At 37.3% G+C, this 72,089-nt stretch overlaps 1 protein-coding gene and 1 long non-coding RNA gene across 4 annotated transcripts; one reads left to right on the top strand and one right to left on the bottom strand.

Annotated features, from left to right (window-relative positions):
• Positions 1 to 43,909: 43,909 nt before the first annotated feature.
• On the top strand, positions 43,910 to 49,054 carry LOC104239534 (uncharacterized). Its single transcript, XR_714157.2, has 4 exons — positions 43,910 to 44,254; positions 44,734 to 44,758; positions 44,924 to 45,043; positions 48,846 to 49,054. It is a non-coding gene; the product is annotated as an uncharacterized lncRNA (long non-coding RNA).
• A 9,065-nt stretch (positions 49,055 to 58,119) lies between these two features.
• On the bottom strand, positions 58,120 to 63,289 carry LOC104239531 (transcription factor UNE10). 3 transcript variants are annotated; one of them, XM_009794179.2, is made up of 6 exons: positions 62,898 to 63,288; positions 61,984 to 62,641; positions 61,678 to 61,779; positions 61,255 to 61,320; positions 58,744 to 59,133; positions 58,120 to 58,401 (listed from the first exon to the last, which is right to left on the bottom strand). In XM_009794179.2, the coding sequence occupies exons 1-6, from the start codon at positions 62,996 to 62,998 to the stop codon at positions 58,315 to 58,317; spliced, it is 1,404 nt and encodes a 467-aa protein (XP_009792481.1). In that variant the 5' UTR covers positions 62,999 to 63,288; the 3' UTR covers positions 58,120 to 58,314. The 3 variants fall into 3 exon arrangements, with proteins under 3 accessions (XP_009792481.1, XP_009792483.1, XP_009792482.1); XM_009794181.2 differs by having other exon boundaries at positions 63,044 to 63,288; XM_009794180.2 differs by lacking the exon at positions 61,255 to 61,320 and having other exon boundaries at positions 62,898 to 63,289.
• Positions 63,290 to 72,089: the final 8,800 nt, after the last annotated feature.

Raw genomic sequence — 72,089 nt, 5'->3', positions numbered from 1 at the left:
TCCTTGGATTGATGTTAATTACCTTACGACAAATTCGTACAATACTGTTGCACCTCTTTTTTACCCGTCCGGGGGTATATAAGGGAGTTTTTCCAATTAAAGTGACATTATTCGATATGGAATTATTTATTTATTTTTTCAGAGTCGCCACTTGGGATAGTTTATTTGATGTCCCAAGTCACCGGTTTATTTTTTTAAAATCTCAAATCGAGGAAATTTTGACTTTATTTTAAAAGCCTACGAACCAGAAATTCTAAGTAAGGAATTCTTTTAACCCAGGAGAAGGTGTTAAGCATTCCCGAGTTCCATGGTTCTAACACGGTCGCTTAAACTATTAACCATTGGCCTATTATTTGATTTACTACACATTTAAACCTAGTGTGCATTTTTAAAATCTATAACCACTTCTAATTATTTTAAACCGCTTTTAGCATTTAAGGAATTATTTCTTGAACAAGTTACGATTGTCGTACACTTGCCGTTTTGGAACACACCGCAAACCCCGCTACATGAAATGCATTCGCGATTCGCGATATGTTTATTTTATTATTATTCAAAGTTATGATCGGGTCACATGAAATGCGCACCCGAATTTGGGAATTAGGTATCACGACTATGCTACGAGAACCGTACTCATAGTCACGATGATTTAATTACGCGCCTAAAGCAAACTATGATGTTCAAATTATTTCCTAAAATTATTTTGAGATTATTGTGAAGAAATGAGTTATGGGAAACTAGATTGGGTCAACTTCTAATCTCAAATTCATATAATGCATTAGGCCAACTCACGATCAAATTAACGAATTCAACAATGGCTTAGCCCAAAAGATAAAGGCTGTTATGGAAGAGGAGGAAAAGTTTTCAAACATGGAGAAACTTGGAGAATTAGAAGAGTGCAATATTGACCAAATTCTGTTTGGCCTACTGTTCAAGTCATTGTCAAATTGTCTAAAGAAAATGGGTATTAATTTATACATCAAAATAGTAGGCTTTCGTGTCATATATATAGCTCATTGAAGATTTCACACCAATTTTTAATTAACTTTTATTTTAATTTTGGCCTAATCTACTAATCAAACTGGAAAGAATCGAAATGGCATAAAATTTTAAGGATATGAACGAAACCATCAAAAACAAGAAAGAGAAAAATGCGAAAGACAAAGCAAGAAATGGACCTTTATTGTTGAAACTTTACCAACATTTACAATGAAGAGGAGCTTCAAAATTGCAAACCCAAAATGATCTATGGACGAGAACTTCGCCGAACTCGGCAACCTCGAATAGTCAGAGGTTTGAAATTCCAAATCCAAACACCCACTTTAATTTGACTCCACGCTTCTCTTCCTTCCTCCCCAAATTTTTTTTTTTTTTTTTTTTTATGTTTTTCGTTCTTTCCCCTTTTTGTGTATTTGTATGTGTGTTGCTTTTTGAGAAACTAAAGAAGAGAAGTCAGAACGTGGGGAGTGGGGTCTGCCGTGAAAAAAAATGGCTAGGTGTGCGGCTGAACTTGTGTGTAGGAGCAGCAGCGTTTGGTTTTTGTTTTAGAGAGCCGAAGAAGATGGATTCTCTTGTTCTAGTGGCCCAGTAGAAAAAATTCAGAGGAAGGGTTCTTTTCATGAAAACGGGTATAGGTCTAGGCTAGGGATTTGATCGTTTTTTTTTTCTTCTCCCTTTACTAGGTTTCCTAATGTGTTTATTTATTAAGGAGTACGGGGTTAAGGATGAGGTAATGAGCTTGAAGGGATTTGGGTCTTAAAAATTAATTGGGTCATTTTAGTAATTTGCCCAATTTTAAAAGAGACAAAGACCAAAATATATATTTTTTCCTATTTTCCTTTTCTTTGTTTTTAAATTTTAATTAAATTAATTAAGGTCCTAAATCAATCTATGTTTGTAGAAATTAAAATTCTTTATTTATTTTTAACATTAAAACAACTAATTAACTTAAAACTAAAGAAAAATGCTAATGTTACAGGCTAAAATCTAAGTATGACCATTTTTGTGATTTTTTGATTTTTTGCTTAATAAAAATTAATTCCTACATGCAAATTGAACCTAAGATTGCATGAAATTAAAACGTGACAATTTATATAATTTTTTTATGATTTTAAAATATTAAAAATGCATGGAATGCAACTAAATAAAGAAAAACTCCTAAAAATCAATTAAAATTATTTTTGGTCTATTTTTACAAATTATTTTCATGTAGGAAAAATATTAGGTGCTCACAAATACTATACGGTGCAACATCATCGTAACTTAATACTACGAAGCGTAACATCATCGTAATGTAGTACTGAAAGGTGTAACATCATCGTAATATAATACTGCATGATGAAATATCGACGTAATATTGAGGGGCGTAACATATAAATTATTAAAATAATAAGAGCATCAGTTAACATTCGAGGGTGAATGTTCCAAAAGAGGGAATGATGTTACTCCCCGCAATATTATGTTTATATTACGTCCTCCGGTATTATATTACGATGATGTTACGCCTTGATATTACATTACGATGATTTTACGCTTCGCAGTATTAAATTACGACGATGTTGCACCCTGTAGTATTGTACGTTGAATTTGTCGTAAGATAATGGACATTAGTCCAAGGAAAAGATAATTTGGAGATTATAAGGATTATGTTATTTCTGACAAGTAATGAGTAAATTCATGAAGGTGGGAGAGTAAGCAAATCGAAGAAAATGAATTTCGTCGAAGTTTGACATTTTGGGATAAAATATATCCCGAGCTAAAATACCCGGTATTTATGGACTAGTACCATACAAGGTACCACATGACCATGATTGTAAGGTGTACAAGTATGTTAAAAGTGGATAGTATTTTAAGTAATTTGAGATAATTCTTGATTATGTGGGTAATTGATTAATTATTGAATAGTGGAATATTATCAAATTAATCATGAGATTAGTGGTTAATTAATGGTGACTTTGGATAAATATTGGATCCCAAAAACGTGGCAGCCACTTATCCAACATTGTAACTCTTGTATTATATTTGAAAGGTGGCAAAATTTAGTAAAGCATGTGACATTAGTCATCCTAAAGTGGGGCCCATGAAACCAACCAATTTAGAGAGATTCCTTATCTCATTTTTGGTGGAAAATATGCCATAAAGAAAGGTTCTCTAATTCACAAAGAAATAAATGAAGAGTTCCTGGATTTGCAGAGAAAGACTTCACCGTATATCACATTCACCTTATATTAAATTCACGAATAACGATTTTCAGCACAGGAATTCATACAAAGTTATACTAAACAATAACGACGGGATTTGCAATTCTAAAAGAGTACGGTACAATCTTTTCCAAGAATATTATTCGGATTTTTTCCTACTCTAGATATGTTAAGGTTATCCCTTCTTTCTTTTTGGCATGATCTATACGACACGAACAAAACGAGCAAATTCACAATTTTCATAAATGACTCTATTCGTAGAAATACTAGGGGTATCTATATTCTTGATTCCCCATGTGGATTATTATATTATCTTCTGTTCATGGGTCTCAAAAAAATATGTATTTGATAAAGTTTATCCGAAAGGCATATGGATTTTTATGGCATTTCAAGAAAATCATATTAACGTATTTCTTATGAATTCATGCATTTATACATGTACATTGACCCATGACCAGATGGCATTATATACATGTATATAATATTATATTTATATGGGATATGGGAAAAGATTACGACGTTATATACGCACCACCACCTGATCAGCTGGTATACTTTGATGATTTTTCCATGGTGGCCGAGATGATATGATGGGATGCTCTCAGAAGCTGATGATATTATGAAACATGTACCTGTCACACCTCCTTTTTACTACCTCGAAAGGGTACAAGGGAGTTTTTTCCAATTTAAGTGACGATCGAAACGAGATTATTTATTTAAAATTCAGAGTCGCCACTTGGGATAGTTTATGGTGTCCCAAGTCACCAATTTAGAATCCCGAATCGAGGAAGTTAGACTATGTTATATAGTCTGTGAATACAAAAATCCAGGTAAGTAATTATGTTAACCTGGGAGAATGTGTTAGGCATTCCCGGGTTCCGTGGTTCTAGCACGGCCGCTTTGATCATACTTGGCTTAAAATTGTTTGATTACTGGTTTTAGAACCTATGTGCATTTGTCGCTTTTAATTAGGAAATTATCTTGAAACGGGTCACGCGTACGTGCACCCATTTGTTTGGTGCGTCAAAAATCATGTCATGCGAACGTGTCCACAATTAGTAACGCTTTATTATTATTAAGAAAATTTGGATGAAGCTGCACGAACGCATACTCTGATTTTGTTTTAAGAAATCGTAGTCATGTCACCCGAACGTGTCCACAACCGCGATAGTATATTAAACGTGCCTAAAGCAAACAACAAACATTTGTCATTTTTATATCTAGGTATTGGAATTAATACGAGGGTCATGTATGATTAAATTGTGGATGGCGCACCTCGAACTATATGAACTAAATTTAATTAGCGGCCTATTAGCAACCATTTTATTATTAAGAAAATTTGACCGGATTTGCGCAAACGCATACTCCAAATTAGTTTTTAGAATCGCAATCATGTCACGCGAACGTGTGCACAATACAATTTTATTTTAAACGCACCTAAAGGCTTTTCTATGAATGTGACTATCTGGCTGGTCGTCTTAAGAATTAATGCCTCAATCCCCTATTAACTGCTTTCCTCAAGTTTATTTCTGCTATTTAGGTTTGCTAGAATGTTCTGTTTTGAGTTTCGGAGAGTTTTGGGACACTTAGTCTCTAAATGAGAGCTTAAGTGTTGGAAAGATGGTCGTAGTCGGAACAGTGTGAAGACGGACTCGGAATAGAAATTTTATGGTTCCGTTAGCTCCGCTAGATAATTTCAGGCTTAGGGGCGTGTTCGGATTGTGTTTTGGAAGTCCGTAGCTAATTTAGGCTTGAAATGCCGAAAGTTGAATTTTTGAAGTTTTCGGTCCGATAGTGAGATATTGATCCGAGGGTTGGAATGGAATTCTGGAAGTTGGAGTATCTCCATAGTGTTGAATGTGACGTATGTGCAAAATTTCAGGTCATTCGGACGAGGTTAGTAGACTTTTTGATCAAAAGCATATTTTGAGAATTTTGGAATTCTTAGGCTTAAATCCATGGTTAATTCGAGGTTTCGATGTTGTTTTAGGTGTTTTAAGGATTGGTACAAGTTTGGATAGCGGGTTGTGACTTGTTGGTGCCTTTGGTTGAGGTCCCGGAGGCCTCGGGATGAATTCGGATGGTTGATGGAAAGATTTTGGAGTTAGCTGGTTCTGTCATAATTGCACCTGCGGTTTGGGTTCCGCTAAAGCGGCTAAGTGACCGCAGAAGTGAAATTTGGCCATTTCTTCAAGAACCGCAGAACCGGTGGTAATACCGCAGAAGCGTTACCGTATCTATGGATTAGGAGTCGCAGATGCGAAAGCTGGCCCTTTAATGAAAAGTCGCAGATGCGACCTTGGCTTCGCAGAAGCGAAACTGCAGATGCGGACCCAGGGCCACAAATGCAGAAATCGCTGGGCAAAACATATAAATTCTTGCCTTCTCGAAATTTAGCCATTTTTCATCTTTTCAAAACGGGAAGAAGCTTGGGGAGCATTTTTCAAGAGAGATTTTTAGAGGAGTTCATTGGGGTATGGTCTTTGGTCCCTAAACTTGTTATTGGAGTAATTTTTATCAATTCAAGCATGAAAAATTAAGGAAAATCAGTGGTAATTGGGGTGTTAGGACTTGTCTAATTGGAGACCTTTGACTGATGATTTGAGGGACAAATTGAGGTCTGATTTTGGTACTTTTGATATGACTGAACTCGTGAGAGTGCGAGGGTTCTGGAAATATAAGTTTTATCAAATTCCGAGACGTGGGCCCGAGGGGCGTTTTGGTCATTTTACTTAATTTTGCTTATTAGCTTAGAATATCTTTGTAGAATCAGTTGCTTGAAGTGTTATTTACATTATGAAATAGAATTGAATATATTTGGGTCATTTGGCGACGAATACTCGTGGCAAGAGCGTGGTTTTGATTGGTTTTTGAGTCGGTTCGAGGTAAGTGGCTTGTCTAACCTTGTGGGGGGGGACCTTCCCCTTAGGATTGATATATTTGATAATTGAAATGCCTTGTACGTGAGGTGACGAGTGAATACTTGTGCTAATTGTTGGAAATTCGGTTTTCTTTAAGTAATTACTAGTATGTTTCCTTCTTGTTTCTATTACTTGCACTATTAAGCCTGTTGTTAGCTTAAGAAAGCATGTCTAAATGACTTAATTGCATTGTTTACTCAATCTGCCTTACCTGTATTCTATGCAACATACTAGGCTAGAATCACTTGTTGCCTTAATATGAAATTTTTCCATTTCTATATATTTTCCTGTTGCTGCTGTGTATTTATTTTGAGACTACGGATGTGGGATTCCGGTAGCTCCCCCTTGTTTGTTTATTTTGGGACTACGGATGTGGAATTCCAGTAGATTCCCCTGCACAGTTATATGGAACTAGGAGAATGCACCCGGTAGATTCTCCCAATACTGGATATTTACATTTAGGACTACGGAACGGGATTCCAGTAGATCCTCGCACACTATGAGTTGGACTACGAGACGGGATCCCGGGAGATCCATTGGATATGTACATATGGGACTATAGGACGGTATCCTGGGAGATCCCTGATTGTTATTGTTGGTGCTGAGCTATATTTCTTTTCCGTGTTTACCTTGCTTTTGTATAACTGTTGATGTCCTGTACATCCTGTGTTATTTTACAGCTGTACTTATTTATACTAATTTGTTCTATACCATTGATCTTTATATTTTATTTAACCTCAGTAGGGCCCTGACCTTCCTCGTGACTACCCAACCGAGGTTAGGCTTGATACTTACTGAGTACCACTGTGGTGTACCCATGCCCATTCTGTGCATGTTTTTCATGTGCAGATCCAGGTACCGCTACACAGGCCTACCATCCTTGAGGGAGGCGACTGCTCTAGAGACTTCGAGGTATATCTGCCACGTCCGCAGGCCGAGGAGTCCCTTTCTATTTCAGCTGTTAAACATTTCCCTTCTGTATTTTCTTTCTTGTTAGATATTCTGGAGTTAGACTGTTAGATATTCCAAAGGCTTGTGTTTCCGTGAGTTTCCGGGTTTTTGGATACTATAGTTGGTTCAGAGAAATGTTGTGTTGTGTATGCCAAGCGGCACTTTTTAACATTGTTTGTATCACTCTTCATTCTGTTTTAATTTGTTTATATTCCGCATTTTGGTTATCTTCCGCAATTTAGGCTTACCTAGTTGTAGAGAACTAGGTGATGTCACGATGGTTCACGGAGGGCGAACTGGCGTCGTGACAAGTTAGTATCAGAGCTCTAGGTTCATAGGAGTCATGGATCACAAGACGGTTTATTGGAGTCTCGCTGATCGGTACGGAGACATTTGTACTTATCTACGAGAGGCTATGTAACTGTTAGTAAAATTTCACTTCATTTGATTTCCTTGTAGTGTGATATTTTGACATCACAATTCTAAACTTTTTTCTTTTATTCTCTCATAGATGGTGAGGACACGTGCTACCCGAGATGATCAGGCACTCGCGCCCCCTACTACAGCCGTTAGAGGCTGGGGCCGAGGTAGAGGCTAAGGACGCGCACGTGGTGCAGCTAGAGCACCTGCGCAAGCTACCGCCGAGGTACCACCAGCAGTTCCAGCCGGCGTCCAGGCACCTGACATGCCTACTGCTACCACTACTCCAGCCCTTGAGGAGACATTGGCACAGTTCATGAGCATGTACACCACTCTGGCTCAGGCAGGGTTGATTCCCCTTACTGCAGCTACATCTCCGGCTGGGGGAGGAGCACAGACTCCCGCTGTCCGACTCCTGAGTAGCGAGTGCATGTTGAGAAGGTCCCTGAGATTATTCCTGTACCACCTGTAGTGCCAGCTCAGCCCGAGGATAGGGCAGCGGTTTTCGGGGAGGAGCAGCTGAGGCTTGAGAGGTTCAAGAGGTACAAGCCTCATGTATTTAGCGGTCTAGCATCGGAGGATGCTCTGGGATTTCTGGATGAGAGTAAACTCATTCTCCTTACCATGGGTATATCAGGATCGAGCGGGGTTTCCTTCACTACTTTCTAGCTTCGAGGATCCGCCTATGAGTGGTGGCGCACCTATGAGTTAGACAGTCCGGATGAGGCTACTTCACTGATTTAGACTTAGTTTTCAGATCTGTTCCTAAGAGAGTATGTTCGTTAGAGCCTCAGGGATGCATGGCACGTAGAGTTCGATCATTTGTGTCAGGGTGCTATGACTTTCTCAGAGTATGTTGTCTGTTACACTAGTTTGGCTAGGCATGCACCAACCTTGGTTTCTACTATTCGCGAGAGGGTTCGCCGGTTTATTGAGGGGCTTATTCCCAGCATTAGGTCTAGCATGGCTTGTGAGTTGGAGATGGATATTTCTTATCAGCAGGTGGCGAGCATTGCTAGGAGGATTGAGGGTATGCATGCTAAGGAGAGAGAGGAGAGGGAGGCCAAGAGGTCTCGAGAGTCAGGCTATTATTCTGGTACCCGTAACCCAACTGTAGGTTGTCATGGTAGGGGTTATATGGGTTGCCACGTTCATTCAGCTCTTCCAGCAGACAGTGGTATTCCAGCTCCTCCTAGGCCTCAAGAGCCGTATTATGCACCCCAGGTATCTAGCACGCCTCCTGTGTGGGGTGCTTTCAAAGGTCAGTCCAGCAGACCTAGCCCGAGCCAGTCACAGCCACCACGTCCTCCCAGAGCTTGTTTTGAGTGTGGTGACATACTCCATATGGTGAGGGATTGACCCAGACTTGGGAGGGGTGTACCTCCACAGACTTCTTGGCCACAGCATTCCCTGCAAAGTTCTTAGGCTATGGTTACAGCTCCAGTTACTACCCCACCTACTCAGCCAGCTAGAGGTGGAGGTCGGGGAGGTAGAGGTCACCCTAGAGGGGAGGCCAGGCCAGATACTATGCCCTTCCTACCTGTACCGAGGTTGTTGCCTCTGATTCTGTCATCACAGGTATTATACTGGCATTGGATTGGATTGTGTACTGATGCATCATGGTAAGGGTGTAGCTTATGCTTCTAGACAGCTAAGAAAGTACAAGAAGAATTATCCGACCCACAATTTAGAGTTAGTCGCGGTGATTCATGTGATAAAAATGTGGAGGCACTACTTGTATGACATTCATGTTGATATTTATACGGATCATAAGAACCTCCAGTATATCTTCAAACAAAAGGAATTGAATTTACGTCAAAGGAGATGGTTGGAGCTACTTAAGACTATGACGTTGATATTTTATACCATCCGGGGAAGGCAAACTTAGTAGTTGATGTCCTCAAACATAGATATATGGGTAGCCTGTCATATACACAGCTAGAGAAGAGGGGAATAGACTACGAGATTCAACAGCTAGCTAATCATGGAGTTTGATTATTGGATTCAAGTGATATTGGAATTACTATTCAGGACACAACAACATCCTCTTTAGTAACTAAAGTGAAGGAAAACCAGTATGAGGATCCTATTTTAGCTCATTATAGAGATACATCCCCTCTAAAGGAGAAGACAACATTTGAAATTAAATAAGATGGGGTCCTCAGATATCGAGGGCGATTATGTATCCCTAATGTTGCAAGGCTGCATCGACAAGTTATGGGAGAAACTCACTATTCTCGTTATTCTATCCATCCAGGAGAAACAAAAATGCATCATGATATTAGGAAAATATATTGGTGGGGCGGAATAAAAAAGGATGTAGCAGAGTTTGTTGTCTAGTGCCCTAACTGTCACCAGGTTAAGATTGAGCATAAAAAAACCTGGTGGATTATTATAGGCTATATAGATTTCGACTTGGAAGTGGGAAGTAATCAATATGGATTTCATCGTAGGTTTACCTCGTACCCAGCGTAAGTTCAATTCTATATGGGTGATTGTTGATAGACTTACAAAATAAGCCCATTTTCTGCCTGTTAGGACTACATATTCCACAGAGGATTATGCAAGGCTTTACATTAAGGAGATAGTACGACTTCACGGTGTCCCTATATTTATTATCTCGGATGGAGAAGCTTAGTTTACAGCTAATTTCTGGAGGTCCTTCCAAAAAAAGATTGGGGACTCAAGTAAGTCTTCGTACAACATTTTATCCTAGATAGATGGACAAGCTGAGCTTACTATTCAGACACTTGAGGATATGTTACAGGCTTGTGTAATAGACTTCAAGGGTAACTGGGATGATCATCTATTGCTTATTGAGTTTGCGTATAATAATAGCTATCATTCCAGTATTCAAATAGCTCCATATGAAGCTCTTTACGGATGGAAGTGTAGGTCGCCTATATGATGGTTCGATATTAGAGAAACTATGTTAGTAGGACAAGAATTGGTACAATAGGCAATCGAGAAGATTAAGCTTATACATGAAAGGCTATTAGCATCTCAAAACCGTCAGAAGTCTTATGCAGATAATCGACAATGACACTTGGAATTTCAGGTTGACTATTGGGTATTCCTAAAGGTATCACCGATGAAAGGCATTATGAGGTTCGGAAAGAAAGGAAAACTTAGCCCTCGGTACATTGGACCATATAAGATCATACGCAAGGTAGGCCAGGTAGCATATGAGTTGGACTTGACTTCTAACTTGGAATATGTACATCCAGTCTTTTATGTGTCTATGCTCCGTAAATGTATCAGATATCCTTCCAGAGTTGTGCCAGTGAATGATGTTTAGATCATATAACAGCTATCATATGAGGAATCTCCCATTGTTATACTGGATAGACAGATTCGGAGGTTGAGGACTAAAGACGTAGCTTTGGTGAAAGTTCTTTGGAGAAACATTAATGTTGAAAAAATGACTTGGGAAACCGAAGAAGACATGAATTCTAGATATCCTCACTTGTTACCTCTTCTAGAGAAGGATCCGACTGGGATATCACAGCTTTAAGGTATGAGGATGGACTCTTGTGTTAATTATTGTCATTGGTCGTGCAAGGTATTGAATTATTGAGTTTTCTACAGGAAGGGTTGATAGTAATACTACTACAAAGGCGACTCTACCAAAATTTATATAGATTACGGGGAGTTAAACATTCGAGGACGAATGTTTCTAGGGGGGGAAGGATGTTAAATCCCGCATTTCATGCATAAATGTTTCGTCGTAAGTTAATCGACGTAGACTCGGGGATGAGATTATTTTGAGGTTATAAGCATTTATGCTATTTATAACAAGTTATTTGTAAGTGCCGTGAAGGTTAAAAGGTAAACGAATCAAAGAAAAATGAGTTTTGTTGAAGGCTGTCGATTTAGGATAAAATACGGTCTGAGCTATAATACCTGATATTTATAGACTAGTGTCATACAAGGTAGAACATGACCATGATAGTAAGGTGTATAAGGTATGTTAATAGTGAGTAGTATTTTAAGTAAGTTGAGATAATTCTTAATTATGTGGGTAACTGCTTAGTTATTGGGTAATGAGAGATTACCTAGTTAATTAAGGAATTGTGGGTGATTAATTAAAGAATTTGGTTAAGACAACCCCCCCATGCGGCAACAAACAACTCCAAAATTCATGGCTCTTAAGTCATTAGAATTAGGTGGCAATTAAATGGGTTATGTGGTTAAGCCACCACATAAAGTGGGGCCCACACCCAATTCAACTTTCTTATAAAACCTCTATAACTTAAGTAACATAAGAATCTTCAATAATTCAACTTTCTTATGAAACCTATCTAACTTATATAACGTGAGAATCTTCAACAATTCACTTACTTACAAGACCTCTCTAACTTACTTACAAAAGTTAAGTGTCATTTCATTGAGTCAAAGGTGAGCCTTCCACACAACATTTGGGACCAACAATTACCCACACTACTCATGCATTATCAATAAGGCGATGTGTAAAACATTTATGCACATATAGTTCTAATGTGACATTTGAGCTTCAAGAGTTGACTTTACTCATCAAGAACTCTTGCTCTATCATGTAGGCCATGGTGGACTCCAAGCTCTTCCTCCTCTACTTTCTATTTGCCAAGCTCACTTAAGAAAGTAGCATTCAATTCAAAGATTTATGAAAGGCTCACTTATCTCTCTCAAGAGAATGTGACAAGTACGACTTCAAGTACCATAGGCTTGCCCCTCATGTAGATCGCCACTAATATAAGCTTACTCGGCTTGATATCAATTAGGAATTCTTTCGATATATAATAAAGATTTTGGATTAGGGTCGGATACAGTATGGGTGAGTGGTTACACCTTTCCTTAGGTACTCCATTTTTCATTTTTCAGCTTGTGCTTTGCCAATTCTTAGAGGCAGTTTCTTTCTATTGGGGGACTAGAGTGACTTAACATCACTATCTCTTGATCCTTTCATTCTTTTTTTCCTCGTTTTGATTTCTCCATGTTTGGGATCATTACCTCTCTTTGAATCCCTTCAACTCTTCCACTTATTTACTTTTTGAATTTTTCTTTTTGTTCTTTTCTTTTCCCGCCTTTCTTCTCATCATTTCCTTTCTCTTTTTATACCTTGATACATTTTTCAAAGTTCCTCGTCTCTCCCCTAAACTTACGTTTTGAGCCATTTGTTTTATAAGTGTCACGACCCAAACCGATGGGCCGCGACGGGCACCCGGAACCTTACTCAACCGAGTACCAACATAACGTATCTTTTTGTGTCATACTATCATAGATAACTAAGCCGGAAGGCTGCCATGAGATAAGTAGGGTACAACATGTAATACCAACTTATACATAAGACATAAGGGCCTATAAGACCAAAATAACCACTCGTATACCCAACATAGGCCGACAAGGCCATACAATCTTTTACGTACATGACATCTGTCTATAAGCCTCTAAGAATAAGAAATTTTCATAAAGGTTGGGACAAAGTCCCACCATACTAAACAATACACGTCTAAATTATACTAACCAAACAAGCAACTCCGAAGCAAATGGAGAGCACCAACATCTTCCGCTGAGCTGATAGCTTACTTGGAGGGCTCTCGACTTGTCTATCGGGACCTACAAGCATGAAACACAATGTCCCCAGGAAAAATAGACATCGGTACGAATAATGTATCGAGTATGTAAGGCACATAAATAAGTACATAACAGACATGGAAGAAATATAGAGTAAATGACTCAACCTGTAAGTTTGGAAAACTTTGTAAATCATGAAATACTTATAGTGTCATGCATATGCATATGAATGTCATGTCATTCATTTGTACTGTGAGCACGTAATTTTTGCCCTATAGGAATTACTCCCATAAAATTCAAGAAAACCAATTTTCCCATTTTTTAGGATTTTGTGAGAATTTGTGCTAATTATTTGCATTTCTGTGCATGTTTATTTTTTTAAAATCATGAAAAATGCCAAAAATACCATGCATTGCATTTAAATTTTATTTTTGCAATTTTAAGGTTAATTATTGAAATAGTTGCTTCATCAAAATTGAAAATCACAAAAATTGGTTCACTTTTGCATTTTTAGCCTTTTAGTTTTACGCTAGTAATTTCCTCTTATAGTTTAGGAGTAACTAATTTTCATAAGTATTTTAGTAGATGATCAGTTTTATTTTTTAAAATTAATTATTTTAGGAGTTTAATTTAGGTTTGAATTAATTAAAATAGGAAAAGAAATTAAAAAAAAAGAGAAAAAAAGAATTAGAGTTAAAACAGCTGGTGTTAGACCAAATACCCAAAGCCCAATCCCTTTTCTCATCAACCCGTTGCAACCCAGCCCAACATTGAGCCGATCCAGCCCTGCCTTCAAACCAAACGACCCTGTTTTTGGCTCCTCCCATTTCAACCGTTGGATCAATGAGATTCAATGGACCGAAACTCAAGTCACCCCAATATTTAACTGTCCTAAATCAGTTCCCCCAAGGCCGAACCCCCTCAATCCATATCTTCGTCTCTAACCTCAGAACCCTAGAGACCACTGCCCTGAAACCCTCCGTCGGCGGTGACGCCATAAACAACTCTGATTCCCCCCAAATTTACACACTAGATTCCCCGTCACCTCCTCTCTCACAATATCCAAACCATGTTACTCAAATCCCTCTCAAACTCCTCCAATTTTAGATCCAAACTCGCAATCCCAAAACCTTAATTCACCCCAATCATCCCCAAATTGATATAAGGCGACCCCTGTTCCTTTTTCCTTCCTAAATCCATCGTCAAAATCCCTAGAGCACTTTCTAGATCCCCGAATGTTTTGATCTGAAAATTGGAGGAAAGGCCTTGGTTCTTATCAAACTCATTCTTCGCCTTTCAAAGATTAAAACGGCTCAAGACTCGTGTTAACCAAGAGTTCTCATCCGGAGCCCTTGATTAACACAAGTTTTGGTTCGATTTTGAGAGCCATGGCTGCTTGGGTCAATCACTGCCTCTCCGCCTTTTAGTCGTCGTTTGGATTCAATCACCAGGCCAGTATCTCATCATTTCTTTTTTTTAGTCTCCTGATTTCTTTTCAACCATTTGCTTGCCTACTCATCTCTGTTATCTGTTTGTTCAAATCAGTGGGTTATCTTTGTTTCTTTGATTAAATTAGATCTCTGTTGGGCTAGTTTAAATGATCAATTTATCTAATTTTATTGTTCTAATGGATTCCATGTTCTTCTCTTTTTCCTTCTTTATTTAACCAATCATAGCTTAAATTAATCAGTGTTTCTAAGTTTATTACATTTGGGTTCTCGTTGGTTAAGTTCATGTTTACTATTAATTTGAGTTCCTTTTGGTTTTGGTTAATTTGTTCATTTCTTTACTGATTAGAGATCGTCTCTTGGGCTTATGGTAAGCCATACCTGGGCATTAGAAGCCTACTCGTTTGGGCCCAAGTTTGGGAATCAGATGACCTGCATTGATTTAGGCTAGGAGGGTAAATACAGGGGTTTCTGGGGTTAATTTGGGTATTTTAATGGTTAAGGAATATTTTTCTGTTAGTATAGAAGATTTTAGAGGATAAGGTTGGGCTGGTTTGTTAAGAGAAGGGAGGTTTCAGATATTTTGAAAGGGTAAAAAGACTATGAATTGAAGGGGTAAAAGGGGAATTAGTTAACTAAGCTAGGGCTGCCTTAGGAGTACCTTTATAAGAGCCCTCTTCTTTCATTCTTAGGCAGCGACACACACCCTAAAAAATACTGAAAGTTTTATGCATCATTTTTGCTTAAAAACTGCTTGGAATTACTCTTTGGTTTGCACTGTTAGAATAACTTTAAAACTTTAAAGGATTTTTGGTTCATTTGGGTTTAAAAATGGTCTAAGGAAGTCGAATTTGCTGTGTTAATTTGCTGATTTACACTTCTTTTCTTTTGTTGATTTCCTCATCTTTTTTGCTCTAATTTCTGCCCCAGGTACTTCTTGGACCTTATTAATATGTGAAGCGCAAGTTTGAAGCCATGTAATCGAATTAGAGATTTAAGGACGAATATTAGTTTCTTCTTACTGAATATTAGCTCATGTGTTATTGAATGTTTCTGTACTAAATTAGCTTTACTATGGTTTATTGTATTTATTCATGTCATTCATGTTAGATCTCATCTTAAGGCTGGATTTTGGATTCTAGTTTGTCATGTTTGATTTGTTTTGACCAAAAAAAAAAACTCTTCCTGTTGAGTATCTAGTTCCTGGGCTGTCATAGTATGGTTTTTTTTTGGTTACAAGAGGAACGTCTCCTATTGGGTATTTTTTAAAGTTGTTGGATATAATGGCTGTTTCATATTTAGGGTAGTATATAAATTGAGAAAGTGAACTTGGTTAGATCGACCTTTTGTTAGATTTTGAAAATGCTTCCTATAGTTATGGCTAAGTATTTACCAGGCTGGTTCATTCATGTTTTTTTAAACACGTAAAATTTAGCCGAAGCATTGTTTACTCCCCTCAATTAGCATGTCTCTGTGTTAGTTTACCATTTCGTGGCCTATAAAATAGCTCAATTATTTCAATATCGATACTTAGCTTTGCCTTGCTTGTGTTTAAGAAGCTTGAACTCATAAAGGCTTTCAATTTAATTTTGGGCCTAATTTCAGGCATAAGAGTTCTTAGATTCAGCCTGCTCTTTTTACATCTTGTTTTCTTTGAAATGATTTGAAACATGGGATTTTTGTTCAAATGTGTTAGCCCAAGTCAGACTTGGCATGGGCTATGACGGTTGTCTTCTACTTCTGGGCTTAATCTTGAGCCCAGATTTCTTCATCAGTCTTGTTATTACAGAGAAATTTACATGCTGCTGATTAATAGTTTAATTGGGCCTGGACGTGCGGTCCATTTGGAAACATGCATTCTTTTGGGTTCATTTCTGGGCTTGTGTTAAGCCCAGTTTTTTCCCTTGAATAATTTGTTGAGTTTAAGCATAAGCCGGAACTGGTTAATTAATTAAACGTTTAGCATCTCCAATCTTATTACTAATAGTCAAGTCATTTGCAAATAAGGATAACCTTTAGGCCTAATTAAGGAGATTGAGGTGTGCCATTTTAACTAGATCACCTATGACCGTCATAAATATTTTGGTTAGATATTGGAATAAATATTCGTAGAAAAGCCTTTAGGCGCATTTAAAATAGAATTGTAATTGTGTACACGTTCGCGTGACATGACTACGATTCTAAAAACCAATTCGGAGTATGCATTCGCGCAACTTCGGTCAAATTTTCTTAATAATAAAATGGTTGCTAATAGGCTGCTAATTAAATTTAGTTCATATAGTTCGAGGTGCACCATCCACAATTTAATCATACATGGCCCTCGTATTAATTCCAATACCTAGATATAAAAATGAAAAATATTCGTAGTTTTCTTTAGGCACATTTAATATACTATCGCGGTTGTGGACACGTTCGCGTGACATGACTACGATTTCTAAAAACAAAACTGGAGTATGCGTTCGCGCAACTTCGGCCAAATTTCTTAATAATAATAAAGCATTACTAATTGTGGACACGTTCGCGTGACATGATTTTTGATGCACCAAACAAATGGGTACACGTACGCGTGACCCATTTCAAGATAATTTCCTAATTAAAAGCAGCAAATGCACAGAGGTTCTAAAACCATTAGTCAAATAATTTTAAACCAAGTATGATCAAAGCGACTGTGCTAGAACCACAGGGACCGGAAATGCCTAACACCTTCTCCCGGGTTAACAGAATTCCTTACCCGAATTTCTGTGTTCGCAGACTGTATAACAGAGTCAAACTTCCTCGATTCGAGATTCTAAACCGGTGACTTGGGACACCATAAACTATCCCAAATGGCGACTCTGAATTTTAATTAAATAATTGTGTTTTGATCGTCACTTAAATTGGAAAAAACTCTCTTGTACCCTTTTGAGGTAGAAAAAGGAGGTGTGACAGCTTTGGCGTCTCTGCTAGGGACAAGAACCCAGAATCTCTGGTTTAGGGTTCAAGAATTCGAGCTTGTAAATATGATTTTTACTTGGCTTTATTTATTATTGATATTACTGTATTATGTGGACCTAATATGCTAATTATCGTCTATTTACCGCTTTGATATTATTTGAATTATATATAATTGTCTTCTCACGCCACCCCTCTGAGTCTTCTGAAAATGATGCACACGTTCGCATGGCCTGCTTTTTCTGTATAAGTTACACCAAATAAGAATAGGGCTGGGCCAGCAATAAGGCCGGGTAGACTTCAGTGCTCCCGATATGTTGCCCCCTCTTCGGCTCGAGTTGTCCGCTCAGGTAAGCCAGGTCTAGAACATAACCCCAGGATTTAAACCTAGAAAAACACAGCCTCATGCCGGACCCCTAGTAGGAACGTTTGCTTGCATCATGTGCATTTGACTTAGAGGACTCAACACAGGGGTTGGGTCCGTCTAGGACAGGTTGACCCAAAATAACAGACCATCCTGATGCATCCTATGTGCTACGTGAACATTTATTTGTTTCGACCTGCATGCTGACCGGCTAGGGAAAATAAAGAAAAAGAAAAACCAAGAGTGATGTAGGGAAGAAAATAAAGCCCGATTCTAAAAAATCCCCAGTACTTGGAAATATCCTAAAACTCTGCCAAAAATTTTCAAAAAAGAAAAGAAAAAAAGAGTCATTTCAAAATAAGTCAATACTGTGTTCTTTTCAAATGTGTCAAACTGACCGAACTACGCAGTTCTGATTCTCACCGGATGTGGGATACGTAAGCAACCTACATAAGGTTCAGCCTTATTTTTCAAAAAAAAAAAGAAAAGAAAAAGAGAGTAAAAGGTCAAATAAATGTAGTTTAGGGTTTTGGTCAAAATAAGTCGATCCAGCTTCGGTAATGTCTTAAGACCGTTTTTGCCGAGATAGCCTTAGAGTATGTTCAGTTGTCGAAGGGCTATTTTCGTAAAAGAATGGACAAGTCTGTCGGTAAAGCGTCATTTTTCCATAAAATATTTCTCCCTGACCTCAAAATTTATTTTGAATTGGGAAGGGGCTACGTTTGCAAAAACGACCATTTTTGCTAAAAATAGCATATAGGGGAAGGATCATGGTACATTGATTTTTCTTTTAGAAATTGAAAAACCTATTTTACAAAAAGGGTCCATCGGAGTCAAACCTAACCTTAACCTTCCACATGTACAAATGAATACTGTCTAGGACCCGTCATAAATGATAACCGCCCAGAACCCATCAGAGTTGGTCATAGAACAGGCTCAGCTGCAGTTGCATATATGGTGGAATGATCTAGACGAAGATGGTCAGAAGTGGGTGAAAAACAGTTGGGTTCCCTTATAAACATTTTGGAAATCAAACCACGGGAAGATCTAATCAAGGCTTTGGTGACTTTTTGGGACCCTGTCCACAATGTTTTTCGTTTCTCGGAGTTTGAGATCACCCCTACATTGGAGAAAATGGCCAGGTATATTGAATTTGGCCGGGATTTGAGGAAACATCAACTTATATTTCTAAGGGATCCTTCGGTGCACAAGTTCTTTGACCTCCTGAATATTAGTAAACAGATGAAGAAGGCCTATGTAAGAAAAGGGTGTTGTTCTTACCACTTTTTGTACTTTAGGTTCGGGCACTCGGCTGGGTTCGAAACACATGAAAAGGGTTTGAGCAACAAACAAGATAAGGGCTTTTGGCAAATTCATCGTTGGTTCGCTTTTATTGTGGCATTTTTGGGGATCATGGTCTTTCCAAATGCGGAGGGGACAGTGGATACTCGTATGGTCAGAATTGCACAAATCCTCACTACCAAGGAAGATCATACACTTGTCCCATTAGTGCTGCCAGACATTTATCGAGCATTGACATTATGCAAAGCTGGGGCTCAATTCTTTGAAGGTTGCAATATTTTTCTACAAATGTGGTTGATAGAGCATCTCCGCCATCACCCCAAATTCATGAGTTATGGCTTGAGCACGGATAACTTCATTGAGAGTTATGAGGAAAGGGTGAAAGACTACAACGTGCCAGAAGTGTTTGAAGCCTGGGTCTCCCACTTGAAGGCTCTCAAAGCAAGTCAGGTCGAGTGGACTATAGGGTGGATCCCGATGACAGAAGCCATATACATGAAGGCTACTAAGGGTTACCTAAGATTAATAGGTGTGAGGAGTATCCATCCATATGCACCGCAGAGGGTCTTAAGGCAGTTAGGAAGATATCAGATTGTGCCCGAAGATGAAGATCTAACCACCCAGGTCATTGAGTTATATCCAGAAGTTGCATTGCCCGAGGCTTTAGTTCAGCAGGATTGGAATAGCTGCCGATATCTAAAAAATGGCACCCAGGTACCAGATGTTGCAAAGGGGGAAGTGAATCCAAATTATGCTGCATGGTTTAAGAAAAGGTCTTGTGTAAAAACGAACCAGGGCCTGAGATCGAGCCCGAGCCCGAGAGGCCTGCCAAGAGACCCCATGTTCAAGCTTTTGATGATAAGATCCAAGAAAGGTTGGCCTGGGGAGAAAAGGAGAAAAAATATCAAGCCGCGATTCATACCTTGGAAGAGAAGCTAAGAAACATGGAATTCAATAATGATCTCCAAGCACAAGAGGTTGAAAGTGAAAGAAGAAGTTTGGCCAAAAAGAATGAAGCTCTCCGAGCGCAAGTTCAAAAAATGAAAATAGCAACTGAGAACCCGGGTAGAAGCAGAAAAGATGAAAAGCTCATCTACAGCCTTATACAAAAAGTACGTAACTATGAGGAGGATTTCAAAAGACTGAAGCAGAGCTAGCAAATGCCTGAGCCAAGTTAGCTAAGAATGCATAGGGACGGGCCAGTTTCATCCGGCAACTGAAGGAGAAGTATGACAAAGAAATGGTGAGTGTAAAGAAAAAGGTCAATTTCCTTGATAATGAAATGGCCAAGTAGGCAAGAGACTTCAAAGCAGAAAGGGAGCACTACTATGCCCTGATGTCACAGCTAGAGAAAGACCTACAGCAGCACAAGAGCAAAATCATATTGCCGAACAAATTTTGGATGCCAGATCTCAGCAGATCGGACGGTTGCTACATGAGAAGGGTATTATCAGGGAAAGGGTTAGGAGAATTTCGGACTACATTGTGATGAAGTGCAACGGGTGTGAATACATGACCAAATCCATGTTCTTTGCTTCAGTTATGATTTTTGTCTGACAGATCATGGATGACGTGTTTCGCCTCCAAGAAGATATGGCGTAAAGGCCCGCAGTAAGGCCAACTAGAGCAACAATTGAGGCACTTATGTATTCTTGAATTTGATGTTCGAGTATATATTTTGTTAGTTTATTTTCGAGTCTGTATTGTCAGGTTGTTAGTTTATTTTCGAGTTTGTATTTTTAGTTTTCTTTTGAAGTTGTTGGTCCACTAATTAAGTCTGTCGGCCTTTATGTTTAACTCTGTAGGAGAAGTTGTCGTAATCAAGATGTTTTATTTTATAAAAATTTGATAACCCCAAAAAATGTTTTGTTATTTTATTTATTTGTTTTGCACATATTCCCAGAACTACGCTTGGTCTGATTCATGCGGCGTCATGATACATAGGCAATCCCTATAAGATTCGATCATAACCATGAAATGAAAAAAAAAAGGAGAGAAAAAAAAAGAAAACCGTGGGAAGGAAATAATGGCAAAACAAGAGAGGAAAAATGAGAGAATAAAAAGCAAGAATCAAGCAAAGAAAGGCAGAAATGAGAAAAGAGAGAAGGACAATTGCAAATGGAATTTAATGAAAGCCGAGATGATGCAAACGGGCGCTCAAATGCATAATAGAAATGGTTAACTGCTTAGGTGCATTGCATCCCCAGCGTGTGGTTGCCTATCTGTTAAGCTCTAATCGCTAACGAGTTTGCTTGTTGTCATCCAGTCCAGGCAGGTGGTTAGTTTGTTTGGCATTCTGGCAACTCACCCATACAATACCAGGTCCAAAGACAAGTTGATCATGGCTGGATAAGAACTGGATGCAAGTGTTATTGACCCGTTAAGTGAGGGGGAAAAGTCTGATGTTAATCTGAAAAAGGAGTTACATAAGCTGAAAAACCAGATGGCAGAGATGTACCAGGCATGGATGAAAGGGCATCCGCCACCATCATACCCCACCAACCCTGCTTTCTTCCCGTCGCGGGCTTAATCCCAAGAACCTCCCACTGTTGATTCATCTCCAGGATTACCCATTTACCACCACTACCAAGGCACCACTTCCCAAACCCCACAAGCACCACCACCAAAACCAATCTCATACCCCCCTCCACCAGCCACCCCTATTTTTGTGGCACCCCTACCTGCTACACTACATAGATCATCCAGTGAGCCCTTATTCTAGACCCAAGATAACCAATACTATCCCCCGGAGCCTACTTTCAAGGCCCCAGAACATTACTCCTACACTTTTCGTTTCGACCTCCTAGTTGATACTGAGAAACCACCTAAAAACACAGAACATGAGGAGATGTTCAGGAAGGTTAGAAGCCTGGAACAGTCATTCAGAAACATGCAGGGATTGGGAGGCCAGGTGAGTATAGCCTACAAGGATTTGTGTCTATTTCCCGATGTTCAGTTGCTGGTGGGATTCAAGATGACTAAATTTGATCTATATGACGGGCACGAATACCCGGTGGACCATTTGAGGGATTTTGTAGCAAAATGAGAGGAGCTAGTGGGAAAGATGAGTTGTTGATGGCGTACTTTAGCCAGAGTTTGAGTGGTACGACATTGGAGTGGTACACTCGTCAGGATCACGATAGATGGTATACCTGGGATGATTTGTACCAAGCTCGCTCGTCATTTCTAATACAACATTGAGATTGTTCTAGATCATTTGTCTTTGACTAAGATCGAGAAGAAGCCTAGTGAAAGTTTCAGGGAATACTGTTTTCACTGGAGAGAACAAACAGTAAGAGTTAACCCCCCGATGGAGGAGAGCGAAATGGTGGAGTACTTTCTGCAGGATCTAGAGCCTACTTATTTTGGCTATCTAATATCGGCCATAGACAAGTCTTTCAACGAGGTAGTGAAGATAGGTGGCATGGTGGAAGAAGGGCTTAAATCAAGAAAAATCATGAGATACTCGGCTATCAAAGCAACTACCCAAGCCATTCAGAATGATACTGGAAGAGTGATTAGAAAGAAGAAGAAAGAAGATGTGGCAACAGTTGATTCAGGATCGTGGTTTGGACCCAGGGGCTCGTCACACCATTATACCCAGCCTCGACCCCATCACCGAATCTACGCCCAAACCCCATATAATCCACCCCAACACTACTTCCTATCACCAAGCCCTTAGATTTCTGTCCACCACGCCCAGACATATACTCAACCTCCTACCTACTCCAATGGCATGCCCCAACCCCACAAAGCACCTACCCAGCTCCACAAAATGTTTACCCACCCCTACGAGCCTACCGAAACCCTGCCGGCCCAGGTTTCCGACCCAATCTAGCATTCAAAAACGAGAGGTTGTAGTAGAAGAAAACTTTCACCTCGTTGGGGGAGTCTTATACTAGTTTATTCCATAGATTGAGGCAGTTGGATATAGTGAGGCCAATTGAGTCGAAATAGCCACACCCTCCTCCAAAGAATCTTGATTACTCCGTGAGCTATGAATATTGTTCTAATGCTCCGGGGCATGATACAGATAAGTGCTGGCACTTGAAAAATTCCATCCAAGAGCTTATCGACACAAACCGGATTGAAGTCCAAACCCTAGAGGCACCCAACATCAACCAGAACCTATTGCTAGCCTACGAGGGAACGATCATGATCGAGGTAGTACACAAGGGGGGAGCCCAAGAAGCCTTCACAGTCCGTCATGATGATTCGGTCCAGTGAGGTCAAGCCATTCAAGAAACCAATGGTTGAAGGATCAGTGAATAAGTCGAGCATGACAAACGGTGAACCATCTGTGGTAGTTAAGAAAAGCTGCCCAAGTGATGTTATAGCAAAGCAAGAAAAGTCAAAAGTAGTCGTTCTAGGGTTGGAAAACAAGCCTATCATAATTGTAGAGGGTGCCCGTACGGATCCTATATCATCAAGCCTGTAACCTAGTTGCCGATAATCAACACCAAGGCTATCCCATGGAACTATGAACGGGTGATAGTGACCTATAAACGAAAGGAAGTGAAAGAAGAAGTCAATTAGGCCCAGGGATTAACTCGTTCGGGGAGATACTTTGCCCTAGAAGAGTTAAGGAAAACTAAAACATCCAGAGATAATTCGTTCTAGTAAAGAAAGCAGTCACTGAAGAAGAGGCAGAGGAGTTCTTGAGGAAAATGAAGGTACAATATTACTCCATCGTAGAGTAGTTGAGAAAGACGCCTGCTCAGATTTCCTTGCTATCATTGTTGATCCATTCAGAAGAGCATCGTCGGGCCCTAATGAAAATTCTAAATGAGGCTCATGTCCCCGACAAAATCTCAGTAAACTATCTCCAAAAGATCGCCAACAAAATATTTGAGGTGAACAGGGTCCCCTTCTCTGATGACAATTGACTGTGGAAGGTACTAAACACAAAAAATCTCTCTATCTTATGGTAAAATGTGAAGATTTTATGGTCACCAGGGTGTTAGTTGACAATGGTTCCAGTGCAAACATCTGCGTTCTCTCTACTCTTAACAAGTTCAAAGTTGATGATGAGAGGATTCACAAGAACAACATCTGCGTCCGAGGTTTTGACGGTGGAGGGAAAGACTCGGTTGGTGATATAGTGCTTGAATTGATGATAGGACCAGTGGAATTCACCATGAAGTTCCAGGTACTAGACGTAGCCGTCTCTTACAATTTGCTGTTAGGTCGGCCTTGGATACATGTCACCAAAGCAATCCCGTCCACTTTGCACTAGATGGTTAAGTTCGAGTGGGATAGACAGGAGATAGTCGTGCATGGTGAAGAGAATTTGTATGCTCACAGTGATGCCTCAGTCCCGTTTATTGAGGTCAAAGATGACAAAGGGACCTGGGTCAATCAAGTTTTTGAAACAATGTCGGTTGAGAAGGTTCCAGAAGTGAAATGTGTTCCAACTCAAAAGATAGCCTCTGCATCCGTCATGGTGGCCTCTAAAATGCTGAAAAATGGCTTTGTGCCAGGTAAAGGTCTGGGTGCATCTTTGCAGGGTGTCATACAACCAGTGTCCCTCCCTGAAAATTTGGGTACATTTGGTCTTGGATTCAAACCCACAGCGGCAGATATAAAAAGGGCTAGAAAGTTGAAACAGAAGGCGTGGGCACTTTCGAAGCCTATCCCGCGTCTCTCTAGGTCTTTTGTCAAGCCCGGTGCCAGGAAGCGCCCTATGACGACAATTCCAAGTTCTGTGGTTGACATTGATAAAGAGTTAATTGAAAGGTTCTAGAGGTTGTTTGATGATGTGAACATGGTAGAAGTTAGATAAGGTTATAGCAAAGTAGACGTGCAGTTCGTCGGGCTGAATGTAAAGCTTAACAATTGGAAGGCTATTCCTCTCCCTACTCGGAACGAGTCTTGATAATTTGTTTTGTTTTCCTTTCTATCTAGGTCATTCCAAGGTTGTGATCCAGATTTTTTATTTTTTGCTTGTTGATGTACAAACCCTGTTATCCTTTATTTTCAATGAAATGCAATTTCCCTTTTCCATCATTCGTGATAGATTTTATTTTTGTTTTCTTTTCTTCTTTGTACAGTTCTTTTTATGCTGGTTTCAATGACATGACATGCATGAGGAATCTTCGGCCAAGTCTTAAAAGTCAATCTAATTCTGAAATAATAATCCAATAAATAGAGTATGATGATGAATTAGAATATGATGAGGATGAGGCATCTGAGGAGATTAGTAAGGAACTGAATCATTTTGAAGTAAAACCCAAGCCTAATCTGAATGATACGAAAGCTAATCAATCTAGGGGACCCAGATAATGTCAGAGAAACTGAGATAAGTGTCCATCTTGAACTGCAAATCAGGGAAGAAATAATTAAAGCATTGTTTGAGTATAAGGATATTTTTGCATGGTCATATGATGATATGTCAGGCTTGAGTACCGATTTGGTGGTCCATAAATTGCCAATTGACCCAACATTCCCTCCCGTCAAGCAAAAGTTGAGAAAGTTCAAAACTGATATGAGTGTGAAGATTAAAGAGGAAGTCATAAAGCAGCTTGATGCAAAGGTCATTCGAGTTACGCGGTATCCCAATTGGTTAGCCAATGTTGTGCCTATGCTAAAGAAAGATGGAAAGACCAGAGTGTGTGTTGATTGCCATGACCTCAACAAAGCAAGCCCAAAGGACAACTTTCCACTGGCAAACATCCACATTTTGATTGATAATTGTTCCAAGCATGAGATTGGGTCTTTTGTAGACTGCTATGCAGGGTATCATCAGATCTTAATAGATGAAGAAGATGCGGAAAAGACAACATTCATCACGCCATGGGAAACATGTTGCTACCGGGTCATGCCTTTTGGTAGGGCAACTAACATGAGGGCAATGACAACCATATTCCATGACATGATACACAGGGAGATTGAGGTTTACATGGACGATGTGATCATAAAGTCCAGGAAGCAGTCTGACCACGTCAGGGATTTGAGAAAGTTTTTTCAGAGGCTCCGCAGGTACAATCTTAAGCTCAACCCTGCAAAGTGTGCATTTGGTGTTCCATCAAGGAAACTATTGAGGTTCATAGTCAGTCGGCGAGGCATTGAGTTGGATCCGTCAAAGATCAAAGCTATCTAGGAATTGACACCACCAAAGACAAGGCCGAGGTGATGAGTCTGCTAGGGAGGCTAAACTATATCAGTAGGTTTATTGCTCTGCTCACGACAACTTGTGAGCCTATCTTTAAGCTGCTAAAGAAGGATATTGTGGTCAAATGGACTGATGAGTGTCAGGAGGCATTTGATAAGATAAAGGGGTACTTGTCAAACCCACCTGTGTTGGTCCCACCGGAGCCCGAGAGACATTTGATTTTTTATTTGACAATCCTGGATAAAACATTTGGTTGTGTGCTAGGTCAGCATGACATCACCAGCAGGAAAGAGTAAGACATCTATTATCTCAGCAAGAAGTCACATCTTATGAGGTTAAGTATACTCCCCTTGAGAGGACATGTTGCGCCCTGACTTGGGTAGCACAGAAGTTGAAGCATTATTTGTCGTCCTACACCAGTTACCTCATTTCTTGCCTGGATCCTTTGAAGTATATCTTTCAGAAGCCCATTCCCACAGGAAGGCTCGCAAAATGCAGATCTTGCTCACAAAGTTTGACATCGTATATATGACTCGGACGGCGATGAAAGCCCAAGATTTGACCGATCACTTGGCCGAGAACCCGGTGGATGAAGAATATAAACCTTTGCAAACCTACTTTCCTGATGAAGATGTAATGCATATTGACGAGGTCGAGAAGGATGAAAAGCCTGGTTGGAAACTCTTCTTTGATGGGGCTGCTAATATGAAAGGTATTGGAATAGGAGCTGTACTCATTTCTGAAACACGACATCACTACCCTGTCACTGCTCAGCTTCGTTTCTATTGTACTAACAACATGGCTGACTATGAAGCGTGCATTTTGGGGTTAAGGTTAGTCGGGGATATGGGAGTCCAGGAAGTGCTGGTGTTAGGAGATTTAGATCTATTAGTGCACCAAATTTAAAGAGAATGGGAGATTCGAGATTTGAAACTCATATCGTATCGACAATGTCTGCAGGATCTCTGTCAGCAGTTCAGATAAGTGGAGTTTAGGCATATCCCTAGGATCTACAATTAGGTTGTTGACGCTTTGGCCACTCTGGCATCGATGCTACATCATCTAGATAAGGCTTATGTTGACCCTTTGCATATTCAGGTCCGCAATCAACATGCTTACTGTAACATGGTGGAAGAATAACTTGAGGGTGAATCTTGGTTCCACGATATTAGGGAATACATCAGGATGAGGGTATATCCAGTACAAGCCATATGGGATCAAAAAAGAATGATTTGATGTTTGGCAAGTGGATTTTTCTTCAGTGGGGGAGTTTTGTACAAAAGAACTCTAGATCTTGGATTATTGAGATGCATAGATGCAAAACAGGCCATGACTATCATGACTGAAGTGCATTCCAGAGTCTGCGGGCCGCATATGAGTGAGTATGTTCTGACAAAGAATATTCTTCAAGCAAGTTATTATTGGCTCACTATGGAGAGAGATTGTATTGGTTTTGTGCGCAAATGTCATCAAAGCCAGGCACACAGAGACTTGATTCATTCTCCACCATCTGAATTGCACATAATGTCCGCACCATGGCCCTTTGTTGCTTGGGGCATGGATGTCATCGAACCAATTGAGCCTGCAGCATCCAATGGGAATAGGTTCATTCTGGTGGCCATTGACTATTTCACTAAGTGGGTCGAAGCTAAAACTTTCAAATCTGTGACCAAGAAGGCAGTGGTCGATCTTGTTCATTCGAATATCATTTGTCAATTCAGAATCCCAAAGGTGATCATTACAAATAATGGTGCTAATCTTAACAGTCATCTGATAAAAGAAGTGTGTCAACAGTTTAAGATTACACATTGAAATTCCACCCCATACTTCCCCAAGGCGAACAGATCAGTTGAGGAAGCCAACAAGAACATAAAGAAGATACTTCGGAAAATGGTACAAGGTTCCAGGCAATGGCATGAGAAGTTGCCCTTTGCGTTATTGGGTTATCGCACTACTGTTCGCACTTTAGTAGGTGCAACTCTTTATTTGTTGGTATATGGCACTAAAGCAGTGATACCCGCGAAATTTGAAATTTCATCCCTTCGGATTATTGCTGAAGCCGAAATTGATGACGACGAGTGGTTCAAAACCCGTCTGGAGCAATTGAGTTTGATTGATGAGAAAAGGTTGGCAGTAGTGTGTCATGGCCAATTGTATCAAAATATAATGGCAAGAGCATACGACAAAAAGGTGCGTCTGCAAAATTTGAAGTGGGTCAGCAAGTATTGAAACGCATCCTTCCCCATCAGGCTGAAGCGAAAGGCAAGTTCGCCCTAAATTGGTAGGGGCCGTTCATTATAACAAGAGTGTTGTCCAATGGTGCTGTTGTCCAATGTCTTTGTATTTAATAGACATATAAGGCAAATGTGTAGATATGACTATCAATTTTGATGCAGTCAAAAGATATTATGTATGATTTCTTTGGTTTGTCTAAATTGTTGTTTGTACTTGGCATATTTTGAAGATTGGAATGACAAAGGCATATTGTTCTGCTATCTAAACACTTTATCCTTTGTTACCCCTTTGAGCCTTATTTATTTCCCTTCACACCATTCTTTTGGAATCAATAGCGAAATTCAGAAATATAAACGCAAAAGGTAAGTAAAGAAGAAAAAGAGAAGAGAAAAGAGAAAGAAAAGAATGTAAAAAGTGGAAAAAAAAAAGAGAAAAAAGAGAAGAAAACGGAAAAAAAAGAGAAAAGAAAGAGAAAAAAGAGAGAAGAAAAAAAAATAGAGAGAAAAAAAAAAGAAAAGAGGAAAATAACAACAACAAAGCAATTCCTATATCATGAACTACATTCAACCTGATTCTTTTTAAGGATACGTAGGCAGTCGCACGGTTCGGTCCCATCAAAATAAAAATCCAAAAGTTCCCAAGCAATGAAACTGGGGCAGAAAGTTGTGGTTGTTGTAAGAAATCTAATTCCAAAGTTGTAATTTTGAACCCATTCAAGTTGTTTTGAGCCTATTGATATCCTTTCTTTCTAACCCTATCTAAAAGCCCACATTACGGTCCAAAGAAAGACCTTCCGATTAGTCTTCGAGAGATGACAAGTCGAGCAAGTAAAGATGTGATTCATATTAGGGGCAACACTCCGGTCTAAGCAGGAAAAATGAGAAGATGAGAGAGTCTTATTGGTAAAAATCCTCTCGGGGACCGTAAGGTGATGGAAAGCTGAGAGAAATTAAAAAATGAGAGAGTCTTACTGGTGAAAAACCTAATGGGCACCGTAAGGCGACAGTGAGTTGAGACATGAATAAATGAGAGAGGTTTGCTGGTGAAAATCCTTCAGGGCACCGCAAGCCGAATAAGGTTGTTGACTTTGCAAAGGAATCGGATATAGGAACCCTAGGCATAAAGTGTGAAGACTGAAAAGGATTGATTGAATGGACTAGGCTGTTTAATCCGAAGTGCATGTCATGATCATTGGTTCCAGTAGCTTCACTCAGATAAGTCCCTTTTCCTTTACTTCCTCAAACAACCCTTCTGTTTTTTATTTTCTTCTCTATTCATAACACTTGAAGTCATTGCATTTCATTTCCTTTGGGTCTATTCCTCTAAAGCTTTTCAATGTTAGACTTTCCAAGCAAAAGAAAGGATTACAAAGTTTATTACCAGCTTCCAGATTGCATAAATCAAAGTGCGACCACGGCATGCCAGAAATAGCATGATGCAAAATGGAGAATAAGGTGTTAGTCGGGGTTCAAGTAACCAAATGGTCTCGCGAATTGTGGGGAGAAACACAGAGATTCAGATGGGAAAGACAAGATATGTTAAAACAACAGGTTGGATGTAGAGCGTTCGGGTCATTCAGGGTCCTGTGGTTGAAATTCAGACAGAAAGGCAAACAATTCTTGGCCAGTTCAAGGCAGCCGATCAAAGCAAAGCACGACAGCGAAAGAGCCACCTTCAGCAAGAATGCCGCAAACTAACCACCACATTTTCAAACTGATAAGATTTTTCTTTGATTGAAACAGGGGCAGGAAATTTTATTTATTTCGGAGAAACCCTCCGTGAAGAAAGTAGGTGCTAGACAGGCTCAACAGTAAGTTCCAGTACCCTCTTGGATAACATGATTTAGTAAAGTTTTGAGACCCTCGTAAATGACAAGGTCTGACGAGGGGTCTACTTTTGGGAAGAATAATTTGGTGTTTGAGTTTTTCACTTTTAATATGAGGCTTGGTGTGAAATTCGCAGGATAAAGAAATTTAGTTTAGAATTTATTTTGATAACAAGAATCGGTTAACACTTACAGATGTTCCCAATAACAAATTGGGGCAGAAAAAATTCTTTTATTTTGTTTGTTTTGTTGAAATCAGGCACCTATATGGAGTACAGGGGAAAACAACACGAGTTTCAAGAATAGAAAGCAGTTCATGTTCAAGCAGTCAGGCACCCACCTGGAGAAACAAGGGAAGGCAGTTCAAAAGGAAAGCAGTTTCAGGAAAAGGACAATTCAGGTTCAGCAGTCAGGCACCCACCTGAAAAACCAGGGAAGACAGTTCAAGGAAAAGCAGTTTCAAGAGAAGTCAGTTCAAGTTTAGCAATCAGGCGCCTACCTAGAAAACAAGGGAAGACGGCACACGTTCAAAGGAAAATCTATCACAATTACGCCCATATTTCATTATTAGGGCAGCATTCCATCTCTTTTAAATGCTACTAGTCTTAGACTCCTTTGAGTTTATTCAAGCTATACTGAGCTTTCTATAACTTAGAGAAATCATCAGCTCTCTTATTTTCATGGGCTTAATCCTGAGGACTTATCCATTCTCGCTATCTTTTCACTCACCTTTTTTTATCCTTACTCTTATCTTCCTAAAACCTTGTCGCTCTACCATACTTTACCTTCTGACCTACACATATCTATTTATACTTATTTGCAACCTTCCTTCAACCGTATATTTCCTTATGTTATTCTAGAACATCAAGCGAGGCATCACATCATCCCACTACTTTTGTCAAAGGTGCTAAAAGAGAAGAAAATCCCTTTATAAGTTTCATGTAATAACCTGCCAAACCGAGAAAGCTACGAACCTTCGTTGGTGTTATGAGTCTGGGTCAAGTCTTTACTGCCTCAATCTTTTGTGTATTAGCCCGGATACCTTTACTTGAAATAATATGCCCAAGGAAAGCTACAGAATTCACATTTAGAGAATTTTGCATACAACTTTCCGTTTTGTAGAACTCTGAGCACAGTACGCAAATGATCTGCATGCTCAATCTCCGAACGAGAATACATCAATATATTATCAAATAATACAATCACGAATATATCTAGAAAGGTCTGAGCACTTGACTAATCAAGTCCATGATTACTACTAGGGAATTAGTCAAACTGAATGACATGACATGAAACTCAAAGTGCCCATATCTGGTCCTGAATACTGACTTCGGGATATCTTTCTCCTTAACCCTTACCTGATGGTACTTGAACCTCATGTCTATCTTTGAGAAATACGTTGCACCTTGCAATTGATCAAATAAATCACCAATCCTCGGGAGTGGGTACTTATTCTTGATCATCACCTTATTAAATTATCTATAATCAATACACACCCGCAAGGAACTATCTTTCTTCCTCACAAATAACACAGGTTCTCCCCACGGTGATGTACTAGGTATGATAAAGCCTTTTTTCAAGCAAGTCCCTTAGTTGTTTCTTCAACTCTCTCAGTTTTGTAGGTGCCATTCTATAGGGAGGAATAGATATTAGCTGAATATATGGTAATAGGTCAATAGCAAACTCAATCTCTTGCTCTGGCGGGAGAACCGAAAGCTTATCGGAAAAAAACATCGAGAAACTCATTAACCACAAGGATAGATTGAACGCTTGGTGACTCCACTTTCACAGTTTTTACCCGAACTAAGTGATAATTATAACCTTTTCTGATCATCTTCCTTTATTTAAGATAGGAAATAAATCTATCTCTCGGTGATGCCGTATTACCTTTCCACTCTGAAAACTGGCTCTCCTAGGAAATTAAATCGAACCATCTTTGATAAACATTCGATGTTAGAATAACAAAAATCCAACCAATCCATACTCATTATAACATCAAGTTCTACCCAACTAAGCACCACGTACCTTATCCTTGTTTATTATCAAACCTATCACGGGCCATTACGGGCACATCCATATATATAAGTAACAATATTAGGACTTAACTCGCATAAATAATTTTGAAAAAGGTTTATATAGATATATAGGGGTCGACAAAGCCGTAGATATGTCATACCCAAAACTATACACGTGATACCATCTACAAAAGTTCTAAGAAAACATAACCATAATATATATAAGTCGGGATAGGGCTCCCTACGTCCTCATAAAACAACCTAACATATTCAGAATCCTTTCTTGGTAATACTCCAAGAAGACGTGGAGCTCACCAACCAAAAGCTAACATCTGGAGGAAGTCTATAGTAGAGGGTCCTTGCCTCATCCTATGTAAGAGCCTCGATTAGACACACTTCAAAGCGAAAGCTTCATATTCTTATCAGTTACCTTCCTCCTCTTGGCCAGACCACTATCCTCTTCCTATACATATCCTATAATATACACAGTCGAACCTTGATTGACGGACTCCCAAGACTGTGAACTATCTGGAACATCAGAAGAATTGGTGTCTATAAATACTCTGACATAGTTTTGAGCCTGAGGGGAACCTGATTGTGCCAATCTGTGCGCCATTCCCTTTATACCCTGATCAACGAGTCTTGATAATGAAGTTAATGGCCTTGGTGAGGTTGGAACTCTTCTCATCCTATCTACTGCTGACAAAATCAAAAATGCTCTAACGGATGACTCACATGGATCCTCGGAAGGATCCTCCTCAATACAACCCATGATCGCCGATGGATCTGACTTCATAGTATAACTTTAATCTCCTTCTAACACCTGCATAGCCTTCTCACCCATGCTATCTGCTTGCGCCTGTCGTCTAGTAGTAATATGCATCAGTAAAACATAAATAAGGTAAAGATTAGGAGTGGATACTTACGACTCAATTCTATCGCACAATCTGGATTAGAAAGAAAAACAACCATCCTAAATTTCCTGTAGCCTCTTGTTTATAAGTTTGGTGCACAAACACTCATAAACAAGACTCTACAAGACACAGTTTGCAGACAGCCTTAGGATAGAATTGCTCTGATACCACTTTTGTCACGATCCAAACCGATGGGCCACGACGGGTGCTCGAGTCCTATCTGTCGAACACCCTTAAGCATGCGACTAAGATATAAACATGAGTAACATCTGCTCAATTGTGAGAATAACATGTGTGAGGGGAAACCTGTCCAAAAGACGTATATGCATACACGTACGAAATACGTAGGGCGAGCCAACAAGGATACTATAGACAACTACATATCCAAAACTGGAGGCTGACAAGGCCACATATTACCCAACTATACATGACTGTCTACAGACCTCTAACAGAATATACAACTGTACAAGGAAGGGAATGGGCCCCGTCATACCTATATATGTATACAAACATATCGTACTAAAATTTAAAGCAACTCCAGATCAAATGGAGCACACCATCTCTCACTGATTAAGGATCCTAAGAAGGGGGACAATCAACTTGTCTACCTACACTTGCGAGCATAAAACGCAGGCCCTGGGAAATAGGGCGTCAATACGAATATGTAAGGCATAAAAATCAGTACATAACAGACATAGATGAAACATGGAATAAGGAATTCCACCTGTAAGTCTAAATCATTTTGTAAATCCTGAAACATTTATAATCTCATGCACGTGCATATAAATGTCGTGTCATGCATAGGTATAGGTGTACATAACATCATCAAGCCTCTGAGGGCATCCCATCATATTATCTCATCCACTGTGGGTAAAATCATCAACATGTACCAGCTGATCAGGTGGTGGTACATATATAACGCCGTAACTTTTTCTCATATCTCATATACGTATACATATATATGTGTATATAATGCCATATGGCCATGGGTCAATGTACATGTATAAATGAATGCAATGTATGAGAAGTATGTCGATAAAATCTCTCGCAATGTCATAAGACCATTATGCCTTTGAGTAATATCATGAAGTAAACTTTTTTTTCAACTTACGTATTTTTTTGAGACCCATGAATTGAAGATGTAATAATAAGACACATGGGAATTCAAGAACATAGGCACCTCTAATACCGGGTATTATAGCTTGGGCCGTATTTTATTCCAAATCGATAACCTTCAACGAAACTCATTTTCTTTTATTCGTTTGCCCTTTAACCTTCACAACACTTATTTATCGCTTGTTATAAATAGCATAAATACTTATAACCTCAAGATAATCTCATCCCCGAGTCTACATCGATTAATTTACGACGAAACTTTTACGTACGAAATCCGGGATATAACATTTTGGAGGTGGGAACTAATTTATTTGCTTGAGGACAAGCAAAGACTTAAGTTTGGGGGAGTTGATAAGTGAAGATTTTGACTGCTTATTAGCACCTTTTAGCTTTTGTTTTAGTTCGAAAGTATTGAATTGTATTCCTAAAACTAATGAAATTGTGCAAAATTGCAGGAATGCTAGAAAATTGGTCTCCCGATATGAAATCCGACTAAAAAAAATTCGAAGCGGAAGGCAATAAAGGACACAAAAGCACAAAAGTGCGGTCCGTAGAAGGAATTCTGCGTATACAGAAGAAATTGCGGACCGCAGAATTCCATCTGCGGCCACAAGCCAAGAAGGAAATTCCAACAGGACTTTTAGAAATGTGTGGCCGCAGATCTGGGTTTTATTGACAAAGATTGAAAGTTCAGAGAGTATTCTAAAAGACCAAGTCCTAATGCCCTTGTAAAGTGTGGACCGTATAAGAATTGTGCGACCATAGAAGATTGTCTCGCGACTGGAGTTCAGAAATGTTTGAACCGCAAAAGACTGCCTCGCGGCCAGAGTTCAGAACTGTGCGGCCCCAAAACTCCACTTCCTGCCAGCTGAAGACATCTGTTGACCGCACATGGAATTGTGCAGCCGCAGAATCTTCTGAGGGGTATTTTTGTTTGAGATTTTCAGTCCTGTATAAATAGACGAGTTTCACAAAATTAGGTCAAGTTTGAACATCTGAAGTAGTTGTAGCCGTTTTTCTTTACTACTTTAGGAAGTTTTATATTATTTTGGTGTTTTAGCATTAAATTTCTTCATTTTAATCTTCCATTATGAGTTTAATTAGCTTTTCTTCTCTATTTTTTGTAATTTCTATTATGAGTAGCTAGACTTCTACTAGGGTTGTGATCCAATCGTAGTGTGTAAACCTTATGGCTGATTAATTTAGTGGTTCTTTATGATTGGGTGTTGATTATTTAGCTTAGTTCATGCTTTAATTGTAGAATTAATGTTTGCAAACATTGATTCATATCTATTTGACTTAGTCTCTTCTTGATAAAGAGGAACCTAGTCTAGGATAACTTAGCTAACAAGAATTAGGTCAATTGAGAGATTGATTAACCCAATTAAAGGGTTTAACCTAGAGATAGTAATAACCCGACTTGAGCTCTTATCAATTGTTTTTGTTGATACCCATTTGCTCTTGAGAAAGCCAAATTGGGCAAAACTATTCTCTGAACAAGAGGTATTGAGTGGGTAATGTAGAGTTGTGAGTTATAATATACCCCAATCAACAAAACAAGCAGTAACGTCTTTATCCTATAAGGCAAACACCTAAGTTATGGTCACAGTCCTAGACCTTTTACCCATTTGGAAAAAATCTTTAAAACATTTATCTCTAGTCTATTTTCTTTATCTTGCAATTATTAGATTAACAATAGAAATAGAAAACAAAACCTTGTTGTGGAAGTTCAATCTAGATAATCCAATTGCTTATTTCAAATATATACCCCTAACTCCCAGTGGATTCGACCCCGACTCCTAGTTGGGTATTTATTATTGCATACGATCGTTTCATATCTCTTTTGAAGTTTTCTTTGGACGTGATCAGTAGGTTCTGGAATTAAGGGGTTGTGGTGTGTAATTGTGGCATATGCCAGCCCAAGAGTTGTGGATTGAGCTGGGAGTGTAGGTGAGGTAGTAATATAGGAGGAGGAAATTATATTAGTTTGTTTAGAGGTTGTAAGGTTTATATTAGTAAGTAAGTTGGGCTTAGTTACAGAAGTAGTCTTAGAGTTGGTAATAGATAGTTTATTTAATTGATTTATTTCTGGAATTTTGTCCATCGAAGTAAGTAATGATAGGTTAGTGGGATTAAAAAAGCGGGCGTTAGAAGTATCTTTTGAGGGAGAAGTAGGGTTTGAAGACTTATTTGGGGTAGCTTGGAGTGCCTCCAATGCTATAGGGGTTGTTCCGTCATTGAGGAATGATGATTGCAATTGCTAATCCATAGTAATTTGTTGAAGATGTCGTTGATGTGGAGGGCTAGTTTTACCCGTACGTACATGATGTTTGGATGAAAATTTTACTGTTTTCCATGGGGTTTCAGAGTTACTGGACAACACGTTGGGAATAGCAGAGTTGGCCATTTGGTGTGATGAAAGTGATGGAGGAGCAGTTGTTTCTATAGGTCGAGCATGAAATGGACAAGCCTTGGTGTTGTGACTAAAATGCCCACAGCGGATACAAAGGATATTTATCCCCTCATACATAACTAGTTTCTCGTGATTATCAATGTAGACATGTGTTTTTAGCGGCTTTTCAAGGAAAACTTCAATGCAAATACGAGAATATCGACCTCGTGTAGTGAATGAGGTACAAGCATCGATTTTTAGTAGGTGGCCAGTTTATTACCTACTAGCTTTAAGAGTTGAAGATCGTAATATTTCTTATTTAATTCTTGTAGACGAGCCTGTGAGCACGTGATTTTTTCCCTATATGAATTATTCCAACAAATTCAAAACAAAATAATTTCTTTCAAGTGTTTGCAATTTTGTGGATTTTGTGACAGTTTCTGTTAATTATTTGCATTTTGTCTGTGCATTTCATTTTGTTTAATTAATGAAAAATACAAAAATATGCTGCATTTGCATTTAGGATTTAATTTTTTGTATTTTTGAATTAATCAGTAATTCAGTGTTTTATAAAAATGGAAAAATCACAAAATAATTCATTGTTGCATTTTAATTTTAATTTTTCGAATTCTGTTAGTTTTTTTAATTTGGTATTTGATTAGTGGTGGTAATTATTGTTTAGAATTAATTAATTCAATTTGATAAGATAATTTGATTAGGACCGTTTAACCCAGGCCCAGACCAGCCAAAACCCGGTTTGTTCCCCCTATTAATCGAAACGACCCCGTTTGGCTTAGAATCAATCCCAGCCGTCAAGGTTTGTAAGATCTGATAGTTGGGAAGCTAGGACTCCTAGGTATAAAATTGTCCGAATGCCCCCTCCCCCTACCCCTCTCTCATCGTCTCCACACCCTCAGAGAACACCCCCACCGTCTCTTCTGTGCGCGGCCTGCCAAAATTCGCTTCTGCCGGCAGCGGTGCTCCAATCAACCCCATTTTTACACCATTAGTTCCCCTCTTTACAAATCTCCAAACCTCCTCCCTCGAATCCCAGCCAAACTTCTCGAATCTAGAATCGAAGGGAACGACCAAAACCTTAATTTGTCCAATCTGTCCCAAAATTACACCCTAGGATCCCCTTCATCTCCTCACCTAAAATCCCTAACCCGTTTCCTTCAAATCTTTGTCAAGCTCTTCGAATTTTAGATTAAAAAATGAAGCCCTAATCGGTTTCTCCCCTTCTGATTTCTGATGTTTTCAAGGCTCAATTCAAGCCCAAAAATTATGCCAGTCATTTGTTCTCAGTAAGAACAATTGATTAGTGTCATCTTTGGGTTTATTTCAAAGCTCACCGGATTCTGGCCAAGTAGTCAATGTCCATTTAAGTTCATTGCCTTTATCGTTTGCCTAAGGTTAGACCTAGGGGTGGGCATAAAATCCAAAAAACCGAATTCCAATCCGGACCGAATTAATTCGGTATTTTGGTTTCGATTTTTTCGGTATTTCGATCTAATTCGATATAACATTTTCGGTATTTCGGTATTACGGTACGGTCCTCGGTATTAGGATCTTGAAATTTCGGTATACCGAAATACCGAATTTGTAAAGAATTTTATGTTGGACCTATACTGCCCAGCCCAACCCAATATGTTGTACATCTAATTCTCCACAGTCCACACTGCTTTAGTACCTAGCGCCCCAGCCGGCCAGCCCAACCCAACCCAATAAGGCCCAACAAAAACCTCTTTAGTCTTTCACTACAGGGAATTAGGGATTAGGGAATTATAAGGGAGAAACAGAAAGGGAGAAACCTAACCTAAGAGAATAGAGATCGGCTACGTTGACTGTGAAAGAGAACTCAGAGAAGTCAGAACTGGACCGGTGGTGAGATCGGGTTCGAAGCATACTTGTCCATGGCCTGAGGAAATGCCTTTGTCCCTGCTATGGAGATGACAAAATGGTTTGACACCAACTAGTAAGTGACACACCAAAATGGAGTAGATACTGTTCCACATTTCCAGTACTTGTTGGTCTAGTTTCATACTTGTGCATCTTCCATGTATGTGCTGCTAATTAAATGATACTTTTTAAGCAAACTTTTATGTTATGATATGACGACCTTCATCTTACAAGACTCAAGAGTTTATGAATATTGATATTTATTTACTTCTTCTGCATAAGTATCATCCTTCCATGTATGTGCTGCTAATTTAAACCAAATTTACAATTTGCTTCTTTATTTGTCTTCTCGGAAATAGTTCTTTTTCCCAATAATTTTTTTTTGTGAAAACTTAGTCAACCTGTTTACAGCTCGTTGGAGAAAGAAAAGAAGATGGGTTAATTAGAAATATCTGTTGCATCTGTTGGTTAGACTGCTGCTGCATCTGTTGGTTAAGACTGTTGCATCTGCATTTTGGTTAAATTACTGAAATGCAACAATCTGAATGGGTCTTGGTTAAACCGAAACCGTACCGAAATCATACCGAACCAAAATAAGAAATACCGAACCGTACCGAAATAATTTGGTACGGTATTTGGTATACACAATCAATAAACCGAATACCGAAATACCAAACTGAAATTCTTAAATACCGAACCGAAATACCGAATGCCCACCCCTAGTTAGACCAGTGTTTTCTTTCTCTTATTCTTTGCTTAGTTTTGGTTCTGGTTTTCTTTATTTCATATGTGTAAATCCATTATGTCTAATTTCAATAAGTTTTAGAGATTATACGTCTATTTAATTGCTATTTTAGATGATCTTGTGAATGCTGAGTGTTTTATTCGTGTTATGTTTGGTTCAATTAATAGAAGTTTTGCATTGTTGTTGAGAATTCCTTTGATCTGTTTGAAGCCTTTGGAATTTGTTTAGTACTATTTGTTTTACTTTAGGTGATCTTAGGGGAGTTAATTGTCATGCCTAGAACTTTGGGGGGTCTCAAATGAAAGGGCAGGAGTAGTAATAATTGGTTGGGCAAAGGGCAGTTTGGGGACTTCATAAGGTAAGGGAATCAATTCTGTTAGGGGAGAGGCTCTAGAAGATAGGATAAACATGAGTCTGTTAGGAGCGGTGATTTTCAGATTCTTTAGAGGGGTAAGAGGGTAAAAAACAATTTGGTTTGAGAGGGCTAAAATGGGAAATAGCTAGCTAGAATAGGGCTGCACTAGATAGGCTTATATAAGGACCTCTTTCTCCTCATTTTGGGACAGTTTTTACACATTCTGAAATCTAAGAGAAAATTGGAAAGCTAAGAAATACTGAAAATTCAAAAACAGCTGAAAAGAGTGAAAAACACTATTCCATTGAATTCTCTGTTTAAATTTTGAAGTTTTCCATTGCTGAAACGAGTTTTGATTTTCTTTGAGGTTGAAAATGGTTTGAGCTTGGGTATTTGAAAGAGTTGATTTAAGTGTATTGACTGGTTTACTGTTCTACTAATGTTCTGAGTGAATTTCACTGTTCAAACTGCTGAATCTGGGCCGTTTCTTGCTATTGCTTGGCTGAACCTCACTCCTTCTTCCATTTTTCTTAATTTCCAGGTACATGTTCTAAATCCATCATGATGTAGCTCTCAAGTTGGGAAAGAGAATAAAAGCCATGCTGATTCCTTCTATTTTATGTGTTCATTCGATTCAATATAGTTCATTTAGCTTTATTGATTAGATAGATCTTCATGTTATGTAATTAATTAGAGACTGTTTGAACTCATGAATGCTTTTGGATCTGTTGGTTATGTTAGTTGTAGTGAATGTTAATTTAGCAATCTATATTAGCTGAATACAGGGTTTGTTCTAGTAAATGTATGGTATACCACTGTTTCGGTAGTTGATTGTGTTCATCATTTGAATTCGACGCATGAAGTTCAGTGTATGTTGATTTTGGTTGTTCCATGCTTAGATATGTTAACAAAAGGAATACAGGGTTGTAATGTTGAAAGGTGTCATCATATCAGTCTACTTTAGGTTTTAATTTATGGTTATGTGATTAGAAATTTACATTTAGTGATGAGTTTAAAGGGAAGGGGGATAGCCTTAGGATTTCTTCAGCAAATGTGAATGTTTCATGGTGCTAGATTCAAGGAGAGAGGGATAGCCTTCTTCAGTAGTATGTATATCTTTCTGGGTCATCTTTCTATTTTATGTCAGAAGTAAATCAACATGATTAGGAATCTGGGGGTAATTTGTTACGATCCAAGTAAATATGTATGTTGGCTTCAGGAATTCTGATAATATTGGAGCATGCCTACTTCAATTTGAGTTTATTAATTGGTTGGTGGTTTCTTATTTGCTGTGTAAATAGGGTAATTGATTAAGGTCTGTATCTCTATTTGGAGCTTAGTGGTTCCAATGCTTAAAAGATCTCGTGGTACCTGAGACTCGAACTCGAGTCGGATTATGTGGTAGCCATAGCGTTGGCTTTCTGAATTTGCTTCGCTTCAGGCATCCATTTGGTGTTATGGAGATTCGATGTTGAGTCCCTCACCCCAAAATAAGAATAGCATACCTTCAGGAACTTGGGGCTCATTCTTGGGCCTAAATGAAACAATTTCTTTCGAATGTGCTTAGTTTGTTCGCGTTGGGCTGCTGGCATGTTAGTGATGGGCTGTCCCTCTTTGACTTAAATTCACCAATATGTTTGGGATTGGATTAAACCTTTGCTTTAAATAATCAACTTTCCCTTATGAGTTTGTTTTCTTTTGAGGTTTCTTTAGTCACATCTTGGGCCTTAACTAACTAAATTATCAATGGTGGAGGTGTGCCGTTTAGTTGATTTTCTATGGCCCTCCCAAATACTAATTAGACACTAGTGATGAATATTCGTAGAAAAGCCTTTAGGGTCGTTTAAAATACAATTGTGATTGTGTACACGTTCGCGTGATATGATTACAATTCTAAAAACCAATTCGAAGTATGCGTTCGCGCAACTTCGAACAAACCTTCTTAATAATAAAATGGATTTTCGTAGGCTATTAATTAAACTAGCTCATATAGTCCGAGGTGTGTCATCTACCATTTAATCATACAAAATGCCGAATGTTCGTAGTTTGCTTTAGGCACGCCAACTTTGGCCAAACTTTTCTTTTTTTTACAATAATAAAACGTTATTAATTGTGGACACGTACGCGTGACATGATTTTTGACGCGCCAAAACAAATGGGTACATGTACGCGTGACTCGTTTCAAGATAATTTTCTTAATTAAAAAGCGGTAAAAAGTAGATGCACATAGGTTCTAAAATCAGTAATTAAACAATTATAATAAGCTAAGTATGATCAAAGCGACCGTGCTAGAACCACGGAACTTGGGAATGCCTAACACCTTCTCTCGGGTTAACAGAATTCCTTACTCGGATTTCTGATTCGCGGATTGTTAAATAGAGTCAATCTTTCCTCGATTCGGCATTCCATCGGTGACTTGGGACACCACAAATTATCCCAAGTGGCGACTCTGAATTGTAAATAATTAATCTCGTTTTGATTGTCCTTTAATTGAAAAAACTCCCTTATATTTATGCCATTTACGAGGTGTAGTAAAAAAGAGGTGTGAGAGAGCCCAAATAGCGGAGTAAGCTAGCTGCACAGAGGAAGCAACAAATTGTGGTTCCCACCTACGTACCATAAGGAAATGGCCAAGATAAACCACGATCCGTCATAAAGAGCATGAAGCATATTATGCTCATGTGTAAATTTAATATGGAAGAAAGCATGCCCTAGATCAATGATGTTGATTGGTTCCGAAGATCTCCAAAGAGTTTGGAGTATTGTTTTAAGCAATTGGTTTCCAATGAATATTCCGAATAGTTTATATATAATGGAGTTTTTCCAAGAGGTGTACAAACGAGCTTTATCATCAGTTGTGAGGGGAATGTAATCCTTTGTATCATATGGATTATCCGCTTCATCGTTCAAGTCAATATCTACTGGTACAAATATGGTATAAATTCTGTATTTGGTGGAAGGAGGTCACATGGTGAAGGTTTTAGAAGAGTAGTTAAGAAGGAATATTTTGAAGAGGTCGAAACTGGGGCATCTAGCTGCATGGCTAAAAGATCAGGAGGGTCTGTATGGTGCATCACATCAAGGTTTCTGGGGTGGGGGGTGGGGGTGGGGGTTCTCATGGGAGATTATTGTTGGGAGTGGACAAGGAGATAGGGATAGGTTAGAGTAATAGAGAGCATTTCTGTAACTGACAGATAATTTGCTTTTCACGCAAAACTGTTTTAATGGTATATATAGAACATAAGAAAAATGTTCAAATTAAAAAATCTGAAAATATGCATATTTTGCTAATTAAAGACTAAATGAGGCTAATATATTATTAATAAATTCATACCTAAATATGCAAAGATTTAATTTGTGCAATTCGAAGTAAAATATACAAGCATATTTTATAATAGTACCGAATGAAATCCTTGACTAAGAACGGAACACGGTATTCTTTATCATACGTGGTACATTAAATTTATTTGGTCAAAATATTTAGATTTATTATTGATAATCTTAGAGATTCTAGTGATTTTACAAAGCATGTACTGCTATAAAATGGATATTGTTATTATAGATAAAAAGATGCTATAGAAAGGTAAATATAATATAAAAATTAATTTCGAAAAAACTTTTAACTTTTAGAGTAAATAATTGTTATTTAGAGATATTATTATAGAAAGGTATGCAAATATTAACGGAGAACGAAGATTATCCCACGTTGGATATGAGAAATAGAAAATCTCAATTTTGTGGGACGTCTTTCAATTAGGACAAACGCATAAGGTCCTAAAATGAACAATACCTCACAAATGTAAACGGATAAGACCGTATATATTATTTATGAGTTCTAATAAGACAAATACATAAGTTGTCACCTAACATATGGTCCAAATCCTCCTTATATAATTTTTGTGGACTATAATAATATTATACACACTGTATTTCTAAAGTGTATCTAGTACACACCTCTTTTGACCAGATCCCATAAAAAGATCATTCGTATATTTCATGCGTTTGACTTTAGTTTATAAACTTAAAAATAAAAATATAAAATTATAAATATGCCCTCATCTTCTTCAACTCATACCTGCAACCGGGGGCGGCTGAATAGCATCTGGGCCTAAAGCCTTAATAAGAGGCCTTATATACAGAGAGAGAAATATATATATATATTACTACAATATAAAAACGGGAGTTCAACTGTACAAAAAATGTACGAACAAGGGTAATTTAGGAATTGTAGTTATTTTTCAAGGGTATTTTGGTTTCAAACTTTCAATTGCAGCGCTCCCATTTTCGTCTTCCAAGTGACACGTGTTTAGCAGTTTCATTTTTCTTGGACAACTTACTATTAGTTCCATTTTCACTTCTATTTCCCATGTACTCCACTTTTTATTTTGTTCTTCTCCCTCACCTTTCTTTTTTCTAAGTCATGGTTTTGGTACATTTGGCGGAAGTTTTTTGTATGTCCTTTTATTGTAATGGGTCTTTGTTTTAAACCCTCCAAAACTACATTAAAAGCTTTGTCTTTGGCAGTGAAAGATCAGAAGATCCATTGATTTGTCAAGTGTAAGTGATGACATCTTACATAAATTAAAGGAGAGATAGTTTCGCGCTAAATATCTAAAGAAATTGTGAAGTTGGTACTTGGGGTTACATTGTCATCTACTTGATTTTTCCTTCTTCTTTTTTTGAATGTCGTGTGTTTGATTTTGTTTGAGTGAATTAACTTTTAATTTGTGATTGCATGGCCAAAAATAAACTAGGGCTTGATGCCTTTAGATCAACTATGCTGAATTAATTTATTTTTATTCTCTTTCCATTTGGAGAGATGTTGGATTCTATTAAGCTTTCGGCTTTTCTTGAAATTGGGAGTCAACTATCAGCTGGCTCTTATTATTATTTTCTGCAGTACTTAAACTTAAAATGTGATTTCTCTATGTTTGTTCTCTTTCTGAGGGTACTGTTTATATTGTTCTTAAATGGAAATGCAATATGATTTTTTTTTTAATCTTCTCAATTTGATTTTTGCCTTTTGTTCTTTGTAGGCTCATGTCCATTCTGGGTTTGGAGGTCTCCATTTTTATATGTGAATAAATTACCCAGATCGATATATATTTTTCTATGAATTTGCTACAATTCCAATATAGATGCATGCAGTTTGTTATCCAATTATAATTTTCTCCAATATAGATGATTGCCTGCATTCTGCTACATTGCTTTTTTTTGGTTTTGCAGGGAAGTAAAGCTGATCAATTTCAGATATTAGCTACGGCCTGTTTATCGCTTGCATCCAAGATGGAAGATATGGATCCTCCTTTGACTGTTGATTTGCATGTTACTTAAATTTATCAACAGGTGATATGATTTCTCTATTTGTAATGTCGAATCTATATGATAAAGATACTTGTGTTCTTAGCTTTAATTGGGTGTATTTTATGGTTATAATGGCATCAGTGCCTTGTACCTTGCTCTTCTGTTAATTTCTTTTGTGGTTAGTTTCTTGCTACCCAAAATAAATGGTAATTTTGAGTACTACATGAACTTGCCCATCTTCAGAGTAGGCAAAGTAAATCTCTTTCTCTTTCTCTCTCGCCTTGAGGCGTTCCCCGTCAAGCAACGGCTGAGGCAGAAAAGGCATATTTTTTATGCTCTAGAGCTTTATGTTCTATTGACAATGAATTAACAGTAGCAGAAGTATGGAAAATTGGATTTTTTTTCTCAATGAATTTTGTGTTGCTATTTTATGGTTGTTCGATGTAAGGCTAAGAATGACTGCAATTTCCAGAAGATGTCATTCATTTTGTGCTCCAACATTCTTGCCTTGTCCGATTAGTAATGAGTAAGTTTTTCTTCTTTTGCTTTACTGGTATTGGCTGGCTATTGCACCTAAGAGCCTTTTGTGGCTATACATAGATGAAAAGAAATAGCTTCTTATTATAGCATGTCAATTGTCAAGCAGGTGAGAATGAAATTAAAAAAAGGTAACAGCTTCCTTAAAAGCTAAATATGTATGGTGTTGGTGAAGCATGTTAAAGGATAGTGAATTAACAAATTTAATCTTGCAGATAAAAGTGAGGACATATTTGAAATCAAGGTTGTGGGTCTGATATCAAATCTGGAAATATTTGATGGTTCTGGTGCAGGCTCTTCAAAAGGAAAGACCTTTTTCTGCGATCTTTGCCTTTGAGGGGATTATTAGACAGATAGAATCGTTTGATGGATGATCTGGCAATGTGATCGGGAAAAAAAACAAATCTTTAACGGAACCATCTAATTGTTAAAAGTAACTGTGTTTAAGAAGAATCTTCCATCAAATTGAGCTAAAAAATTTCCTGACCTCTTAATCTTGAAAAACTTTTGGGCAATGATACATGTTCTGAGTAATGAGTTTACCTTTCCTACTAGGTTCCTTTGCTTATTATTTTGGTGAGTGCACTCCTGTGGATGCCTATGATATTGGAGATAAGTTTCAAGGGTTCTTGTTATGCTATTGTAGCACATATTTGGAGCTCCTACGCCAAATGAAAAAGGAATAAATTTTTTTTAGCGAATTACATCCTACTTTTTTACTTTTAACTTAGTGCAACTGCTTTACTTTTAACGTGGAGTAACTCCATATCTGTATGCTAGACATCTGGTGTGCAACTTAAGATGAGTTTAAATCGTGACTGCAGAGTTGGGGGTGTAGGAAGGATAAGGAGAAAGAGCAGAGAGTACTTCCCTAGACATACAGCTGAATACATAAGAGTTTATTAGGCTCCGAATGACTCTTAATGTTCCATGAATGATTTTTTATATAACCCAATCAACATAGTGATTTTCATTTGGAAGGTATGTAACTTATTATTGAGCTTGCAGTATATTAATCTATGTATCATTGCATTTATCTTCTCAAGGAACCAGAAAAATGAAATGGATACAGATTGGCTAAGTTGCTCCGACATGGCAGTTTAGGTACCGCACCCGTGTCGACACGATACTAGTATGGGTGTGGGTATGGGATCCATACCGGATCTGGTCAAATAATTTTTGGTACTTTGACCACGACGGACGGAAAAATTCGAGACGAGATACAATGTGATTCCCGTAATCATAACCAAAACTAGGGAAGAAAATAGCATACCTTATTTAGGAAATCAATCCTTTATTTATCTACAACTTGAGAATAAAACATCCACACTTTACAAGCTATATGTAAGTATTCCTCAAAATTTCTCGTAACTTAGGGATTTTTTTATTTTTTATTCTTTTGAATTATATTTAGCCGAATCCCTATACCCATATCCGTACTAGGATACGTATCCCCGAATGTTAGGATTTACATCTCGAAGGATGCGACCTCTAGATCCGCACCCGTGTCGGACACCTACACCCGTTTCCGAGCAACTTAGCTGATTGTGCTTATGATAGGGATTCTACGACCATTTTTATTGTCCTTGTGCTTATTTTAATATTGATGGGTGCTTTATTGTAGATGCAAATATGATTTCAGGGGAAAAATATTAGAGGATGCTGGCTATGTAGTTGGAACATGAATTTTGAAATTCCTCAACCAAAGAAAAAAATGTATGAAATTGCTTTTGCAATTTACTCCCAGCTATTTTTATTTTAACTATAACTGGAAAATATATATCTTAACTAGAGAGTTGGGAAGTAGGAAAAATTTTAGAAAGGAAAAAAAAGAAAGAGCAAGAGTTTGGTAAAATATATTTGTTGTATTTGTAGTTGTGTATAAGAAACATGTTGAAATTTACTCTGTTTGCTTGCATGTGTTTTCTATGGCACTACTGCTACTTTGTCTAATTTTGTGTTAACAAGAAAAATTAGGTATGGCTTTTAATTATTCAAAGTTATATCTCCATTTGCTTGCATGTATATTTGAAAGTGCTGGTTGGCTAAGGTTAGAAAGCCTAGAAAGTGGAATGAAAATGGCACAAAATTTTTTAGGATTACTACCATTAGACTCCCTTATGAATTGTAGGTTGACATAATCTCGAAGGAATATAAGAAATGTTATCAGAAGGCTAGCATACATAAATTATGAGATATCTGGCTTAGTTTTAGGATTGAGTCCTATTGTGGGAGGCTTGAAAAATACTGGGACTTATATTATAGCAGCTCTGTCGACATTAGTTGGCACAATAGTTAGATCGCCAACCTCAACAGATTGGGAAGTGGGTAAGGATTTTGGAACTAAATGTTTGTTGATAAGCAATTTTACCATACTTAATGTTGATCATGTTGTAAGAACATTGAGAAAAGGTAACTAATTGAGGCTAAATCAAGAAACTATGGTCCTCTGACTCTTAAAACACATAAGCTCGGCATGGATAAAAGTGGTTTGGATCACAGCTAGAGCCTGTCGTGTTTGGTGAAACTTGTGCATGGTATATATTTTTGGTACAGTAGGAATATGAACAAGAACAGGGAGAACATCATTAAAATAAACCATATGAGGCATCAAGGTGTAATTAAATAATATATGCCACCGAGCTTTAAGTTACTCAGGAAGAAGTCCATTGTTGTGCTCGACTAATGATTGACATACACAAATGACGATTTTACATTATTAGTCTGGAAAAGACATTGATAGTGCTATTTTCCAGCTACATTGTAGCATTACAAAGCTCATGAAGTTATTGAACATGTATGTAATGAATATGCAGCTAAATTCACTCTTTTCCATGGCCGCAAGGAAGCATTTGCCATATTGGTGCCCTTAAATACCTTGTTATGTTGTTGTAATCCCGTTCTATTACGATTTGTTTTGCATGTGTTGTTCATACAGATAAAGGTGAGTTTACGCTGAAAAGGAATTAATGATAGCGATTTTTGGTACTTCTTTTTTATTCTTACCCGTGGGAGTGCGAATTAAGTATTTTGTATTTCCGTCTGTGGTAGCCATAGGAAAGCAATAGCAATTTCGTCTTATGAGTTTGATTCAATTGAGTTTGGGGAGGGTAGTGTATGCAAACCTTACCCCTACCTTGTGTAAATAGAGAGGTTATTTCTAATAGACCCTCGGCTTAAGAAAAGCGATTTTCAAAACAGGTCTGGAAAAAAAAAGCAACACGATAGTAATAGTGTAGTTTTAGTTGACATGTCTCATATTTTATATTGGTGTAATAGTTGTTCTAAGACCTTCTCAATGATGCAGGGAAGGAGAAAAGACGCAAGACTTCTTGGTATTTATCTTTCTTGGCATTACATGGATAGTGGCGTAGTATGAAAAGAAAAATAACACCACTACTTCAATTTGTCTAATGTGTATGTACCTGTTAATTTTTCAAGATCTATTTTGTTTTTTTGGAGACTCAAGTTTGTAAAGATAATGGTTATAAATTAGATATTTGTGCTATTTAACTAGGTGATGCCTGACTATGAAATTTATACATAATTCCTGCGATCTTGTAGGCTGTTCACAAGTGCTGTAACTGCTTGAGTAGCCTGGAGCGAAAATACCCAAATTTAAATTTTACTCATGTTGGGCACTAATACTCATGTATGCACTACTAGTATATGTATATAGCATCGATATTTGAAAATAGACAAGTGAGTATGTGAACTGAAAAAAAAAATAGAATTTCGTTTTATAAAGTGCAAAAAAATGAATGAATTTAACATTGATTGCATCACAACTTAAATGACAGAATCCATAAAATATATTTCCTCCATCCCACCTTATGTGATACCTTTTTTTTAGTCGGTCCCCTCTCTATATTTGGTAATAATTCAACATTAAATTTTTATGAGATGATTTCTAGAGTCTAGCCACATAAGTTTTTATGGTTTGTTTTAGATCACAAGTTTCAAAAGTCTTCCTTTATTTCATAAACTACATGTCCAGTCAAACACCTTCATACAAATTAGGACTAAGGGACTATAATTTATGTTAGAAAAATAAATAATTATTAGATATATTTACGTGACTAACTAAAACATAGAGAAATATAATTCAGTAAAAACGTAAAATAAGATTAACAAAAAAACTATTTTGGTTATATTAATTAGAGGAAGATATTACGTTATTAAAAATTTATATGAAAATAAAGAATAAATTTATCAATACTAAAAAATAATTATATAAATAATATACTATATATAGAAAAATTTTGGGGCCCTTAAATTTTTGGGGCCTAAAGCAAGTGCTTCACTTTCTCATTTTCTCTAGGGTGTGGCTGCCCCTACCTGTAACACCATTGTACTTGCAACACCATTATAGAGCAGGTTTTAAAAATGGAGACAACCAAGAACATTTTACCAAAATTTCCAAAATATTCTTTACGATCAAATATGTTCATTAAGCTATAAGACAACTTTTTGAAATATTTGCTCCCATTCGAGTTAAAATTACAGATGCAAAATCAAATCGAGGAGGAAATTCAATCAAAAGTTGACGGATTTTCGTGATTAGTTATGTTTCTCCAATGAAGTTAACACGACCGGCTCAACCTGACCCACCCACTCTTTAGGCTCGCTTTCTTCAAAGAAAACCACCGGTTCAACTCGCCGGTCACTCGCAACGTCAACACCTGTGTAATTTCCCCGCTCGATATCCCTTTTCCTCGCATCCAGTTCCTTCCTCTCTGTTGTCGAGCTGGAACTCGAACTACATGTTCTCTTGTGCGACCACCAGAATTTATTCGACAACGTCGAGTCCAACGTGTCGTTTTGGTTTCCGTTCTTCCATAAAGTCGTCGGCGGCAGAGTTGAACATCGAGTACCTTGCTTATGTGCTCCTGTTGCTTTCAATGCCACGTCATTTATCTACACCACAAATTGGGGGAGTGAGTTCAGAGGATGAAGACGGAGAAGAAGGGGTTGCAACCCAATTAAAAAAGTTAAATAAAATTTGAACACGTGGCACTTTAATAAATAATCTGATAGCAAAAAATCAAATTTCACGCTCTTCTTTTGTGTAAACACGCGAGTCAAAGATAGTATATACTAGATACACTTTAAAAAGATTGTATGCATAATATTATTATTGTTCACAGAAAATGTGTAAGGAAAATTTGGGTCATAGATAAGTACTTATATATTTTGCCTTTTAATAAAGAATGGACCAGCGGAATGCAAAAAAAAATCATAACTTAACGATAGCAAAATATCTATATCTAATTGATGATCGGGGCTCCTACCTTCTTTTTTAGCTTTTCGACGCTTTTTATTCATAAGTCATTAGGGTACTACTATATATTTTAATAAATGATCAGTTCAACTGAAGTAGAATTAGACGGGGTCGGGACTTATAGCCTATTTGACCAAGCTTCTTTTTGGCCAGAAATATTTATTTATTTTTTTTGCCAAAAGTACTTTTGGTCAAAAATTAAGGTGTTTGGTCAAGCTTTTGGAAAGAAAAAAAGTAGTTTTGAGGAGAAGTAGAAAAAAGTAGCTCTCTCCAAAAGCACTTTTTTGAGAAGCACTTTTGAGAAAAATACACTTAGAAGCAGTTTTTTAAAGCTTGGTCAAACACTAATTGTTGTTCAGAAGTGCTTTTCAAACTAATTAGCCAAACACAAACTACTTCCCCCAAAAGTACTTTTGAAAAAAAACATTTCTCAAAATAAGTTGATTTTTACAACTTGGCCAAACAGGCTATTAAAAGAGCATCGCAATCATAGGCGGCTCAACACAGTTCGAGGCCTAAAGCCAAACTGTAACGAGGGCCTTAAGTTCCTTTAAAAAAAATTATATATATTTTATTTAAAGGCTATTTTTCTAGGCGAATTAATAAAGTTAATTTAAAGTTTAAACTCTTCTCTTTTTTTGAAGTTCTACATAACCGAAATTCATATTTTCTAGTAGATATATTTAAACTCTAGTAAATAACAAAAAATAACAGTATATCTATAAAGTAAAAATATAAAAAAATGACAGATTTTAGATTAAAAAAAGTAGCCAAAGGTTAGAACAATAGAACGTGATTCAATTGATAAGTTGATCCCAAATAACTTGTTAATACTTTTATGCTTGAAAACCTGTAAAATCATTCTTGTAGAAAACCAGTTCCAAGTACAAATGTAGAAAAAAGAAATGCTTGAAAAGAAAGAAAAAATTTATCATTAATTTTTTTTTTTGTACTTACCAACTTTGTATTTTATCCACAAAGAAGGATCATAAGAGTCTTGTAGTTCTTTTGACAAGAAGGAGGCTTTCAAGGTAGAAAAGAAGAAGGCAAGAAGGTCTCAACTTTGTAGTTGTGAAAAAATACGAAAAAAAGAAGTCAATCCCAAAAAGGCAATAACGATGAAAAGTAACAATTTATATCCCCAATATGTAATAACGGTAAAAGCAAACTTTTATTTTCCTTTTCCACAACAAAATTATAGATGTTCATATTAAATACTTAAATTTTCTAAAAATAAAATAAATATATAAACCTAAAACTACTAAAAAGTTAGGCCTTCAAATTTATGGGGCCTAAATCCCTTGCCTTACCTGTCTTGAATTCAGCCGCCTCTGATCGCAATAAAACCTGGAGTAGAACGTGATAAGTTTGACGTAATACTATTAACTATATAGTCTAATACTGATGGTGAAATGTTGTTGCCAAGAGGATAAGACATTCGATATAGACAGCTTGAAAAGGGAATATGTGGTAATGCCACAGACCAAGTGTTTCCTACATTCTCCGATCATTTGCAATGGCCATCGTCATTCGTCAAGGGGAGAGTTAATCCTAACTCATTAACTTTAGTCCAAATTTTATATTTATCTTAAAAAATTTACTGAATATAACTAAAATTATTAATTTAAAATTTACTAATATTTAAGCGAACTATAATTTCGAACTCAAAAACTTTAAATCATTACTCCGCCTTTGACCAAAAGTTGTACGAAAAGCACAACAAAAATCTTGGATAATTTGTCACGTGCACACTATCTCCCACATATCCCGAGTACAAATTTTGTTATTCACAGAAGAACATACATGTGTATTTGCAGAAATGATATTGTTTTTGTACCCAAAAGAAAAAAATGAAGAAACAATGATGATGTATTTGGGTCCAAGATTATGTTGAAATATCACATCACAATTTTTTTAGGGAAATTCTTGTTGCTTAATTATTGGTAACCGGGCTTTAAAAGTCATTAACCGACTTAAATATAGAGTAAAAATTGCACGGGCGCCCTATTTGGTTGCCCCCATTTAACCTATATCTAGTTTTTTAAATTTTTTTTAACTTGTACCCACTTGTTAAAAAACTTCAGTCCCCTTTCTCCTCCTCCTCCTACCAGTGATCTCCATAGCTCTCTGGAATTTAACATTGATGTAACAATATCTCTCCTTTTGTGGCTTCACTCAATTCCTCAGAAGCCATCTTACTATACATAATTAAAATAATTAAAATCTTTATTTTCAATCTGCTTCTTCAATGCTTGTCAAAAGAAAAGTCAATTGTATTACCGGAATCCCAATTTAAAGTGTTGCAGCTCAAAAGAATCTAGTTTTCTTGACATTTATGGAGCTATAATATCCCCAACAGCTAAAATAGTACTACTTAATACTATTTGAAGTCATCAGATTTCAAACTCTCGCATGCAGAAAGATTATGTGGATGAAAGTTAGTTAATCAATGATTTTTCTGCAGTACTGGTCATGTATATATCCCTGCAGAAGGTATGAGTTCCTCCCCCCAAAATAGAAACTTCAACAATACATATTCAAGGGTTTTAAAAACTTCAGCTATATAGTTGAAGTTCGCCAGTTACAAAGAGCTGAAGTTCGCCAGTTACAAACAAAAACATCAGCTCTAGAGCTGAAGTTCGACAGTTACAAAACAAAAACTTCAGCTCTAGAGTTGAAGTTCGCTAGTTACAAACAAAAACTTCAACTCTAGAGCTGAAGTTCGACAGTTATAAAACAAAAACTTCAACTCTAGAGCTGAAGCTTACAAACAAAAACTTCAGCTCTAGAACTGAAGTTCGACAGTTACAAAACAAAAACTTCAGCTCTAGAGCTGAAGCTTACAAACAAAAACTTCTGTGCTAGAGTTGAAGTTCGCTAGTTACAAACAAAAACTTCAGCTCTAGAGCTGAAGTTCGGCAGTTGCAAAACAAAAACTTCAGTTTTAGAGTTGAAGTTCGATAGTTACAAAACAAAAACTTCAGCTCTAGAGCTGAATTTCAGGCCCGACTACTAGAATGCTGAAGTTTTGCGTGATTGTCTTTGCTACTTCAGCCCCCCGTATGCTGAAGTTATGCGAAAAAGCAAGTACGCTTGCAATTTTTTTTGCAAAGCGGACATAAATTAAAACGTGATACAAAAAGCGGGTATAGATGCAAACGCCCCAAATATAAATCTTTGAAAAAGTACTCGCTTTATGGATGAACCGATGGAGTGACTTTACCTCATTCTCGACCCAATCATTAGTGTGTTTGCAATTAAGACACTAAGTCACGTAACCAACTAACAATTTTAATTTTAAAGTGCAACTGAACTTGCTTAAATTATTGATGACGCAAAACAAATAAATTAAAATACATGCAGTAATAGAATTTTGTTTGAACCTCAACGTTGTTAATTACCAATGAAACAAAATGAAGCACATAGTACAAATCATTAGAGTAAAAAGAAAAAGGGAAAGGAGAACACTAGGGGTGTTGAATGGATCTTTAAAACCGGCTAAATCAACCAAACCAAACTGTACATAATCGATTATTAGGTTTATTTTAATAAAATTGTAGATTTTTATATAAACTTACCGTACCGAATAATAGGGTAGGTTTATAATTTTATAAAAATAAATTGAAAAAATACCGAACCGTACCGAAAAAATTTATATATGAAAATATAATTTTTATTCATTAAGGTTTTTTTCTTGGGTTCTGAATTTATGAAATGGCTACAAGTGACCAAATAATTAATATCCAAAGTCCCACCTTCCAAACCTATTCTACTACTCATATCAAAACAAAATTAGTTCTAACATCTTGAGCAGCAAGCCATTAGGTATTCCAACAATCTTCAGTAGCAAGCCACGTCAAGTTATTAGGTATCTTTCCTCTCTTATTTGGATTTCTCTTGTTGGATACTAATCTTTTAATAAACTCTATTTTGAGTCCCAACTCGATTAGTATCTTTCCACTCGTATGATTTATATTTCCCTTATTTTTGTTTATTTATTCTACGCTACCATAGAATTGTGGGATAAATCTCTATTCTGGACATCTTTCATATTCCTTTGATCATCACTTTTAAAATAGTAAAAATGTTTAGAGAGTTTTGCTAAAGTCCTATATGAGTACATATTTAATGACCCAAATGGTCATCTTTTGTTTTAGAATCCGATTCTGTGTTCCAAGGCCTTGAAAACCTTGTTTTATCTCTCTTCGATTTGCTGCGCAGTTCGGACACGTATTCGGAAAACTCTTATGTGAAAAACTTAAGAAAAGATGATTTTTGGCTTAAAAAGAGGATTTTAGTTGACTTTGGACAATATTTTGGGTAAACGGATCCGGGCCCGTGTTCTGACGATCCCGGAGGGTCCGTAGTAAAATATAGGACCTGGGCGTATGCATGGAATCGAATTCCGAGGTCCCTAACCCGAGAAATGAATTTTTGAAGAAAATTAGTAAGACTGAAAATGCAATAATTTAAATGATTTGATCTTGTTGGTACCGAGCCCGTATTTTGGTTCCGGAGCCTGGTACAAGTCCGTTATAATATTTAAACCTTATCTACAAAAATTGGTGAAAAACGGAGTGATTTAACGTGATTCAGACCTTTGGTTGAGAAAATAGGTAGTTTGAAACTATCTTGAAAATTTCATGGGTTTTGGCATTGAATTCATAGTTCTAGGTATTATTTTGGCGATTTGATCGCAAGAGCAAGTCCGTATGATGTTTTAAGACCTGTGTGCATGTTTGGTTTGGAGCCCCGAGGGCTCGGGTGAATTTTGTATAGGCTACGGAGTGTTTTTAAATTTAAGAAAATTTCTGGTATGTTGCAGGTCACATTTGCCAAGAAGCTTCGCATTTGCAATCAGTGGGGTTGGGGAAGGGGGGGGGGGATCTTCGCAATTGCAAAGTTTAGCATCACATTTGCGATAAGAACATGTCGCATTTGCGAACAAGTTTTCGCATTTGCGATGATAGCAGGTCCTGGACATTCTTCGCATTTGTGATGAAATGTTAGCATTTGCAAACTCCTAATCGCTACTTCGCCGAGGTTAGTTCGACACTTACCAGTACGTGGGGTCGGTTGTGCTGATGCTGAACTCTGGACTTTCTATGTAGATCCAGGTACTGGACCACACTAATAAGAGTTTGGGTTGATGCCTTCAGTACACAGGAGACCCAAGGTAGATCTGTCGGCGTTCGCAGACCCTGGAGTCCCCTTCCCTCTATCTTAGATTTCCTGTCTCTTTTCATTTCGAGGACAAATGTATTTCTTTTAAACCAGTGGTTGTAGAAAATTCTCAGAAGTTCGTGGATTATGACACTAGATCTTTTGGGTAGTTATGTGTTAGTATTTTAAACTGTTATAAAATTTTCGCACTCCATATATGTTTAGTTTAAATTAATGTTAATTACTGTTTTGGTTAATGATTAATGTGTTAGAACTGTATTTGCTGGCTTGCCTAGCATTTTAAGAGTTAGGCGTCATCACGATCCCGAAGGTGGAAAATCCGGGTCGTGACAACATATTATCGAATTCTAACTTCGACTAGCGACTCTTGCATGATATATATTTTTAAAAAAATATCAAAAAATTAATCATACCGATAGCGAAGAGAAAATGAGATACATAAGACGATTTTGAAAAGTTTAATTTTAGTTATACAAAATGGAATAATTAAAAATTTGATATGGTACAAATTTTTTAAAATAACCGACTGAATCGAATCATTAATCCAGATAAACACTAGTATCATTTAAAAAGCGACAAGTCATGAAATTGCGGATCCGAATCTATCACAAAAAATGCAGAGGAACAAATATCTGTCGGTCGATGCCTTACTTTTTCTTCGTGTTTTACACTTTTATTTTATTAATAAAATTTATTTCTATCTTTAATTACAGCATAATTAGTTATTTTTTAAAAGAAAAATCTGGCACATGGGGAGATGCTGGGGACCGGGGGGGGGGGAGGGGGTCAAGGGGAAATGCAAATTTTGAGAATCCTATCTTAAAATTTATATGATAGTACAAGCTATCAGTTATACAAAGGGATACTTTTTATTTAATTAGGATAGGAAGAAGTAGAAAAGAGACCCAAGATTTTATTATTTTGATTTGACCTTTTTGTTTTTACTTACTGTTTATTTTATTTATTTATTTTCTTTTTTTGTTCCGACTAGCTAAGGTTATCGTCTATGCATGATGATATATAATGATCACCTTCTCTTTAACTTGTGGTGAGCCTTAACCTAAGTTTGACATGATATATCATAAACTCCAATCATTTCTATGTGTTACTTTTAGCCAACATTGCATGTTTTATGTATCTCCTGTCTTGTGATAATCTAAAAGCTTTACGTCAAACATATAGTAGTTATGATTGGTCAGAATTAACCTAGTTAATCATTATAAACTTCTTTTTTCTTTTAGAAAAACGAAAAAAAAAACGCAAAGAAAAAATGATCAGATACACGTTAAAGCATTTGCTAGCTATTTGCCTTCTGCCTGTTGTAATTAGTATGCGGTCAGGGTTAAGAATTTAGGGGCTTGAAAGATTTATTTACTTATATTTTGGGATTTAATAATTTTATATATTATTTTTAATTAATGTTGGACCTCCCAAAGTAAACATATATATTTTCCTTAATACATGAAGGAAAATGCCAGAATAAAAGACCTAAGAAGCTATTGAAACATGGCAAGTTATTTGGTGATATTTTATGAAAATGGTGGACTAGCGTCTGAGAGATCTAATATGTTATCCAAATAATAACGATCCAAAATATTTTCCCGAGAAAGAAAATTTAGTGATTAAGAAGTCGTAATTTGAACTATTATTTTTACGAGTTCGAATATTAATCCAATCGTTATCTAATTAGTAATAGTAGTTTTGTTAACTATATATGTGGGGGAAATATTGAAGGATATTTACATCTAAATTTAAGGAAAAAACCCTCTAGTTGATCCACAATCTTTCAAGAAAGTTGACAAAAGATTTCAACATATTAACCGTCCTTTCCTTTTCTCTTTTCCCCCTCTTTTCTTTTGGTGTGTGCAATAAGGGCCCTAAGGTAATGATCTAAATGTGAATGTCTTTCTTGCACTTTCTAAAAGGAGAGAAAGTACTACTTAATTAAGAAGCCAGTTACAACAAAATCACTATCCATGCATGACACTTGGAAGTTTGACGTAATTTGAATAATCAGGTTACATGTATATATAATTTACACTCACTATCATATGTTAACTAGCTGTTGAGTATAAGTTAATGATACAATTTTTCAACCGTAAATAACGGGAAAAAATGACGGAAGAAAAAGAACTCATGATCAATTTAATTACAAACTGTTTATAGAAGCAACAATCATTCAACTTTTAAACTGACATTTCCAAAACAGAAAAGGTCCAAGTGTCCCTTAAACTTTCAATATCTCAGGCAATCCAGTGGAAAGGATTAATCAAGAAAAGTTGGAAAACTTTACAAAAATGACAACTATATATCAATTTTTAGGACCAGAGCCAGCAGCTGACTGTAGGAATTGCTGGTACAATGCTGCCATCCTACTATACGCATCCATGGTCATTGGCTGCAAATTCAGAATGCCAATTTTTTTACAATCCATTATTTAAAAGGAAAACACTTAATATAATAGAAATAATCTCCATAAGTCCCAACTTTTTTTTTTTTAAAATCCAATGAAACACTTTGGCAGAATATTTAACTTCTCTACTGATAGTGTATAAGTGTTTAGAAAATTAAAGACATTTGATCCGTTATAACATGTAATTTGCATTATTTTATAGATTACTAACTCTATTTATTATCGACAACTACCTATAATAACTTTTTAAAGTGACTTGATAGTATAAGATTAAAAGTTTTTTCTTAAACAGTCGGTGTATATAACTTAAATTCCTTAGTGTTTTACCTGTGATTGGCAAGCGAGTAAGGCAGCTAAAGGATCGGGGACAGCAGCAGCATTGAGACGGTCAGTGGAGCCATCCCAGGAGGTCATAGGCTGCATAAAAGCGGCGGCGGCTGCAGCGGTAGGGTGGAGAAAGGGAGGAAGTCCGGTGATATTGGGGCGGCTAAGGGTGTTGATATCCAAAACTCCGGCAACACCGGTCATACCCATGCCCATACCCATACCCATACCCATGCCCATGGGTGCAGCCATCATAGACATTTGAAGCTGTTGTTGCATAGCTAATGGTAACATCATGGCCGGTGACATGTTCATTCTGCTCATCATATTCACTTGAGATTGCAGTTGCTTTAGATATTCTATCACCTCATCTAGCATTGATGCTTTATCAGTCTGCAATAAAATAAAAAAAGAGGCAAAAAAGGACATTACTTCTCTTTTTTTAATTAACCTTTACCGGAATTTCATGGGTCAATTAATTTCGATTATGTAGCATACTAAGGTGTCTTTTGGTTGCTAACAAAGTTATCATGTTATTATTATCTCATAAATAATACCAATATCTCAATATTTATTCCCAAATTTTATACCGAGATTAGTATCCTAATCCTGGTAACCACGGCCACCAAGGGAATAAAATGTACTCTGTCAATACGTTTTTTTAAAATTTCCAATACTTAAAACCAAACCTCTTACAAGTGAAGAAATCTCAATCATCTCGTCAATCATCCTTTAAAAAACGATTAGTCAATTGATTTAGATTTGTGTCAGATAGACTCACTAACGAAAATATTTTATATTTCTCTTAAAGAGTGTGCAAGAATCTTAAAAGTAAAATAATATGAACAAAAAAGCTTTATTTAAATTAAAATTTATTTAAAATAAATTTCTAGCCAAAGATGGCCATATGTATTTTGGAAAGGTATAAATGTAGAAAGCTCAGCAAAACAAATGGTTGAAACAAGATAACCGCAAATTAAAGAGGGTTGTTTAAGGCCCCTACCTCAGATTTACTATGTGGTAGAACAAGATTGTCTTCTCAACCAACAAACATTTGTCGAGTTGTCTCCTTCAGGACAGTATATGTGTGGACTTAGATCATTAGAATTTGGATCCTTTCCCATATATTCACACTCAAAGTTTTAGGACCACTTTCCACTAAATTGTCTCCAGTCCTATTATTTTCACTCATTAACCTCCACTATTGAACTAGCTACGACTACTACCTTTTTGTATTGTTTCATAAGGCTGCTCTCTTATAGCCAATCTTCACTGACACTTCCATTAAAACAGTTGATTTTTTTGGTTTGGATTGACCAAATTTCCTTTTTTCCACTAAGGGGTAATCTAACATTTCTACCTACCATTGATACTTACAAAAAAGGATTGGGACACATACTATATCTGCAAATTTATAAGGATTCGTGCTCACTTTAGGTACACATTGTACATAATTTTGAATTATCATTAGCTCAATTTATACCTAATAGCCTGTTTGGCCAAGTTTCTTCCATTTTGCAAGATCATTTTTTTTAAATCAAAAAGTATTTTTTTTTTCAAAGTTAAAGTGTTTGGCCAAATTTTTGAAGAAAAAAAAAAGTGTTTTTGAGGAGAAGCGAATCAGTTTTGGAGAAGCAGAAAAAAATAGCTTCTTTCCAAAAGCACCAAAAAATACTTTTGAGAAAAATACACTTAGAAATAGTTTTTAAAAGTTTGGTCAAACAACTAAATGTTGTTTAGAAGTGCTTTCAAATTAATTAACCAAACACAAACTGCTTCTCACCAAAATTACCTTTAAAAAAAAATCTCAAAATAAGTTAGATTTTTACGGCTCGGTCAAAACATGCTACTATTTCCAACAAAGTTGAGTTTGAGGGAAGCAATTCATCAAGAATGAGCAAGTTTCTGAAATTTAGAGTTCCGAACAACGGGAAAGGAATAATATGCTAATTATGTGATATAAATCGTGTATTCCTCGTCGCATAAAAAATTTATGCGAAGGTGCTTAATTGGACACAAAATTTAAGAAATTATTTTTTAAAAACTTATGATCTAAATCATAGATATTTTTATTATTATAAATCATATCATTAAAAGTAAAATAGAAAGTTTGAAGTTGAATTAATTTTTTTTAAAAATAATCAATTTTTTATATAAAATTTTAAAAAAAATGTATCACATAAATTATGATAGAAGATTTATATGTTACCGTCAATCCATATTTTTAAGCGAATTATCTATTATACTTTATTTCTCTCTAAAATATTTGCTTAATTAGTAATCTATTAATTGAAACCATATAGGCGAATTTGGAGGGGGAAAAACAAAAAGCACTACTATAAATTATTTTAGTTTTCCATACAAGCAAATATCTCTAAACAAATTAATTCACTTAGTCAAAACGATTATATATCGGACCAACGATGGAATTAGATGAGGATGAACTTCTATCTACTAGAATTTTCATAGAAAATAACACACGTAAAAAGATTAATAGTCTCTCAATTCCATTACCTTACTCGAATTTGGAACCATCTTCTGCAGTGTCTTCATCCTTTGATTAATCTTGTCTCTTCTTTTCTATTAAATAAAAAAACATATCAAGCCAAAATATGTACTCCCTCCGTTTTAATTTATGTGAACCTATTTCCTTTTTGGTCTGTACTAAAAAGAATGACCCCTTTCATTATTTGGAAACAATTTACCTTTATGCAATGATTTATAGCCACACAAAATATATGTGACTCATTTTACACCACAAGTTCAAAAGTCTTCTCTCTTTTCTTAAATTCCGTGCCCAATCAAATGGGTTCATGAAACGGATGAAGTAGTATTTTATTTCCTTTCTTTAGCAACCCCCCTCCCCCAACCAAACAGACCCTTGGTCCACCGGAAGAGAGAAAAAAAAAGACAAAATTAAGAGGGAGAGAATCGTACTCGTTCAGACTGGTTGTGGATGGCAGCTGCCCTCTTCCTCTTTGTGGAAGATGAGGAGTTTTTAGATCCTTTTTTCTCATCCTCTTCATCACCTACCTCCCTCTGTCGGTTAATAAATAATCTTAAAGATTAACTAAATATATATATAATTCTAGAAAAACATCTCATCTCAACTATTATCATAATAAAATTAAGTTATAAAATAGACTCATGTTGAATTGAATACGAAAGATATTAAGAAGAAAAGCATGCAGAATAACACAACGAAAATAATATGCAGGCACAAAGAGAAGCTCATAATTATGCCTTAGATCTGCTGTGACAAACGGAATCATGGTCGTCCCCCGTCCTATTGGTGCACTGCTTGTCGGAGCTGGTGTTTTCCGGTGACCCCATAGATGTAGAAGTGTACATTCCTGTACCCATTTCTCTATCATATGTGTCAACTGTCAGTTGGCGGCTATCTCCCGCGCACGTTGCACTTCCACTTACGCTCATATCTGCCCGGCTGCTCCACTCGTGTGTGGGCTCCATTCTCACACGTGGCACCGCCATCCAGTCTCTGCTGTTAGTGGCGCCAGTACTGCACGACCCCACATGTGTGGAGCCGTCAAGCCCCGGCACCTGCACGGAGGATGGTGGTCGGTTTTGATAGTTGGAATTTGCGGAACATGGCACTAAGGCATCCTTGGCCATAGTGAGCAAGCCGGGAACTAGAGGAGTGTCGGCGACGACATGGTTGTAGTTGAACCAAGGGACAACCTCATCACAACCGTGTCCGCTGCCGTTGAGAGCGGACTTCTGGTGGTGGTGAGGGATGGATCGGGTGCCTTGGTTCACTATTGATTCAAGGGTGCCTCCATAGTTAGATATGGGCTTATTATTAGGCACCCGTGGAGGACCTAATCCATGCATTGCTAGCTGCCCATTTTCCCACGTTAGCTCTGCTACTTCATAATCCAATCTGCAAATTTAAAATTTTAAGTCAGTAAATCCAAAGTATAATTTAAGTTGATAATATATGTGTGTCTATATATATATATACTCCATATTTGTTAAAAAAAACAAATATATGCTCATGCAGATGGAGTTGGAAAACAAAAGGTGTTGGTGCTGCACGTTGTAGCAAGCTTTATATATAACTGAATCAAAATCTTGAACTAAAAACAAAATTTGATGGAAGAAAAATATATGGTGACAGAGTAAAAAAGAGTACATACGAGGGGACACCAGGGGCTAAGGAATTGGATTGGGTTTGAAGAGGAAGCTTTGGAGGAGTGGAAGTGTCCTCAAGTTCCCAACTAGGTACACATTGATTCATTTCGAAATTGATAAAAGGGAATGTTTTCTTGATAACAATACGTACAGTATTTTTCTTGGTGTTGAAGAGTTAGCTTCAATATAACTTTCCTGTTTTTGGGAAGAAGATAATAGAGGGTAGATATAAGAAAATTAAATGGGTTAACAGTTGGCTAACTTTAGGTCAGATTCAACATATGTGGGTGCGGACGAAGGAGACTTTTCTAACATGAAAAACAAGCAGAGAACTGGTAGTATATATAATTTAATGCAATATAGGCTATAGAGATAAGAAAAGAAGACAGTGAAGTTGAAAGAGAGAGATAGAGAGGTCCATGGGAAAGAAAGTTTATGATTGGAAGATATATATAGGGGGGATCTTTTAAAGTCATTTTTGTGGGCGGAGGAATTTTAGCTAGTTAAAATCGAAAAGTACCACACATAAAAAAGTTATATTGCACAATCATTAGATGCCTCAACTATATTATCAACTAAGTATCTTTTATGCGTTCATATTCTCTTGCATATTTTAATTTATTTACTTTGACATTAAAATAATTCTGTTTAATTGTTATATACACAATATTACTGTAATTTTCAAGGTTTTAAGTCAAACTTACTATAAATAGATGCTTATCATGCATCAATATAGTAGTGTAAGATATTTATACAATAACAGCAGATTCAATTTAATCCTATAAGTGAAATTTGAGAAAAGTAATATGTATATAGACCTTATCTTATATCTAATACGGTAGAGAATATATTTTTGGGTAGACCCTCACTCGACATAAAGTAAAGAAGAGAAAAAAAGAAGAAGAGGAGGAAGCAAAAGAAGAAGGAGAGCAGGAAAAGAAAGGAAAAGTAAAAGAAGAAGATGAAAAGGAAGAAGTAGCCCCAAATAGTAACAACAAAAAATATGATAGCTCACGCGAAAGAAATAATCAGATGTAAATAAAGCTTCAAGAATATGAAAATATAAGAGTGCTATTAATACAAGTGGTAGGAAAGGGTAAACTTACAACTACCTACTGACCATTTACCCTAACTTTTGACTTCCACGTCTTTCCATTCAGGTCATGTCCTCGATAAGAAGTTTATACATATTAATATGTAAAACTTAAAAAAATAAAAAGGAGAAAGTAGAAAAGAACATGATAATTCTGGAATATCTGATCTTCCAACTTTTACAAGTAGCAATCTGTATGGAAGTCGGGTTAGGATTCGGTGGTACATCCGCTTTTATTGGGAAAATTAATTAACGAAATTTTGACATTTTAATATCAAGTATTATTTCAATTGTCCTTACCTTATTTTGACTTTTGATTTGACTTTTGTAGGTAATATTATCAATTCTAACTAGAGCTGTCAATATGAGTCGGGTCGGGTTAGTTCAGTTCACGTGGGCTTTAGCAATTGACAGGTTGGATTGGCTAGCCCACTATTTTAATGGGCCTTATAATGGTCAGCCCACCCCAGTTCTATGTGGACCACGGGCCACCACAGCCAACCCATCATTTTTTAAAATATAATTTTATATTTTTTCTTTAAGTACTAACCTAAAAAAAGATAGATATTTAAAAGTTAAAAAATATCTTATTGGAAAATTTTTGCAAAACTTAATAATTTTTTATACTATTCCAATATATCACAATAAATATTAAAAACGTGAAAGACAAGACTATATTTCATTCACTAAAAGTCAAAACTCAAACAAACTATTCAAGAGAACGTTCATGACGCGACTTTAGATTTCCGAGGACATGACCCTTGATATGAAGGTGTGGAGGTCAAGCATTAGGGTAGTAGGTTAGGGGGGTAGTCGAGCTTTTTTCTTGGTTGTGCCGGCTAGCCTGATAGTGTTATATCTGGGACTGCTAGCTATTTTTGTTGCGTTTCACACTTTTTTTTTGCTTTTCCATTTTTTTCACTGTCTTTTACGAAGATGATACTGTTTTTCTGGTTTCTGTAGTTGTTATGGATCTACTGTCTCTGAGCCGAGAGTCTTCCGAAAATAACCTCTCTGTCCCTCCGAGATAAGAGTAAGGTCTACGTACACTCTACCCTCCTCAGAACCCACTAATGGGATTCTACTGGGTTATTGTTGTTGTTGTTGTTGTTGTTGTTGTTGTTGTTGTCCATGACGCTTATGGGATATCTAACACATCATCTTCATCAAACACATTTAAATCTGCTTGTGACAAGACTGTCTTAACATCTTCACTTTCATCTACATATGCAATATTAATTACTTGAGTATTAAGAATAGTTAAATTTTAAAACTAATATTATTCAAATTCACATAAAAAAATACTACCAGTTTGAGTTTGAAAAAAGTCGTGCAACTAATTTCAAGCAGTAACAAGTGTTAGGACATTTTCATGATGGATGTAACTTTTGTACTTGGTAAGAACACGCCAACCAATGCTAAATATTGATTTCGATACTAAAGTGTCAAATACTTTTTATATTTTAAATAAATATTTTTATTAGGCCCACAGGATGGCCCATCCCAACCATAGTCAAGCTTCATGGGCCATGGGATTATTCGGGAGGGGCTTAGAAGCCTCGCTTTTAAATGGGCTCCAAAAAATCTAGCCCAACCCAACTAAATCACGAGTAGGACTAGGCTGGCCCAACGAGCCAAGCCCATATTAACAGATTGAATTCCAACATTCGAATAACAAAATAAAAATCTTCATGCAGGTCCTTATCTAACAATATACTCCTTCGTTCAAATTTACTTATCCATAATATTAAAAATTAATATTTAATTTTACTTGTTCAGTTTGAAAAGTTAATGAATAATTTGTCATTTTATACCTATTTTACCCTTCTTATTAAGTACTACATATTTTTAATTTATTTTTCAACATATAATAAATAGGGGTGATGTAACGATCCGACCGGTCGTTTTGGTTTCTAGAACCCCATTCCCTTAAATAAGACTTCCTGTACGTACTTTTACTATTTTATGACTTGCAGGGATGGTTAGTTCGGGATTTGGAAAGGTTCGGGCTGAAATCGGAACACTTGGTTCCTTAAGGTTGGCCAAAAAAGGCTAAGTTTGATTGCGGTCAATATTTTAAGCAAACGACCTTGGAATCAGGATTTGACGGTTCCAATAGGTTCGTATGATGATTTCGGAGTTGAACGTGTATTCAGATCTAATTTTGGATGACCGGGAGTGTTTTGGCGCCTAATAGTGAAAATTGGTTCTTTGGAGGTTTTGAAGTTCTTTAAAGCTGGTTTGGAGTAGGTTTTGCTGATATAGAAGTCCAAATGGAATTCTAAGATCGAGAATAGTTCCATAATGTCATTTAAGACTTGCACACGAAATTTGGTGTCATTCCGAGTAGTCTAAGTATGATTCGGCGCGTTTGGAGCGATTTAGAAACTTGAAGTTCATAGTTTGATCCAATTTGGTTTTGGGGTGTGATTCTTGATTTTGTTGTTGTTTTATGCATTTCGAGAGTCGAGCAGATCTGTATTATGATTACAAACTTGTTGGTATAATTAGACGGGGTCCCGAGGGGCTCGGGTGTGTTTCGAACCGCCCGGAGCTAAATTTGAGAAACCAAATTTTTTCCAGTTGTGGTTTCCTTCTTCGCGAACGCCGGAGAGCCATCGCATTCGCGAAGAAGGATTTAGGGAAATGGGCAAATTGCCCTTCCCGTTCGCGGTCCAGCTCACGCGTTCGTGAACCCAACTCGTGTTCGCGTATAGGAAATGGGGCCGGTGAGGGCCAGTTGACTTTGCTCTTCACATTTGTGAACGAGTTGTCTCGTTCGCGATGCTCAGTAAATTTAGGCCTTCGCGAACGCGAGGGTTCTTCCACGTTCGCGAAGAAGGTCGTTCAGCTGGGCAGAAACCTTGTTTTAAATACGGGACTTAGGCATTTGACTCTCATTTTTCACTCACTTGGGCAATTTTGGAGCTTCAAAAAGGGGGATTTCAACCTAGCTATTGAGGGTAAGTAATTTCTACCTAATGTGAGTTTAATACATAGATTATGTATATATTTTAACATGTTTTGTGAATTTATGGGTTAGATGAAAAACCTATGTTTTTGATATAAAGGGATTTAAGCCACGAAATTAATTATGGAATTTAGTGAAAATCATATATTTGAGTTCATGAGGTTATAAGTAACAACTTTCTTCAAAAATTTCCGAAATTCGGGCACGTGGGTCAGGGGTGAATTTTAGGAATCTTGCATTTAGGGCTGGGTAATCACTACAATAGTTGACATATGAACTTTTGAACATGTTTTGATTAATTTATATACAATTTGACTAGTTTGGGATTGTTTGACACCGAATTTGAGGATTTGGGCACAATCTTGGACCGAAAAGTAGGCTTTGAGACGAGGTAAGTCTCTTTTCTAACCTTGTAAGAGGAAATTAACTTCATGGGTGAATTAATTAATATGTGCTCCTATTTGTGGGGGCTACATACGTACAAGGTGACGAGAGTCCGTATGTAGATACTAATTACGCTATTGTCCGAGTAGTCTAGGACCCATATCATGCCATACTTGAAATGGGTTGCACCCTGCTTGTTAACTTAATTGCCTAAGTCATATTAAAAATTGATAAAAGAATTGTAAAAGGTTAAATTTCACTTACTTGAAGTTGTGAATGGGACACTTGACTGTCATTGAGAATTTGTATTTCTTTAAAGTATTTTCTATTGTAGAGCGGACCAAATGCCTCGGTAGCAGATAGATGCATCTATGATTCGTGTCGTTCAACCCTCGACAGTGCACAATTGAAATATTATTATGTTGGATTGGACCGTACGATCTTGGCATAATTTGCACATGATAAATCTTTGGAATCCATTTATAATTATAATGTTTATTTATTTGAGATATAAATTGTTAAATGATGGAAAGTAAACTTGAGATATATTTTTAGCGGAGAAAGTGTTTATTATTCCTGTTAGTGAGTTTTCTGCTATATTTATGTAATCCATGCTTAGTTATTATTTTGACATATTATTGTTATTAAGGGTCAAAGTCGACCCCTCGTCACTACTTCTTCGAGGTTAGACTGGATACTTACTGGGTACATGTTATTTATGTACTCACGCTACACTTCTGCACTTAAATGTATAGGATCTGAGGCAGGTGTATCTGGATATCAGTCCGGGCGCATACTTGATCCCTATTACGAGACTACACAATGAGTTGCCCTTCCGAGCCGTTCCGCAGCAACAAGAGTCTTTCTTTGTATATTGTTCTATCTATTTCATTTCAGATAGTAGAGTAGTAAAATTTTGTATATTCTACTAGTAGCCCATACACTTGTGATACCAGGTCTTGGCACACACACTAGTAGACTTGCAGTTTTGCTTTTATCTCTATGGTATGATTGCACTCAGCTGCTCTCGTTTTAATTATTTTAAACATGTTATTTATTAAATTTTTTAAATTAAGGAAATTTATTTACTTGGAAAACTTAATAAACTGGGAAATCACTAGATTGTTCACTGTTGGCTTGCCTAGTAAGGGCACTAGGTACCATCACCACCTATAATAGAATTGGGTCATGGCAACATGGTATCAGAGCACTAGGTTCACGTAGTGTTAGTTTGTGTGAGTCCACCAAACAGTAGAGTACCTAGTCCTCTACGAGATTCTGCTAAGAATGCTAACAGAACTGCAAGTAAATAAGGCAGAGGATTTTTACGTGGAAAAATCCCACACAAGGGGATCAAAAACCACAACCTACACCTGTAGGCTTTCAACTTCACTAATTTGTAAAAACCTATTACAAGCCACTTTGTAATGACTCCATTACAAAGAATTTACTCAACTAAGTTGTGGTACTCTTTCCACAAGACACTTTGTGACTCTCTAGTTACAAAGACTTTTACTAACTTGTGATGCTCTCACCACAAGCCACTTTGTCACTCTACAGTTACAAAGGCTTTTGCTTTTGATTAAACTAGTCACAACATAAACTCAAGGAGTTTACGGATTTACAAGAGGATTCCTAATCAACGCTTCTAGCTAAGCAATTTAGGATATACAATAAGTACAACTACAAAGTTACAACTCAACTAGGACAACAACAAGCTAACTTTAGGGACTGGTCCGTAGTTGCGTTCAACTTTGTTCTTCAAGCTCGTGAGGATTGATTTCTCTGTTTTTGCCAAAATGTTTGAATGAGGAACTGAAACATTCATGTGATGTTTTAATATAAACTCATTATTAGTACACCTTGATCATATCACTTGAAATGATGTGAGCACTTTAGTTGGTCAGAGAATGAGTGGGCGCTGGAAACAGTGTAGTGCGACAGAAAACACTGCAGGCAGTCACTTCGTTTCTAGCTGTGTCCCATTGACTTTGTACTGCTATGAGGAAACCACAAGGGTATCAGGTCCTTGTTTGGGTTCCTAGCTCCTGAAGCTGTATCAGTTCACCTTTAGCTGGAATTCGTTAAGCTCGCAGAATAATCCAAGTAGGTCAGGTCCCCTATCTGGTTCTTAACAGTAAGTTTGTTAGATCATCAAAACATAAGGCAAGAATATTTAAAACCTATCAATTTCCCCCTTTTTGATGATGACAAACTTAACATTTATAGAGTGTGGATTTAGAGCAGTAAGAACCAGATTAAGAAACAGGAGAACACAGGTTCCCCCTGACTCTATGCCCTTTAAAACACATGTGTTCCCCCTGAGTTGATGGTCACATTATACTATTATTTCCCCCCTTTTGGCATCATTAAAAAAACACAAACAGAAGAACAACAAAAGAAGTCCAGCTAAGCTAACTCATGCCACATATATGCACACAAACATGATAGAGAATAGAAACACAGAAGTAAAGTACTAATATAACAAAAGAGGATATAATTGATATTAATAAAACTTTAATATGCCTTTACTTTAAAAAAGCAAAAGGCAACATTGGACTTGTTAGAACGGGAGCATTAGTGTTTCATCCCAACCATATAAAAAAAAAGAAAACAAAACATCTGCCAACAGAACAAAAAATGAAACTGAAGAACATTTCCAGAATCTGGTCACTGAAGGGATACTTAAGGGGCACTAGGATTAGAAGGCTTGGAGGCTGCAGCAAGTGTTTGGAGAACAAGGTCTATTCGGGAATTGGCCGACTTTTGCTCTTTGAGCAGTGCTGCTTTCAGGTTATCTACTTGCGCCCTGAGATCAGCATTCTCCTTTGCCAAATGAGTTACCTCATCATTTGACGCCGGAACCCCTTGGGCTTGCTGACCTTCCAGGATAGCATTCCTAGCCTTCAACCGACGAATTTCCTCAATTGCATTATTCTGAGCATTAATCAGTTGTGAGATGGTTGATGTACTTCCTACTCCCCCATTCTTTTCCAGGCACTCGCATTCTTCCAATGTAGTTTGTGAGAAAGTCTGTTTCTTAGTCCCCACCTTGCCTTGCCCCAATGGCACCGCAAAGAAATTAAACACTCTGGTAAGCAAAAACCCGTAGGGAAGGCCATGATTGCCATCCTTGAAGGTGGCTACATTTTGCATGTGCTTAATCATAATAGCAAGCAGGCTTACAAGGTTAAAGTTGTCCAGTTGCTCCATCAGGAACAGGTCAGACTTAGAAGTCACGGACCTCCTCTCAGCTCGAGGTAATAGAACTTTGTTAACCAACTCAAAAAGTAGCTGATAGACAGGGAGTAACGCCTTTTTATGGATTTGGTCCCCCTTCTAGTTTGCGTTGTCCTTTACCATGACATTTCTGAAGTTGAACTGACAAACATCCTTTACACTGGACACACCAGCTCTAGGAACTTTAAGAATTTCACCAAGCAGCTTTACATCAAACACTATATCCACTCCATTCACCAAAGCATAGATGTGGTCGGTGTCAACGGGAAATAGGCTAGGAAAGAAGCTTTGTACCTCATCCTCATAAGCCTTAAGGCCATGTATTTGAAATAGATGCCCCCACTGTTGAAACTCAACTATTTCAAGAATCTGTCGCATGCCAGCCATCTCAGAGATTGCAGGGTCAAATGTACGACCCAGAAGAACCTTTTGGTGCCTTGGGCATTCTGACCCAAGACTAACTTCACTCCTTAACCTCTTCATAGAACTAGGTTCCTGAACAATTTCAGACTTGCATTTTTCGGACTTCTCACCACTTAATTTTCCTTTTCCCTTGGATTTGACTAGCACATCTTCATCAGACATCGAGAACTCACTCACAATCTCCTTCAATTTGGAGCTGGAAGGTGATCCTTTTTCTATTGACGCGGGCCTTTTCTTTTTCTGAGACTATAGAACTAGAGAACCAGGTTCAGTTAGTGTTCTTCTTCCACCTCTACTACAGGGATCACCTCATCACCTACCAGTACACTGTCTTTCACCAACTTACTTCTTTTCTTCTTACTACTTTTCTTGCTATTTTGAAGGGCAGAATCATAGTCCACCTTAGCTTGAAGCCTGGTAGTAGGTCGTTTGGTTTCAGACTCAGGGGTGGACATAACCCTCGGCTTAGCTATGAACGCATCAAGAGCCATGTTATCTAGGTCCTCCTCATCACTGGACCTCATTTCAGGTGCTTGTATTTCCAAAGGCACAACATCGAATATAGGAGCAGAACTATCCTAAGAATGAGAGCCCTGACCTGGGTCATCCGGAAAGGGATCAAGTTCCTCATGTGAGGGCCAAGTAGTATCTGTTAGTGCATCCCCTTCAATAGTTACAATGACTCCTTCGTCCCCCACACATTGTACTTCGTTCTTGTGAAAGATGATCTCATGCAGCACACCATCAGCAGATACCACAAAAATAGTTACATCATTTTCTTCCTTAATTGGTACAACTCCTACTACAAAATCGGAGCTACGATGACAGAACTCTCTATGACCTCAGGGTTTTGACCTTGTTCTCCACTTGGTCTTTGTCTAGTGGAAACCTCAGAAGATGGAGAGGACGAAACAATAATTTTAGGGGTTTCTGAAATAGAGAGAGACGGGGAATCTGGGTGAGGTGTGATTTTAGCGGGAAAGGTAAGAGCGGGTAAGGAAGGCTCAGTGGGAATAGAAATCTCCACAGGTTTATCAGTAGGTATGATTGAGGCAGGGAGGTCGGAGTTTATCTCAGCCATTGGAA

The sequence above is a fragment of the Nicotiana sylvestris genome, chromosome 1 (genome assembly GCF_000393655.2).
Source record: "Nicotiana sylvestris chromosome 1, ASM39365v2, whole genome shotgun sequence".
Taxonomy (NCBI): domain Eukaryota; kingdom Viridiplantae; phylum Streptophyta; class Magnoliopsida; order Solanales; family Solanaceae; genus Nicotiana; species Nicotiana sylvestris.
Note: the sequence above shows the minus strand (reverse complement) of the source record. Positions and strands in the feature narration are given on the sequence as shown.

Excerpts from the sequence above, each read along its gene's own strand:
- LOC104239531 (XM_009794179.2), bottom strand. The coding sequence starts at position 62,998 with ATGAATCAATGTGTACCTAGTTGGGAACTTGAGGACACTTCCACTCCT. Across the intron at positions 61,780-61,983 it reads TTTGTCACAGCAGATCTAAG|AGGGAGGTAGGTGATGAAGA; the intron begins GCATAATTATGA and ends ATTAACCGACAG. Across the intron at positions 61,321-61,677 it reads TCCACAACCAGTCTGAACGA|AAAAGAAGAGACAAGATTAA; the intron begins GTACGATTCTCT and ends TTTATTTAATAG.